Source organism: Xenopus laevis, chromosome 1S, assembly GCF_017654675.1.
Source record: "Xenopus laevis strain J_2021 chromosome 1S, Xenopus_laevis_v10.1, whole genome shotgun sequence".
Classification (NCBI taxonomy): Eukaryota; Metazoa; Chordata; class Amphibia; order Anura; family Pipidae; genus Xenopus; species Xenopus laevis.
In genome coordinates this window covers 195,714,715-195,786,803 of record NC_054372.1, presented here as the reverse complement: position 1 = coordinate 195,786,803, position 72,089 = coordinate 195,714,715, and the positions used below count along the sequence as shown (strand labels likewise).

At 37.8% G+C, this 72,089-nt stretch overlaps 1 protein-coding gene across 2 annotated transcripts; it reads right to left on the bottom strand.

Moving 5' to 3' along the window:
• Positions 1–25,206: 25,206 nt before the first annotated feature.
• syt4.S (synaptotagmin 4 S homeolog) lies at positions 25,207–66,193 on the bottom strand. 2 transcript variants are annotated; one of them, XM_018244620.2, is made up of 4 exons: positions 66,071–66,193; positions 36,074–36,885; positions 34,614–34,734; positions 25,207–26,818 (listed from the first exon to the last, which is right to left on the bottom strand). In XM_018244620.2, the coding sequence occupies exons 2-4, from the start codon at positions 36,869–36,871 to the stop codon at positions 26,511–26,513; spliced, it is 1,227 nt and encodes a 408-aa protein (XP_018100109.1). In that variant the 5' UTR covers positions 36,872–36,885; positions 66,071–66,193; the 3' UTR covers positions 25,207–26,510. The 2 variants fall into 2 exon arrangements, with proteins under 2 accessions (XP_018100109.1, XP_018100108.1); XM_018244619.2 differs by lacking the exon at positions 66,071–66,193 and adding an exon at positions 39,450–39,676.
• Between the last annotated feature and the right edge of the window lie 5,896 nt (positions 66,194–72,089).

Genomic DNA, 72,089 nt, shown 5'->3' with positions numbered 1-72,089 from the left:
ACGAGCACGCCGGTGACAGCTTGGATATTAGTTCACCAAGTTCATTTTCGGACATGAATGAATGTTCCATGCACATCACTGAATTTATGTTAAAATGGTAAAGTCGGTGTTACTGATCAGTATCAGAGCTGCTGAAAGATGTGAAGAGTTCTACAGAAACAAAAGTAACACAAAAGTAACACAAGAAACCCTAACTTGGGCATTGTATAACAATTGTATTTCCAGAGGAGCCATTTATTGTGATTGATGAGATATCCCACTGTTGAGAAAATGAGAGAGCGTTCATTAAATAAAGGTAGGATGGTCTGACAGTGGAAGGTGATTTATAACTGGAGAGCAACACTGAGAATTATCTGAGCCAAAGTGGTTTCCAAATTTACTGATGCTCAAGGGAACATCATAACCTCTACTCATGTTCATACTTTAAAGATTTGATAGAATCTTTGAAGATTATAAGCCATTATATTGGGTCCAATTTATTATACGGGTGCTTCCCAGGGACCACCTAGGTTTGTGCTGTAAATATTGCTACACCAAAAAAACATATACAAGTTGTAAGTACACATGGTAAATCAATCTCCACAAAACGAGCCCTCTTCATATTAGAGAGACTTGTGCAAACGTTTTGGATCAAAAATTCCTTCTTCGGGTCATGGGGTAAATGAAAGCATTGGAAGAACGTTTTTTGGTGATGTATACATCTTTTATGATCTGAACACACAACATACAAGCTTCTCCAATTATTATGAGCACATTTGCCAAACCTTGTGGAGACTGGGTCACAATAGTCACAATAGTGAAAAGTTTCTGTAAAGGTGATACCGACCTCTCCATTGTTTATGTGTATGTGGTGTGGGGTATTGTTACAGGGAAGTAATTTTATTTTGCATCTCCAACCTAATACTCAATGGTTTTTCCTTGTTGGCCACCTTCTTCTTTCTCTCACTCGGGATTCAAAAACCATGCAGATTAAGGGGTAACTAATCTGCGCACACTCTGCGTTTTGTCTTTCCACTTGCATTTGTCTTCTATTTTAGTACTCACAGCAACACATTGCAGCTACATTCAACACTGAAATCAGTTTCTACTACCTAAGCTTCGAGGTCAGTCAAACTAGTACATTCCCAAGTGTTTGAAACCTTTAGGGAGCTTAATTTATCTGCCTTTCAAATATGGCAAACAGCTTAATAGCTGGGTGGATAACCACCCCAATCAGACCCCCCCCCCCAACATCTGGTATGTGAAACAATATTTGTACAGGCATGGGACCTGTGATCCCTTAAATCTACTAAAAAATCAATTAAGCATGAAATAGACCCAAAGGGATTCCCATGAATATAGATTATATATTAGTTAAGATCAAGTTCAAGGACCTGTTTTATTATTACAAAGAAAAATAAAAACAATTTTTAAAAATGTTAATTATTTTCATAAAATAGACTCTACGGGGCAGATTTACTAAGCTTGAATTTGCGCTAGCGTCCCCTTCACTCACATCACAACACTTCACCAAGCGTAGATTCGCCAGGACAACGCTAATTTGTTACTAAAATCCGAAGTTGTGTCCAGGGTGCTGAACGCTGGCGAAGTTGTGCTAGCATTACTGCGGCAAGCGAAGTTGCGATAGCGTTGCCTGATTTGCATACAGTGGGAAGTTAAAGTTGAATGGACGTAGTGCAGCCAATACATTACATTACACAAGCCCAGGAAACCTTAATAAGAATAAAATAAAAATAAATAAAAATAAAGTTATTATATTGCCCTACACATGATCCCAGTGTATAGTTTATGTGCCATATGTTTGGAAATGTAGGGGGGAAGCTGGGTACCCCAGAAAAAATGCATAATAAGAAAAAATTACCATTGGTTTTAATGCATTTGGACAAAAAGTCGCCAAAACAAAAAAGTTGCCATGACAAAAAAGTCCATTGACTTTAATGCATTTGGAGTGAGAAAAATTTGTTGCCTATTGACTTCCATGCGTTTCTCAAATCTTCACCATTTTGCAAACTTTTTCGCAGTTTTGCAAAACGAAACAAAATCGTTCATCACTACTGATTATCCTCTATGGTGTATATTATGTCACCCTCCCCGTTTCCTTATTGCTTTCTGGACCTTTTTCTGATATCTTCAAATGGAAAAATATACACTAGTATACAAGGCAAAAACTGGTAAAATAAGGTGGTTGTACATTTTACAAGAGAAATGAATTCACATTAAAAATGATCTTACTATTATAACCAAAGAATTTTGTATTGCCCCTAATGACTGTAGTCAGTTTCCTTGGCTCCCCCCTTAGAGAATGATTGGAATGGTATAAGGAGCATTTTTTGTTGAAGAATATCTTATGTTATGAAACATGACAGTATTTTGTGAAAGAATGCAGCTTTTTATTAAATAGTTTTTCCTGCCACACAAAAGCGACCAGTGGCCCAAAGAGCAAAATAATGTCATGGAGCACTGGAATAGAAGTTTCCATTTCTATATCATCTTCCATTCAATCAGGCATTGGAGCTCCAGCTATAACTTTGCAGAGTGATGGTTTTGCCCTTAGTAAGAAATAACTTTGAAACATAAATGCTCCCTGGCTTCGGAATTTATTTGGCTTGAAAAACAACAATAAACTTTGAGGATGGATCTTTCTAAGACTTTGGATGAAGCTTTCCATCATGGTTCATGGTTAGGTTCATTAAAAGTGAGCCTTGCACTCTAACAAATGCTTAAGGGTCATGGGCTGGACATGCTACTTATATATACTGAAAGTGTCTAACAATTTTTAAACAATATAAAGGTGCAACATAAAAAGTGCATTTTTTGGATGCAATTTGCCATGTTGTTTCTCCAAAATCCAAGTTTATGGCCACATGCAAACTGTGTTGTCCACAATTGTTTGTAAAATACCAAAACTCATTCCATTGCATTTTTCCTAAATTACGTGCAAATGTGCATAGCATCTTCAGAGCGGGGTTGGGGTAACTTCCGATGCAATAAGGTACTCAATATCAAATGCCATTAGCACTGAATTCACTAGAAGCGAGTCAGCAATGTCTATGGATGTAACCCTCTATGGGAGCCCAGGAATTATAGCCACATCTAGCATGGTGGTGATTTAAGGTTCCCCAGTCTCAAAAGCAACCTCAGGGGGTACATTGGTCCGTGGAGAAAATATATGGAAGAATGTTCAGGACCTGGGGTTTTGTGGATAATGGAACTTTTCCTTAATTGGGATCTTCTTACCTTAAGTCTACTAGAAAATCATGTAAACATGTAAACATTTTATTATTACATAGAAAAAGGAAATCACTTTTAAAAATTTGGCTTATTTGGATAAAATGGAGTCTATGGGAGATGGCCTTTCTGTAATTTGGAGCTTTCTAGATAATGGATTTACGGCTAATGGATCCCATACCTGTACCTTTAAAAAATAGGATGCCCAACTTTGTATCGCCAATACAAAAAAGACGCCATAAGAAAAGACGCCCACTGACTTTAATGCATTTGGACAAAAAAGTCGCTGAGACAAAAAAGTCGACCATTAGAAAAAACACCCATTAACGTTAATGCATTTGAAGTGAGAACCAATCTGTTGTGTGCGGAAAAGAAATAAATTGACGCCCATTAACTTCAATGTGTTTCGTGAATTTTTCGCCATTTCACAAATTTTTCTTCGAAATGAGACAGATTTGCTCTTCACTAGTGTCCTCTAATGTACAGTAATCATGTAGAGTAATCATGTCCCCTTGCAAAGCCCCTTCACTTGCATCAAAGCCCTGAAATTTGTATTGTTTCAGAACACACTGCACTTTTAGCTCACACTTTTGTATGCCTTGCTCTGTTGGATATATAATATAAGACATCGATTTTTCTTCTGTATCATATCATAACCTCTTACATTTATTTTAGAAGCACCATTGTGCGCTCTACCAGCAGGTAAACCTCCAAATAAAACCCTAACTGTAACTTAATGTAAGTCCGTAATTCTTCCTTTCTCCTATATTACTAATATACTGCGCTACATATTAGCAATTTTCTCTTGGCTCCGAGTAAATCTCCGAGGCCCAAGCAATGATTCGAGCAATAAGCAGCGTATGGTTTGAGTTACTGCAAATAAGGTTAGGGCTCATGCTGTAAACATGTCACAAGCTCCTCTGGGATCCCGCATCTTACATTTACTTTTAATCAGAAAGTAAATTGTTGGTAAGGCTGAACAAAAAGATGTATATATAGAAAGAGACCCAAGACTTATTATAAAACACCACTGTTTGCTGTTACCCTCTGCTAATAAGTTGTAATAAATCCACATATTGGATCCACCAGGAGATAATTAGGCTTGTGATTTACTCTTTTCATACCCAACTTCTTTCATTCATCATCTCAAAGCATTATTTGTTACTTTTCTCTTCCAGGCTCTGCTTCCCTGCCTTATTTATTTTTCCCTTTATTAATTGTATTTCATATTGCACCTTCTTGCTGCTGATTGAGAAAAAAGCACAGGAGAAATGAAGCTTACAATACCCAAGTACCATGTATCATCTAGGACCCTACACTGAAAATTCCATCCTCTAACCAGCTCTATCCCACTTCCATGAACACGTGTAAAATTAAACTGTAAAAATGACAGTTTATTTCTTTAAGTGGCCATACACTATAAGATCCACTTATTTGCTGAGGTTGCCAAATGAGAGGATCTTCCCCCAATATGTCTACCAAGGCATAAGGTGTGAGATATGAGGCTAATCTGATTGTTCTACCCTAGTGGAAAACGATTGGATTACAATCAACGGGACAAGAACCGCATCAACTAGCCAATGAGGTCCTCAAGATCAGACGGGTAAATCAAGCCTGCCCCACTGACATCTGGTCAATTATTGTCCAAATGTTGCTAAGGGAGGCCCATCAGAGGGCCCCATACACAGGAAGATAAACTGCTGAATCTGTCTAAAGTACCCGAATGGGCATCTTAAATCTGCCCTGGCCATCTTTACAGTATGTTTCCTATATTCTTCCTACAGCTTTTAATGCACATAGCTTAGGTTAGACATGACCAGGGGCATATGACTAGTGATGGGCCAATTTGCGCCGTTTCACTTCGCTGAAAAATTCACAAATTTCACGCGAAATTCGCGAAACTGCAAAAAATTCACGAAACGGCGCCAGTGTCCGTCTTTTTGCTGCCAGCAAATTTTCGCGCCCGTTTCACGAATTTATTCGCCGCAAATTCGCGCCTGGCGAATAAATTCGCCCACCACTACATATGACTGAACTTTTTACTTACAGAAACATAGGATTCCGTTAAGAGCCTCTTTTAAACAAATATTACTTACAAATACAGCTATGGGATCTGTAATCTGGAAACCTGTCCAGAAAGCTCCAAATTATGGCTGTCTCCCATAGACTCCATTTTATCCAAATAATCCAAATTTTTTAAATTATTTCCTCTTTCTCTCTAATAATAAAACAGTTCCATGTACTTGATCCCAACTAAGATATAACAAAGCCTTAGTAAAAGCAAAACCAGCCTATTGGGTTTATTTAATGTTTACATGATTTTCTAGTAGACTTAAGCTGGCCATAGATGCAAAAATAAAGTTGTATAAATCAAAGGTTTGTACAATTTTTGGCTTGTGTGTGGATCGTCCCAACATCTTTCGTACCATGGTGATCGGTCATTTAGTCGATCAGACAGGTTAGAAGATTTCTGATGGCTAATGAAAAATTTCTCTGCATATATTTCCTATCTGATGATATGGGTAACTGTCACTTCTAATTGTCGGACATAACTTTCACATTGCTGTCACGGCCAGAACATCGTCTGATTTGTTCTTTTACTACTTTACTCTTGAATGGTTAGTGGCAGGTTGGAAGATTGCAACATATGATCGTTTGTCAGATTCATTGTCCCATAACTGTAGTAATATTAGGTAATTTCATACAGGCCCGGATTTGTGGCGAGGCCACATAGGCCCGGACCTAGAGCGGCAAAAAATAGGGGCGGCATGCCGCCCAGCCGCATTATAGGGACGTGTGCGTCCCCATTCAATTACACCAGCAGCGCCGGCGCTTTTTCTCTGGCGCACTTGGAAGGGGAAGTGTAGGAAGGAGCTAGGACCGCGCGGCCGCCTGGTCGGACAGCGCGGCCTAGGGGCAGCCGGCAAACAAATCCGGCGCTGATTTCATAGGTCCTACAGGGCAAGATTATTTTGCCAATTTCAGATAATTGCTGCAAAAAACGTGATCTTAATTTTCACCTTTTCTTAAAGTTTTCTGAACTCAAATTTTCAAGATTAAGCAATTTAAAAGATTCAAATAAATAAAAAAAATTCAATATCAATTCAATATCAATTCAAAATCTAATGATAGCTTTACATATCCACGAGCGAAACTGCTACTTAAAGTAATAAGAATCAGATGAATTTCCTCCATTTCACTAAGCCTTATAATTAACATGAAAGCACTTTACCCAGTTCCACAGATCATGAATTATAACATCGCAAAATAAATTAATACAACATACGGTAAAGTGCTATAATTATGCATTCAGCAAGGCACTCACAAGGTATAAATTATAGGGGGTAAAAAAACTTTTTTATGAAAATAAGCATATACTTTCCACATAGCACTTCAGCACATTTTTCTATATAATTGTGCAACATACAATAACTGCGCAGGTCACAGATTTTTTAAAAAAATATTACATTTTATATAATCATTTTTTCCCATACAATTTAACACTTTCATTAGGTTCTACAGGCAGCACACCAAAGGGTTAACTCCTGTGTCCTGCGGTGATCAAGAGGAAGAGCTTCTTTACAAATTAGATCGAAAGAGATGTCTAAATATGTGCCTGAAAAGAACTAAACCTTTCAGGAATTCTGTTAACTTTTTCATTAATTGTCCCTGAAAGAACAAAGGGAGTAAAGCTTCTAAAGCTTCCCTACAAACTGGAGAATAAGGAGCCACCTGAATTTGTAGAACTTGTAGAGCTCACTCCACAAGCGGAGTTGCTACATCATGGACAGAAAGGTGTTATGTATATCCTCAGGATTTCTGTAACTTTAGTAATATTAGTTAATGTTAAATTTCATAGGTCCTACTCAAGATTATTTTGCCAATTTCAGTTAATTGCTGCAAAAAAAACTGTGATCTTCATTTTTACCTTTTCTTCAAGTTTTCTGAACTCAAATTTTCAAGATTAATCAATCGAAAAGATTCAAGTAAATAAAAAAATTTACCAACTGAGACCTGGCAAGCTTCTATAGAAGTCAAAGCTTCTAAAGCTTCCATTGCACAGTGGCTTACGGAGGTCGTTAAGCTTAAGTTTACCTACAAACTGGAGTATCAGGAGCCACCTGAATTTGTAGAACTTGTAGAGCTCACTCCACAAGAGGAGTTGCATCATGGGCAGAAAGGTGTTCTGCATATCCTCAGCATTTCTGCAAGGCGGTCACGTGGTCAAGTTGGCATACGTTTGCCAAGCATTACAAGCTAGACATCTTGTCCACTAAAGATACAGCCTTTGGCAGCAAAGTTCTACAGGCTGTACTTTCTGGAGCTTCTGACCCCCCACTATTAAGAAATCTAGCAATTTCCATTGTCCTGCCCGTAGGATCTAAAGGAAATAGAAAACTGGTCTACTTACCACTGAAATTTTTTTTTCCATTAGTCTGTAAGGCAGAACAACCTTCCCATAAATTAATAAAGTGTTGAAGCATTATTTGTTGTGTTTTTTGTGTATGGCTATGGAAAGAACATTCTGGGGGTGGGCTGATAGAGCCACTTTAAAGGAGAACCAAACCCTCATAAAAACACCTACCCCCCTACCCTACCCTACATAGCCCCCCTTCTGCCAACTCTGGTAATTGCCCCAAAGTCTTTACTTACCTCTCTTTGCAGATTCAGCACAGCAGAGCTCACAGACACCATCTTCCGGCGCTTCGGTAATCTTTGGGTCTTCTTCCTTCCCTTTGGCTATTTTCGTGACTTTCCCAGTCTCGCATGCACAGTTGTTCAGGACTGGAATATTGCTACAACTGCTCATGTGCCGATACAGCACTTACTTCTGAAGATTACCAAAGCGCTGATGATGGCCCCCATGGGCTGAATCTGCAAAGAGTAAAGACTTAGGGGCAATTACCAGAGTTTACACCTAGGCTGTGGGGCAGCAATGAGGGACTATATAGGGTAGGGAGTAGGGGTTTTTATGAATAAGGGGTTTGGTTCTCCTTTAAAGACGGCTAATTAATTATTTTTATGCTATCTGTCCTATCAGGAAGACACAGGAGTTAACCTCTTGGTGTGCTGTCTTACAGACTAGTGGAAAAGAAGATTTCAGCTGTAAGTATAGTGATTTTCTATATTTGCCTTGCCAATTCAAAAGGATTTTTGTAAATACTTTGTTAATTGAGAAAAAACTAAATTAGAGCTCAATATAGCTTATTTGGTAAACTTTTAGCCAGTCTACCTCATATTGTCATATGGTACTTTATGCTAGAAGGAATATTGTGAATGGGAAGGTCCACACAGGCAACACTGACAACTGGCAATAAAACAAATGGTTAAAGATGTTACAGATATAAAATGTACAAATGTACAAAATGTATCTTGAAAACAAGGAAAACTGTACCCTCTGTTCTCAAAATACACACCTCTGATATGATAATGGACTTGAGATCGTATCAGAGAGACCCTATTAAAAAATTAGAACTTTATCCTTTATTTTAGGCAGTCGCCTACACTTTAAGACAGCTAAGTGTGTATTTTCCTGACAGTTGAGTAACTGGGAAGGAGGTATCATAGTCCTAGTCTATAAAGGGGAAACCAACATGTGCTCGGTCTCTTTGGAGGTGGATGGTACTCAGAGCCTGGGTGGACGTAGGCCGTAGATAATGTGAGAATAGTTCTGTAATAGCTCACTCTAGGAGTTAGGATCATGGTAGTTATTGAGCAGCCTGATGTTCCAACGAGGAACGTAAAAGGATACGTAATCCAAGGGACTCAAGTATACAGACCTACTGGTAAATGTGTTTTGCCTACGTTCCACTTGAGGTTGGACTAAAGCAACAGAATTTTACTGACCACGATATGGGCAAGCACTTCTGGAAGTTCAGTCTGTGAGTTAACGCTGAAAAACTGTACTGTGTTGATTAAATCAACCTAAGAGCTTTAGTTCAACAACATCCTTCCCTTATGAAGGCTCATCCTTGAGATTAAAGCTGGCCATAGACGCAAAGATATAGTCACACAAATCGTAGTTTTGTAGGATTTTCGTATAGTTTGTGTGGATCGTCCTGACATTTGTCGTACCAGTCGTTTAATCGGTCGGACAGGTTAAACGATTTTTGTTGGCTAATGATAATTTCTCTGCATGTATTGCCTCTCTGACCATATCAATGGGTCACTAGAATTTAGTGGCAGATTGGAAGATTGGAGCATTACAATCTGCACATTTATGGCCACCTTAAGGGTCACATGTTTATTTGTATGGTTAACAGAAAGTTCCTGGAACACAATTTTTTTAAATGATGCATGTAAAACTATTAATTGTGGGAGGGACTACGTTCAAACAAATGAAAGATTTACCATTTGGTCAATTTGACTATTGAACACAAAGTATTTAAATAACCTTGGATACCTTTGCGGTTAAAAGGCATCTAATTATTTCTTAGGTTTCGATGCAGATACTGTATGAACTTTACCAGCTGAAGGCAAAGCATCTTCTAAGTGTTGTCAATATCCAGGACTGGATTTACATAGTGGGTTCCCCTAGGCCCACTGCCGTTCGTCACCCTTTATTCATGCAAATTTTCATAATTGGGACCTGAGCAATGTGGCTTGGGCACGGGAAATTAAAACAATTATTGTATCTTCTGTGCCTCCCCAGTGTTTTTGAACCAATGTGGGTGGGGTTAGGCAGAATGCCGCCACCCTAAAATCCTGCCACCCTGGGCCTGGACCTAGGTGGCCTTTCCACATATCCGGCCTGTCAATATCTAATAAAGAACCAATTCTTTTATTATACTCTCCGGGGCAGATTTATAAAGGGTTGAATTTCGAATAAAAAAAACTTTGTAATTCGAATAAAAAAAGACCAACCAAAATCTATTATAAAAATCAAAGTTTTTTTTTCGGGTGAATAGGCCATTTTCATTCAAATTCAAATAGTACGAATCAAAGTAATAGCACATTCGATTGAATTTGAATCAAAGTTTTTTAAAAAAAACAACTTTTTCAAAGTCCACCAATTGGTTTTAGAAGGTCCCCCATAGGCTAAAACAGCAATTTGGCAGGTTTTTGATGGCGAACGGTCAAAGTCGAAGACACAGTACATGATAAATTTCGATATTCAAATTTTCTAATTATTTTCAAAGTCAAATCGAATTTGGACTATTCCCTAGTCGAAGTACATAAAAAATAGCTCAAAATTCGATTTTTTTTTTTATTCGAATTATAACTTCAACTATTGATAAATCTGCCACTCCATGTTACGTGTATTGCACTGGAAGTTCGCTTGAGAGAAAATAATTAAAGGTTAATGGGAAAGAGAAATCAAACAAAAAGTGGCACCTGAGGAGGAGCAGAAATATACATAACCCCTCCTACTAATAAAGAGATATGTTACATATGTAGTACCTGCAGTATGCAACTTTGTCCATCAAGGTCAACTTTTTGCCACACGATTCAACTAAGAGAAAGCCAATTTGCCTCAAAATGGTAAAGAAAAAAAATCGCTTAGAGACCCCAAAAGCAGAATAGTCATTGGATTATAGAAGGATGAAAGACTCTGAAGAACCTCAGTCCACTCCATAGATCACTCTCCCCCTTCCCAAAACTGCACCATTGGTGACTCACCAAAAAACAGCTACAATGTTTCCTGGCTAAAATAAAAAATGGAGCACATTTGGATTGGTAGACACTAGGGATGCACCGAATCCACAATTTAGATTCGGCCCAACCCCTGAATCATTTCGCAAAAGATTTGACAGAATACCGAACCGAATCCGCATCCTAATTTGCATATGCAAATTAGGGATGGGAAGGGGAAAATATTTTTACTTCCTTGTTTTGTGGCAAAAAGTCATATGATTACCCTCCCACCCCTAATGTGCATATGCAGAAGGATTCAGCCGAATCCAAATCCTGCTAAAAAAAAGGCCGAATCCCAAACCGAATCCTGGATTCGGTGCATCCCTAGTAGACACCATATTAAGGTTCTTCTAATTGTAATCTTCCCACAGAAGCATGTGCAGTTGAAGTCAATATAGACCTTGCTTCACTTGTGCATACTCTGCAGTAGCCAAAGCAGTGTTAGACCCTGCCTGACAATCCTGCTGTGCTATTCTGCATTTTTAAGGCAGGAAGAGTTAGAAGAGTTGCTTGTTGGTGAGTCCCCAGTTGTGTGGTTTGGGAGGGCAAGAGGTCTGTGGAGGGGTTGTGTGGAGCAACATACAGTAGTTCACCTAAATCTTAACTTCAAGGATGATGTAGACAATAGTGATGGGCGAATTTGCACCATTTGCGCCGTTTTGCTTCGCCGAAAAACGGCAAAAAATTGCGAAACGGCAAAAAATTCACGAAACGACACCGGCCCCATTTTTTTGACACCGGCGCCCGTTTTTGACGCCGGCGCCCGTTTTTTCGGAATTTTTTTTTTGACGCCTACGAATTTTTGCCGCGAATTTGCGCCTGCAGAATAAATTCGTCCATCACTAGTAGACAATGCTGTTTCAAGACAACGTGCATAGTCTTACTTTTTGGTTTTAAACACTCAGATATCCTATTGTATGACTGTGTGACAGAACCCATCATTCTGTATCACTAATTGGGCACTAGGGCTTTGTTAGTTAAACTGCATCTTATAGGGAACATATTCTGTACCACCGGACATTGAGTTTAAATTTGAAGAAGACGAACCCCGTTATGATAACAAAATGAATGCACTCAGGATATTAGAGAAAATTGTGTAAGAAGCAGCGCCAACAGATCAACAGAGATATTTTTTCAGATACCGATCAACATTTGTACAATTGCAATCCATGCCACAGACTTCTTTGATAGAGTTCACAGAGTCACTGAAATACATAGAGGGGAGAAAAATCTAGGGAGGTTGGTTTGATGGATTTTTTCAAAGCTAAGTAGAGATACTTTAGCCGTTGTAAGAAAGATTCTCTCATCTCTCCTCTCAAATGAAATTGCTTTAAATTATTCTAAAAGTTTTTCTTTTACATTATACAGGAGCATCTACAGTATGAGTCTTGTTGGTGGATTGGTTTCATTCCAAAAATATAGATGAGTTTTACAAAAATGTTTGTTCTGTGGAAGGTATTTGCTCATTTGGGCAACACCGATTATCGTCTCATTCACACTGCATTGAATTTGACTAGTCAGGTCATTTTATGGACACAAGTTTGATGTAACTTACTTTTTTTTCTTTTCATTTAAGAAAAAAATATTTAAAATGTAAGCTTCATTCCAAAATCTGCATTTTTTGCTTCAGCTGCTTTATACATGTTGCTGTTCACAAAGCCCTGAATTTATTAACTAATAATTAATTTGTGGTGAAATTTTGCATTTCGCCATCTGCTATTTTTTCCTTTAATCGTTGGCAAAAATTGCCACGGAAAATGTCGCAAAAAAAGTCGCCAAGACAAAATTGTCACCATAAGAAAAAAAATGCCCATTGACTTTAATGCATTTGGACAAAAAAGTCAGAGACAAAAAAGTCAGAGACAAAAAAGTCAGAGACAAAAAAGTCAACGAGACAAAAAAGTCGCCACAAGAAAAATGCCCATTGACTTTAATGCATTTGGAGTGAAACATTTCTTGTGCATAAAAATATTTTGACGCCCATTGACTTGAATGCGTTTTGCAAATTATTCAGATTTACGGATTTGCTCATCACTATTCATTAACTTAGATCAACAGTTAGGGGATTTTACTAAAATCCAAATGTTTCTCATTATTTTATTAAAACCACTTTACACAAACAAACTCACAATTTTACCTTATTTATCAATAAACTCATTTGAAAAATATGTTGTGGCAAAAGACTCTATAAAATCTCGCTAAAATCGTGCAAATTTGTTTTTTGAAAAGTGTGATTTTTTTTTTTTAATTTTTTACCTGAAAACTCAGATTGAGATTATCCTATGAAACCCAGGTCAGATCATGAAATCTTCCGATTGTAAAAGGGACGTGTGCCATTAGCTTCTACATGACCTCAGCAGGTTTGAGATGGAGTATTTTTTGATTGATATTTTTAGCAGCCTCTGGGTATAAAACTCCTTTAAAACTACAATCAGGAAAATTTGGACTTTTGTAAATAACCCTCTAAGTGTACATTGTGTAACCATGCACAAACTCCAGAGAATGAGATTGGAACCTCTAATTAGTCTTTTTATCTCCCCCTGTATGCATCAACGCCAACTGAAATTGAACTTATCAAAAAGAAATAGATTATTTTTTCACCAATACCTGGTTCTCCTCCCCCTTTACTATTACTACTGGTTGTAAATGTAATTCACCTCTGTCTGCTCAGTATACTGTCTAGGTTAATCTGACACTTCCCTTTCCTTTTCTCATCGTGTCAACACCTCGTAAAAACCCATTCGCTTTTTTCTATGCAATACTGAGGAGATCCATCCCTTCTTCTCAGAAGCCAGCATAGTAAAAGCGTAAAAATAAAGAATTTATTTTTATAATGTAAATAGTTAGGCTATGCTGTAGTGCAGCCAGCATTTGGCACCAAGTCCACCTGAGAACCTATATAAGACAGTGGGTGTAATTTATAAAGTTAGTGCAGCGCATATTTATTCCTAAATGGTTGAATTGCTGGTGTTTTTTCCTGAACGCAAAAATATTGCACTGCTTTGTCTGTCTTTTCGTTTATTGCGAATTCGCATTGCTAAATTTTCGCAAATGGCTCGCAAAAAAACGGTGCAAAGCTGTTGTGCACTGAATTAACATTGGCAGCAATATAAATTCTCAATTTGAAAAATTGTTCATCATTTGCAATTTTTGTTTTTTATTTAATAAATTTCATTTATTTTTATTTGAAAAACTCATGGCCATTCGCAGTGCAAAAAAATTAATTTGCAATTCTGTTTGCACACTCTTATCCAGCTTTATAAATATAACCATGGGCAGGACAAATATATTCACTATGAAAACCAATCCGCCCTGGGCAAAGTTTAGAAATGAGTAGGCTTGGGTGAATTTGACCCATTTCATTTCGCCAAAAATGCGCTGCCGGCAAAATGACGCCGACGTCCATTAAAGTCAATGGGCATTTAAAAAATGTTGACGCGCTGCAAATTTTTTTTTGACGCATGATGCCATTCAACTCTATGGCGAAACAACACGAAAAATTCGCACATCCCTATAAATGAGCCCCAATACCTCGCTGGGGCACTTCCTCTTTTTGGCCTGTAAGATCTAGCAGCAGCAGACTGAAGTGGCCAGATCTTGGGAAAACCTAGGGATAGCTAGCGGATAGCAGTGGCAAGTTCACTGTAGGAGTGAAATTCAGAGAGGGCTAGTGAGCATAGACAGCTCGTTTTCCCGACAAAGAGTAATCAGGCCCAGATTTGTGACGAGGCCACAAAGGCCCGGGGCCTAGAGAGGCAAAATATTAGGGGCAGCATGCTGTCCAGCCTCTTTTTGAGGAGCACTACCACTGTGAGGCCTAGTGGTGCCAGCGCAGGAAATTAAGCCCCGGGAGTAATAGTTTGGGCTTGAGCCCTGAAGTAGGGATGTATCAAATCCACTATTTTGGATTCGGCTGAAACCCGAATCCTCCGTGAAAGATTTGGTCAAATACCGAACTGAATCTGAATCCTAATTTGCATATGCATATTAGGGGTGGGAAGGGGAAAAATGTTTTACTTTCTTGTTTTGTGCCAAAATGTCATGTGATTTCCCTCCCACCCCTAATTTGCATATGCAAATTAGGATTCGGATTCAGTTCGGCCGGGCAGAAGGATTCAGCCGAATCCGAATCCTACTGAAAATGGCCAAATCCTGAACCGAATCCTGGATTCGGCGCATCCCTACCCTGAAGTGATTGTGCTCAGGTGTAGGTTAGCAGAGAGCCTATGGAAGAAGCTTGGGCATTACATGTGAGGTTGCGGCAGAGAATTGGGGAATAGGTTCAATACACCTTATAATGTACAGAGATAAGTATCACTCTGTACTAAGCACAGTTCATTTGCACACTATAATTGTATATTGACAGCTGAATATGGTCATTATGATATAAATGAATAAAGCCCTGATGGTGTATTTTTTAATATACATTTTAATATTTAATTCATACTGCACTGCAACAATCTGCACTCATTTTGCATCCTTTCCCACAAGGCATTTTCAATCGACATTATGAATCCTTCTGCTTCATTGTTTGGTACAGGCAAGTCAATTGTGCAGGATAAATAAAACACAGCTTTACTAAAAATAATACGGCTCAAATGGTGATTGTCAGCAATTCACCTGAATCATAGGCATTATAGTATCTAGAATAATCCTATATAAAGGGAAATAACAAGACTGCTCCTGGTGGAGCTTATTTCAGGCAGATTATAGACTGGAAAGCCTTCATTTATACCAGGCAGTTCATTGAACCTTGCCTGTTGTCTAATCCATTACTCTGCTAATAAGAAAAGGTCACCAAAATCTGACACATTCCCCATTAGAGTAATAAATTGCCATTTGCTCAGTCTGTTAGCAAAACATTTAGATTATTTATATTCTAGACATTTTTAATTTGTCACTGCTGAATTCTGCTCTAAAAATGGAAGACTGCATTGCATCTCCACCAGAGAGCAGTTAGGAATTTGACTGTATTGATTTTCTAACATAAAATAAGACATAATAGACAGTGTAACAATACAATGCAACAGTAGCTTGTACTTGATCCCAACTAAAATATAATTAATCCTTATTGGAGGCAAAACCAGCCTATTGGCTTTATTTAATGTTTTAAATCATTTTCTAGTAGACTTAAGATATGAAGATCTTAATTACAGAAAGATCCATTATCTAGAAACCCCTAGATCCCAAGCATTCTGGATAACAGGTCCCATAACATATATGTTTGGATGAGTTTTTATTTTGGTTACACAGCTTTCTTCCAAATACAAAAAGCTAATATTGAGGTTGCTATAAACCCATTTAGAGTGAACCTTTGTGATTATGGTCACCTGTGTTCTGGGCCACTTCAAGCTGATCCAATTGTTTGACCCTCGGAATTATCCATTAAGCATACATCTATGCCTGTCTAAGCATACTGAATACCAGGCCAGTTGAGGTGTTCCTTCGTTCCCCCAAATGCTTTGCTACCTCCTAAAGATCACCTTGCACCTTGGCTTAATGACTGGCCCACAATAGAAAGCTTTGTGTTAATAATTCATGTAAGCAAAAAACCCTACAGAGTAGTTTGTTAATAAAGAATAAGTATTATAAACAAAGTCTGAAAAGTTTTCTATATTAGTCAGCACAACTAAAAAAGATAATGATATTAAAAAAAGGTTTTTTCTTATAATTGTCTGAAAAACTCGAATTTTGAAAAGTTAGATTAGGGGGCCCATTTACTTAGTTCGAGTGAAGGAATAGAATAAAAAAAACTTAGAATTTCGAATGTTTTTTTTGGCTACATCGACCATCGAATTGTCTACTTCGACCTTCGACTATGACTTTGAATCGAACGATTCGAACTAAAAATCGTTTGACTATTCGCCCATTCGATATTCTAAGTACTGTCTCTTTAAAAAAAACTTCGACCACCTAGTTCGCCACCTAAAACCTACCGAAGTCAATCTTAGCCTATGGGGAAGGTCCCCATAGGCTTAGCAATCTTTTTTTGGTCGAAGAAAAATCGTTCGATCAATGGATTCAAATCCTTCAAATCGAACGATTTTTCGTTCGTTCGATCGTTCGATCGAACGAATTGCGGTAAATCCTTTGACTTCGATATTCGAAGTCGAAGGATTTCCATTCGGCAGTTGAATATCGAGAGTTAATTAACCCTCGATATTCAACCATAAGTAAATTTGCCCCAAAGTGTTTTATTTTTAAAGCTAGATAACTCAATATACCTTTCCTGGCTAAAAGGCATCCCACCCATTGTAAACCTATCCATAGAATTAGCCATCATCAATCAATCACAAACCTCTGGTTAACAATAAACGTCTTCATAAAATTGTTCAAGTTCAGTGAAATTCTTAGGTCAGTTCACAATTTTTTTACACAACATATGCCATGAATGGGTCACTAAAGTTAATTTACCCTTTGTTATTTATCCATACCACTGATGCTTTGGTTGAGTGCTTTGGGTCATTGCCTTGCTGAAAGGTTAACTTCCTTCCCATATTAAGATTTATGGTTGATGGCTTTAGGTTTTCCTTGGAGAATTGTCTACTTTACATCATTTATTGTTTGTTTTACCCTGAGATATGTCCTAGTATCTGCCAAAACAATCATTGGTACAACACACTATCCAGCATACTTCATAATAAGACTAGTGTTTGTATAATTTATACATTAGGATAATGGAGGTTGAAAGGAAAATTAATCAGGACAAATTATCAAGAACAAGAGTTTGTAATTACTCAGTTTCTCCAAAATGCAACTAGGTTGTACCATAAAAATTTTTTTTTTCCATTTTGTATAAACAGTTTTGGAAAAATGTCTTATCTGGTAATAGCTTTAGGGTTGTCAGATCACAAAATATTTTGGCTACGGAATGCATGGAGTATCCCTTTATACAAGTCAAAGCAGGACCATTACATTGGTCATCTGTTTGGGGAAAACCCCCTGTTTTTATTAACAACCATAAATAGTGATGGGCGAATCTCTCCCATTTCAATTCGCCGGAAAATGTACGAATTTTCCAAAAAAATTCACGAAACGTCGAAAAATTTATGAAATTGGAAAGTTCACAAAAAATTTGTGTGGTTGAATGTTTTCACGAAAAAATAGAGCAATTAGAAAGTTTTCACAAAAAAATTGAGCAATTCGAACCTTTTCACGAAAAAAAAAAAAATCAATTTTCACCGGCAAATTTTTCGTGGGAGATTCGCAAATTTATTCACCGGCAGCAAAACGTGGGAATTCTCTGCGAATTAGTGCCAGGCCGATTTATTCGCCCATCACTAATCATAAAAACAGAAAAATTGCACAATCAAGTGTTCTTTTTAAATCTTCATACATTTCTTAGTTTCCAACCATGATTGTTATGCCGAAAGCATACAAATCAGGCATATGATGCTGGGACAAGATCAATGATCTACAAGAAAATCTTGAAAATTCTTTTGTTTTTGGTTTTAACGTATTGCCAGAAACCAGAACAAAGACAACAGAGATTTTCATTGAATTCTTTTTTTTATTTAAACATGAGTTAAAGCGGCAACATTTATTCTTATATTACATACATGGCTCACAACATACACACAACAGAGCTGGCACAGAACATACAACACCCCATACACCATGCTTCCGGTCACGTCTTCTATTTAGACACAACAAACCACATCATGACAACAACAGAATAAATATATCTTATTATTTTTAAAAAAAATTCAGTATTATGCTAGACTGTAATAATTATAGATGTTTCCCCTTTTTCTCAGCTTACCTTCAAGAGAGTCTTTGAATTCAAAGAAGCTCATCCAAAATTCCCAAAATGTTAAACATTTTTTTCCATAAACATTTAAAACTTTTTATGGAGTAATGGACAAACACCGCTTTAGATTACATTACTGTAATTCTTCTTTGAGAAACTTTTCAAAATAGTTATGCACAAAAGGATTAGAATTGGTCTCTGTTAAGGAAAATTTTAAACATTACATTCAATGGCAATGAGTAGGGGGCCCTACAAAATAGTTTTTAATCAACCAAAATTTGTATTTAAGCAGGGTGGAGTGAAGAAACAAACTGCTACTGCTTCATTAAAAGTCCATTTCCATGCATAGTACATTGAACAGGCTCTTTAAAATTAAATAAAATAAATAAATAAGAGATTTTTATAACTTCAGCCTAAAACTAATAATTTAGTTGAATTAATAGTCACATTGTTAAAATAAAGAACAATGCAGTTACCTGCTGCATGTAAAGAACATGTTTTCCCAACTATATACCTATGAGTGAAGATTGGCATATTAAGTGACTTGTTTGAGATAAATTACCATCTATTTATGAGAACCTTGTAGTGACGTTGCCATTGTTGACTATGCCATAAGCCTTTGCTTAAGGAAAGTGATATTCAAGATCAGTCATGTAATATAATGCAACCTTCAAGAGATCAGTTCATGGTAATGACTTAGACATATTTTTGGAATATTGACGTTTGTTGTTTAAAATAGAATCACTAAGAGAAAAGATGTGTTATTATTAACAATAACCACAATATTCTAGGTTCAGATTTACCGGCAGAATAGTCAAATTGAAAATTCAAATTTTTAATTTCGAATTTCCAGTTTATCTTAGGGGCCGATTCACTAACTTCGAGTGAAGAATTCGAAGTAAAAAAACTTCGAATTTTTGTGCTCCTCGACTATCGAGCAAAAACGCTGCGACTATTCGCCCATTCGATAGTCGAAGTACTGTCTCTTTTAAAAATACTTTGACTGCCTACTTCGCCACCTAAAACCTACCGAATTGCTTTAAAAGCCTATGGGAAAGTCCCATAGGCTTGTTTTCCAAGTTTTCGATCGAATGAAAATCCTTCGAGCGAATATTCGTCTGGCGAATAGTCGCCAATTAGACTATTCGCCAGCACGTAAATTCGCCCGAATTGCCTATTCGATTCTATTCGATTCTATTCCCCAGTCGAATTTCGAGGGATTTAAACTCTCGGAATTCGACCCTTGATGAATTTGCCCCTTAGTGTATTTCGACTAGGGAATAGTCCAAATTCGATTCGAGGTTAAAAAAAATTTGAAATTCGAATTTCAAAATGAATCATGTACTGTCCCTTTAAAGGGGTTGTTCACATTTGAGATAACTTTTAATATGTTGTTGAGAGGGATGTTTTGAGACAATTTGCAATTGGTTTTAATTTTTTATTATTTAATGTTTTTGAGTTGTTTAGCTTTTTATTCAGCAGCTCTTCAATTTTAAGCAATCTGGTAATAAAAAGTAACAATAACAATACATTTGTAGCCTTACAGAGCATTTGCTTTTTAGAAGGGGTGAGCGACGCCCATTTGAAAGCTGCACTGAGTTAGAAAAAGTCAAATAACTATAAAAAAAAATGATGAAGACCAATTGAAAAGTTGCTTAGAATTCTATAACATGCAAAAAGTTACCTTAAAGATGAACCACCCCTTTAAGAATACAATTCCACTATTTGCCATCTAAAACCTGCCGAATTGGTGTTTTAGCCTATGGGGGACCTTCTACAATCAATTTGGAGTTGTTTGGTGAACTTTTGAAAATCAAATTTTTTTTTTAAATTTTGATTCAAATTTGATTCTAGTTTGCAGGATGATCCTATTCACCTGAATTTAAAAAATTAGAATTTTTTTTAGAATTTTGAGTTTAAGGGAGTATATAAACTCCCATAAACTCTAAATTTGACCCTTGATAAATATGCCTCTTAGTTTTCTGTATGCAGAAGCTGATCAGAAAAGCAAATATTAAAAAAAAAACCACAATAAAATGAATAATCAAAACATAGTGCAAAGTTGCTTAGATTACATCTGTCTACATTTCACTACAAAGTCAATTACAGACAACTAAGATAAAAGAATTGCATAAAACAGTTTACAAGAGAAAAGCCACAAACTCATTGCAACAGTACAAAAATTGAAATGTGCTTTACTGGGCCTTTCCTTTGATAAAAAAGTTTTATACTGTGTCCTTGAATCTTGGTTGGGGGACTGCATGATTTGTTCTATGATGCTGCAAATGTTTTAGATAAGATTTACACTAAAATTCTTGGTTAAATATATGATATTGTGCGCCTTCAATATTTAAGGAAATGGTGCTTCTCCATCATTGAATCATTTGCCAATTTTGCATAGTTAAGACCCTACTGACATTATGCAGAAATCAAGAACCACCTTCAATCCACTTCAAATACTGCTGGGTTTCTTCATCCCAAAAACATGGCTACAGAAAATTTGGAATTCAGGTTTATCTTTGCCCCCTGCAGCCAGATTGCCAAATGCAAGGAAGGCCGTTACTTTCAAATGTGCAATTTGTAGTCTACTTGTTATTTGCATAGCGCCAACAATCTTCCTACAACACCCAATGCAATAGGAAAACTTTAAAATTGCTCATTTTTTAAAAAAAAAAAGTGCAAATTTGTTTACTTTAGTGACTGTAGTTATTATGGGAAGATTTAATAAAACAATTCTTATTTTTCCCTCAGGCATGCTCTATTGCATATAAAAAGTCTAGTCTACATGTATATGCAACATACATGAATATATACCTTTTAACACTAAAGGGAAGATGAATAAAGTTTCATTATTTTTCTATGAGTACCCTTGCATTATTTTAGTCTTGCAGGATATACTTGTACAACCTAGGAACATCATGGAATTCAAATGTTCAAAGCTAAAGAATCTGATTAAAGAGCCAGTGGGCAAAAGAGACATTTTTTCAAAACAATAGTGTTAAAAAAAGTATCAAAAATGTCACGGATACCAATTTTAAATTTCTAGGAAAATGTTAAGATGGCAAGAATTTCAGTTCAGTCTTCTTAAATAAAACCGGTTTTTAAAGTGTTTTTAACTAAATTTAGCAAAAGAAGGAAAGAAGACAGAAATTATGAAGTTACATCATGTTTGTATAACCCCATGTCAACGAGAGTTTGATAACATGGTCAAGTTTTAGGCAATTCTTTTCATGTCATTGAAAATATTTTTTGTTTTTTTAACACTTTCAAAAACTGGACTCCTTTGTGGCCAAAGGCAAGTTATCAAAACCTAGTAAAATCTCACAGACAACATGTTATTCTTTCTAGAAAAGCTCTGTGCCAAACGCCATCTAAAATCTGCAGTTTTATATTTTAATTATATTAAATAAAGGTATAATGACAGGCTAAGAAGTTCATAATCTGCTTTTGACAAACACTCAGGGGCAGATTTATCAAAAATCGAATGTGATTTTTTTTTCCGCAAGTCAAATTTTTTTTGCATCCAAACTCATACATTCAAGTTATATTTTCAAAAAACTCGAATGTCTGTGAGCCAATGATAAAAAAAATTCAAAAAAAATGTAAAAATTTGTTTTTTATGCTAAAATTAGATCAATTTGAGTTTTTGGGACATAAATCCAATCATTAGGTTTTTTTCCCCATTGTATTTTCATGTGAGTTTTTAACATTCTGATTTTTATGAACAAGAAAACATTCGAGATTCAAGTTCATCTGAGGCAGAAAACCCCTCACACAAATTTGAATGTAGGGAAGTGATATCTACATATGGTTATTTTAATTTGAAAGCACTGATTTCACTTTTTCATACCTTTTGTTTTTTAATATATTGCCTACAACCAAAATGCTTGTGCATCAAGAGTTTCATCATGTTATTTTAGAGCAGCTAATTGTCTACCAAAATTCCTTGTTCATACTGTAAATGTGACAGTTGATATCAAAATTCTAACTTTAGCCTAAATTCATTTTTGTTAAAATTATTTCATGATTAATAGTTATGATAAATCCCTAGTAATATTGTTAAATAATTGAATTCCATATTTTAAAACATATTTATAATTTTTTATTATATTTTAGAGAATATGTTACTGTATTGTTTTCAGTCCAAAAAAATGTTTTTTGGTTCTCCGAGATTTGAATAACCAGTGACACGCTGCAATTATTACTAATAACCATAAAACACTAGTGGGGAATGTAAGCAAACAGTTAAGACAGGCCTAACATTTTCTTCCTTTGTTCATACTAGAACTCAATAAAATCAATAGAACTCAATAAAATCTTGAGAAACAATTTTAGACCAAATCACATTCAAGCAGGCCTTAAAACATGCTCTATGCAAAATTGCAAATTGTTTTACTCAAACGTTTATTCATTAGTGTTTCTTACATACAATCCCCTATAGGTGAGTTTTAATCAACAATACTGAGTAATGAGTCATTAGTTGGTTGATCAAATTTAGAAGAAGAGATTATCAAAAGCCCAGGATGACACAGGCCTAAAGGAAGCTTTAATGTTCCATCATGCTGTGGGGCTGTGTGACTAGTTCAGGGACTACTGGGGTAAAGTCAAGGGCCGGAGGAATTCAACCCAATATCAACAAATTCTTAAGGATAATGTTCAAGCATCAGTCACAAAGTTGAAGTTACGCAGGGGCTGGATATTCCAACAAGACAATGACCCTAAACACACTTGGAAATCTACAAAGACATTTATGCAGAGGGACAAGTACAATATTCTGGAATGGCCATCACAGTCCTCCGACTTGAATATCATCAAAAATCTATGGGATGATTTGAAGCAGACTGTCCATGCTCGGAAGCCAACAAATTTAACTGAACTGGAGAGATTTTGTATGGACGAATGGTCAAAAATACCCCCATCCAGAATCCAGACACTCATCAAAGGCTATAGGAGGCGTCTAGAGGCTGTTACATTTGCAAAAGGAGGCTCAATAAGTATTGATGTAATATCTCTGTTGGGGTGCCCAAATGTATGCACCTGTCTAATTTTGTTATGATACATATTGCATATTTTCTGTTAATCCAATAAACTTTATGTCACTGCTGAAATACTACTGTTTCCATAAGACATGTTATTTATTAAAAGGAAGTTGCTACTTTGAAAGCTCAGCCAATGATGAACAAATCAAAGATTAAGGGGGGTTCCCAAACTTTTTCATATGACTGTATTTAGAAACTGACCTACTTACAACTACTTTTTCAATTGTTTTTGAAGATTTTTTGTCAAGGTCGCTTCTGACCACGAACTGAGTTTTTAAATATTTGGGAATGTAGGGACAATATTTAATTTACTTGTTTATGCATTTTTACCTTAAAATATATTTATATTTGTATATACATTAAAACCTAAATCATCATGGCTTGTTCCATTATGCAAATAAATACAATTATGTTAACTATTACTGTGTGCCACAGAGTATTGTTTTTTTTTTAGTTAATAGAATTCCTTTTAAAATCTTGAAATATTGAAATGATGAATGTTTTACATGTTTGCGTATTTTAAGGAAATTTATCTAAATCTATATAAATTTATGGATATAGGGTAGCGAACTGAACCCTAAATAAGTAGGACACGGGTTAAGTCAGATTTGGGTGAATGCACCTTTTAAAAAATAGGGGTTTAGAAGTCAAATGGGTTAAACAATGTTTTGCACTGCCTCACCAAGGGTTCTTTATTTTATCTTCAGTTGCTCTAGTGATATACTTATAGGTATATATAAGTGCATGTGTTTTAAGAAATGTAATTTAAGGGGATCCGTCTCCCAAAAAAATTATTCAAAATCCTATTTTATCACATTAGTCATGCAAAATGAATTTTAATTACACTTTATAAATTATTTGAATCTTGTTTCCTTCAGTCTGGGAGCTCATAATTAAAACAAGAAGGCAGGAGCCATTTTGTGGACACTGTTATTAAGACAGGCCTTGTATCATCTCAAAATCTTTTTTTGTGCACCAGAATGGAGGACCTGATGTCCATCCCCATGCCCTGGCTACTAAATGAAATGGTAAAGAGAACTGGGGGAATGTGGGGAGAGCAGTGACATCTAGTAAGTGCTAAATGGAAAGTGAAAGTAATTGTCTGCCCCGCCTCTATGCCTAAGGCATAGAGGAGGGGCAGGCAATATTTGATTGACAGCTGAAATTTTTAAATATGTTTACAACAGCTATGAATGCTTTAATTAAAAAAAAATTGGATGTCATGTTTTTATTTGAAAAAGACTTTTATTATACAGCGTTTTATGTCTAGGTGATAGGTCCACTTTAAGACCATAGTTTTATGTACTGACCTAAAGTTGACCCATTTTTGACTATATGTAGCACTGTTTGAAGAACATTTAAATAAATTACACACCGTAAACTAGAATTCATGTTCAGTACGTTTCTATTTGTAAATCATCTGAACTTTCATAAAAATGTTAACACAATTAAATTCAACTTTAGTGCATGTTTTTTGCTAAAAAAAAAAAAAAAAGAAAGAAAGAAAGAAAAGTAGCCTTTTTGATGGGCAAAAACTTTTGCAAATGCTCTAAAGAATATGAAATGTCATTTTAATGAATTGCTTTCATATAAATTGGCAAATTGGCTAATAAGATAAGATTAGTAATACACCAGCATACCCAACAAATCAGACATTTAATAATTGGTGGTTACTTTACAATGTCTCTGGTGTGTCATTAATGCACCATAAATAGCATCAGCTTTGTCATAACAACAACATACGTAGGTATATGGGAAGATGAGTCAGCTCATTCATTTTTTTGATGCATTTAGCTCCTATTTGTTCTGTCACTGTTGCTAGAATGCCGCAAACCAAACTCAATGTATACATGTATTAGGTGACATATTGCATTGCTCACAATATATATCATTTACATTTGATTACTGACATATAGATTCTCTTTGGAAAGGGGGAGTATTGTATGCAAAGGTTACAAAGCACTGGATTCCTGCACCGCTCTGGGTTATACTGTATATCTATCAAACCAGAAATGTGTGAGTCCAAGCCCTTTGATACTGTGTTAGTGCTTCATCTACTACGTCTGTCACTTATGAAAATCACAAATTCAAACAGCAGATTTGTTTTCCATATAATTCACAAGAAGAACATCAATGCATGGCAGGTGAAATGAAAAGTGTTCCTTTTACTCAGTGAGTCTTTGGGCTAATCAGTTTCAATTGTTTTTCCAGGTGTCCAGGCTTTCATTTCAGAGTTAAAGTATGCACAAAGCTCCCTAGACTCCAGCATGTGGTCTCATTAGATCTCATCATGTCTAGGATAATGGAACACAGAAACAAGGTCATCTGTAGTAGTGTTGGGCCCCTTGGGAAATATCTATTGGCTTTCAGTTGCTGCTGTTGTTGTACTACTCCAAGCACCTTATGAGAGCCTAAGGGTGCTGGGTAAATTACTTCACCAACTAAAGGACTACACTTTCACTGTCTATGTGCCAGGGAAGCCACAAACTGAACCTCCTACAGACAGCTCTGCTGGGTCTCAGGGAGAAAAGTTCCGCCATACCAAGGACACCATTTTCATCTCTGAAGTCATAGTCCATGCTGTGTTTTATATGGAGTGACCACATCAATCATGTGCAATAGATTTCACTATATTTTGGGAAGGTTACAACGTTTCTCAGACTTTTCAAACATCCCCCACTATTTCTGTCATACTGAATCTTTTTTGGTTTGCATTTTTTTTCTTCTGCTATTCCTTCCTACATCAGCCATGTGTTAAACAAAACAAAATGTAGTTACAAGCATTTTCTAAATTATTTTACACTAGAAATGAAACAATTTATGGAAACAGGTAAGGTCCGCTCTTTTCTATTTCATTGCTAACCATCGCACAACATATGCCACTTGGCAATTTGCCTCCTGGGATGTTCACAGATTTCTTTCCAGTGCTCTCCACCTGTTCCATCCGCAGAAGACCCCAGAATTAATCGACCAACAGCCTCATTTCTTGATCCTCTGTCTGAATCCATGACAAGGAACTCAACACTTATATCTTCCAGGCCCTCACAAGGAATGTCAAAGACAAACAATTCATTGAACACTGCATTTGGGGTGCACTTCTTCACATGAGTTTTCTTTTTAGAAATTCTTTTCTTGGCATGATAAAGGTTCACTTTTACATACGGATCTGAAATATATAATTAAAAAGAAAGAAAAGGTAATTTGTTGATTGCAAGGAACACATTTATCTAGAAGAGTAAGGTTTTTGTGTACGTAACAAAAACTTTTGGTATTCTATAAGCTCTCTCATACTGTATTTGCTGGTTTATAAAAAAACTATTGAATCATTTATAGCAAAGATATATAGATAGATGAATCTTGTATATTTACAAGAGCAAACAATAAAAAAACATGATATTTTCAATTCCTAGAAAATCCTAAATAAAATATTCCATTTTGAATATTGCCAATTTCAACTTTTCTATTTTCTATATTCAATATTTTCAATATTCCATGCTGATTATTCCTCTACACAAATTTTGTACAATGATCAGCACAATGATCACCTTGACGAAGGCTCTCCATATCAGATGCAAACCAAGCCCCCTTTTATTACTTATATTGTACTGTTGTCATTATTCCATATATTCAACTGTTTTCTGGTTTCTAGAATTTTGCTGTCTTTGTTCCAATAAACCAGTGTCAAGTCTAATCTTAACATGGCTGTGCTTCACCCAACCTATCTTTCCAACTACCATCCCATTTCCCTTCAGACATTTATTGGGGTTACTTTTCCTTTAATGCCATATCTGTGGAGAATAATGTCCAACTATCTTGAATATTTACCACTTGGGCCACTAGCATAACAACTGATGCAGTCTTGACGCAATTCAATACCTTTATCACTTCAATCTTCCACATTTACAACCCTCTAATTTGGGCAGTATAACAAATGTGCAGGTCTAGTACCCATAACAGATAGCACTTAAAATATAAATCTGATTGGTTGCTCTATGGTTTATTAGATCAAGGAAAATGTTGCACCTGTTATTACATTACCATAATAATTTTGTTATCTGGCTCACATGTTCACCCTATGAGATTTTTTTAGCAAATCTGCATTTCAGCACTATAAGATTTTGTTATTAGGTGCGGGGAAAAAACCCCAGGAAAAGCACCCATTGACTGAAATGCCTTTGGCACAAGAAAACACCATTAACTCTAATGGAGTCAGAAAAAAGACGATAAAACTCCCACTGACTCCAATTCATCAGCTCAAGAAAAAACACCCATAGACTTCAATTAATCTGACAAAAGAGAAAACTTGATAAAAATGCATTTCAGTTGTTTTGCACATTTAAGCAAAATGGGGCAGTCTACTTTATCACTACTTCGCTATTTCGAGTTTTTCACCAAAATTTAAAAAAAAATCCACCAAATGACTCCAAATTGATTGTAGGAGGTCCCCCATAGGCTAAAACACCAATTTGGCAGGTTTTAGATGGTAAATAATTGCATTTGAATTCTTAAAGGGACAGTACATGATAAATTTCAATTTCAATTTTTTTTTAAACTCAAATTGAAATTGGACTATTCCCTAGTCGCCTTACACTAAAATAAATTCAAAATTCAAATTTAAAAATTCAAATTTTCAATTCGACTCTTGATAAATCTGCCCCTTACTGTTCTCACATCTGATATGAAGAACAAAGAAGGTGGAGTCAAATCAAACGTCCTCTCCTCCTACAATCTCTATAAAGACCCAATGAGGTAGGATCCAGTTTAAATGAAAATTCTATTTCTGTCTCTGAAAAAAACAATATCCCAGTAATAATTACTTTTACATTAATTGATAAACTTCTGCTTAAAAAAAACCCATAATATAAATCATCTATATGGCCCCCCTTTTAATATGCTCCAAACCATATCCAACACTCCTTTTATGGTAACTAAACAACGTATACACATATTGGAAATACTTTGAAAGTCTGAAAGCCTTCTTAGAGGACAGCAATAGATCTGCTGAAGTCATCGATTTAGATAATAGCATGTAAAGGATAGCAAGAAGCACATTAGATAAACCATTAATCATTTGGTTTAGACCTCCACCCCTCCTCCCCAAACACACACAGAATAACAAGCATGGAGGACACATCAGATATTTACATCTGCTTGAAAAAAAAAGTCAACATCTGGTTTATTGTTGAAGAGTGACCATACCAGATTATGATGTTAAAATATTTTATAATTTCAGTTTTTACTACATTTATATTTTCCATACAAGCTTTTTTCATAGCAAAAAACACAGAGCAAGCTAAGGAGTCCAGTTGTAAGACCCCCCAATAAAATTGAAAATTGTGACAGTGAATTATCTTTTGCTTGTATTGTATCCTGCTGTTTGTTTCTTGTACATCAGGGGCATAGTGGTCAAATATAGTTGATTTGATATGGGGATCCAATATGAGCATGATATGGCCTGTAATTGAAGCCATTTTTATTGCTATAGATTCTATAAAACCATTTGGAAGCTATAAAATTAGAAATTCAATGAATTTTACAAAAGTACACAACATATTACTATTGCTGAATAATTTAGGAATAGTGATGGGCAAATTAGTTCAGTTTTGCCAGAAAATTCACAAATTTCACGGAAAATGGCAAAAACTTTGACTTTTTGACACTTGCTTAAATTTTTACGCTAACGTTAAAGTCAATGTGTGTCAACCGTTTTGACATGAGCTACTTTTCCAATGCATCGTCCAAAAATTTTTGACGCGGGTGAATTTTTGCAGCAGTTTCGCAAATTTATTCGGCGGCTACGAAATGCGGAAATTCTGCACAAATTCATGCCTGGTGAACACTATTTAGGAACTGTAATTTCAAGTAGCAAGGGATACAATAACTAAAACATACTGAGAGAGAATGAAATTCAGTGGGAGCCCCGCCTGACTTGGATGGATTCTGTTCTCAAGCTAGTCTTGGTCACTAGTACCCTGACCTTGAGGCAGAGCAGCCTGTTTGGCTGAAAGAGCAGTTCTTTGTTTTTCTGTGCTGTGGAGCAATATGTCTATTCTCTCCCACCGGCAACTCCCTTTCACTCCTGTACATCATATGCATATGTTGTCATGTCATATGTTCCCAAATCTATAAAACCCCTGTGAACTCTTTGTTCGTGGTTGTGGCTCTTTGTGCGTTCAGAATCCACAGAAGTCATATCAAATAAACTTTTGCCTTTTTTATCTCCAATTCTTGAATTTCCACAAAAATACTTACGCCTCATTTAACTGCCTCACAGGTAATTTATAAATGGGTACACTAATGTTCTATTATAATATAGATTTAGAATAGTAAATGAAATATTATAATAATAAATTCTGTTTTCATAAAGTAGGGAGGAGAAAGGGGTGGCTCTCGTGGTTGGGAAATTAATTCTAGGGCAAGAAGCTCAAAGACAAAAGGTACTTTTTCTTAATGAAGCTTTTCAATCAGTTTAATCCTAGAAACACACTGCACTTGAAGTTATTGGTTATAGGAGGCTGCCAGTCAGTGAATGTTGCTGTGCCAAGAACTGATACTCAAGGTGACACTGTGATCATTAGGGAAAGACAGCTTGACTAAGTAACCATCTGCTTTTATGCAAGTGATACCAATTGTAAACTCCACTTTTTATCTATTATGATTCAAAATGCTGTTGTCTAAACTCTACTATTTTGGCCACTATAACCTAGTTTCTTGGTTCTAGGTGGAAATCACCATATTGTTTCTTTTAGACTGTACAGAATGAGGACATGGCTTGTAGTGTTCAAACAGCATTCATGTTTATCTAAGAAGTGTCCAATATGACAATTCACCAAGGACAAGTGTTAAAACATTACAGTCCATTATTTACAACTGGGTCTGCTGTTGTTGTGTGTTAGAAAAGTAAGCTTATGGCCTAACACCTGGGGGCAGATTTATCAAGAGTCAAATTTCAAGGTGATGGGATGGGTTTTTTTTAAACTCCCATCAACTTGAAATTCAAATAAAAAAAGACCAACCGAAATTTATTAAAAATATAGATTTTTTTTAAATTAGAGTGAATAGGCTGTATTCAATCGTTTGTATCAAATTTGGATCATATTCGATTTTTAAAGTCTGCCAAATGACTCCAAAGGAGGACCTCCATAGGCTAAAACAGCAATTCGGCAGGTTTTAGATGGTGAATAATCAAAGTTGAATTTTTAAAGAGACAGTAAATTATAAATTTCAATATTTTTTGAATTTTTTTCAAATTCAAATCTAATTTGGACTATTCCCTAGTAAAAGTCAACTTAAGGGCAGATTTATCAAAGGTCGAAGTGAAAATTCAAATTTAAACAAATTCAAATTTCTAGCTATATTTTGTGTACTTCGACTAGGGAATAGTCCAAATTTGAATTTGAAAAAAAAATCAAAAATTCAAAATTTATCATGTACTGTCTCTTTAAAAATTTGACTTCGACCATCCATTTGCTATCTAAAACCTGCCGAATTGCTGTTTTAGCCTATGGGGGACCTCCTAGAACCTACTTGGAGACAATTGGTGGACTCCAAAAAAAATTAAAGGTTTTTTTGGGGGGGAAAACTTAAAATCGTACAATTCGATGCACTATTACTTCAATTCATACGATTTGAATTTGATCAAAAATGGACCTATTCGGCCAAAAAAAAACATCAATTTAATTTCGATTGTTCTTTTTCAATTCGAATTTCAAAGTTTTTCAAATTCTAAATTCGAACCCTTGATAAATCTGCCCCTAAAATTAGATTGAAATTCGAATGTAAAAATTCGATTTTCAATTCGACCCTTGATAAATCTGCCCCCTGGTATAACTAATACAGATGAATACCTTCTACTCTAGGTCATACACTAGGTGGTGAGCAAAATTTTGATTGCACTATCTGTGATCATGTGACATTACTGTCTTACATGTACAGAAATGGAACGTCCCATCAGCTCTAATGAAGTTTCCCTAAGACTATCTATGGCAAGCTCTGATTAACTGGAAGGTGTGCAATAATGCAACTAACATGAATCCAAAACTGCATGGAAAGACATAAACCTGAGAACCAATAACCTCATAACCCAAAAACATACAGACATTTAAAAACACAATGCAAAAAGAGCTAAAACAAAAATATGAGGAATAAAGACACAATATAATTCTTTAATGTTGTACCTTGTTAAAATATATTTGACCTGGGTGAGATTCCTAATTTGTTTGTCCTTTTTATGAAATTTTTTGAATATAGTCTTAAATTTAAAAGTTATTACCTGCTCTACTCTAATTTCAAATCTATTTCACCTGCAACGCAAACTGAAAAATACAGACTACAATAGTAAGGGGCAGATTTATTAATGGTTGAATTTCATGGTGATGGGAGTTTATTTAAACTCTCATCAACTTGAAATTTGAATAAAAAAAGACCAACTGAAATTTATTTAAAAAATGTAGTTTTTTAACTTCGAGTGAATAGGCTGTATCAGATCATTCTAATTGAATTTGGATCATATTTTTCAAAGTCCACCAAATGACTCCAAATGGGTTCTAGGAGGTCCCCCATAGGCTAAAACAGCAATTCGGCAGGTTTTAGATGGTGAATAATCGAAAAGATTTATTTTTAAAGAGAAAAATTTTGATATTCGAATTTTCAGATTTTTTTCAAATTTGGACTATTCCCTTGTCGAAGTACACTAAAATTAGCTCAAAATTCGAATTTAAAAATTAGATTTTTTAATTTGAGACTTGATAAATCTGCCCCCAACTTTATATTATAAGGTTTAAGGTGAACCAAAATATACAAAAGTGATGTGACGTGTTTAACTTATTGTCATACACTACAGTAATAACAGGTTTACTACTGCAACCTTGTTGTCAAATGACACTAAGGCAGTGGATGTGATTTACTTAGACTTTGCTAAAGCATTTGATACAGTGCCACACAAAAGGTTACTGGTTAAATTAAGGAATGTTGGCCTGGAACATAGTATTTGTACCTGGATAGAGAACTGGCTAAAAGATAGACTACAAAGAGTGGTGGTAAATGGAACATTTTCTAATTGGACCAGTGTTGTTAGTGGAGTACCGCAGGGCTCTGTATTAGGTCCCTTGCTTTTCAACTTGTTTATTAATGACCTGGAGGTGGCCATTGAAAGTACTGTTTCTATTTTTGCAGATGAGACTAAATTGTGCAGAACTATAGGTTCCATGCAGGATGCTGCCACTTTGCACAGTGATTTATCTAAACTGGAAAACTGGGCAGCAAACTGGAAAATGAGGTTCAATGTTGATAAATGAAGGTTATGCACTTTGGCAAAAATAATATAAATGCAAGTTATACACTAAATGGCAATGTGTTGGGAGTTTCCTTAAATGAAAAGGATCTAGGGGTCTTTGTAGATAACAAGTTGTCTAATTCTGGGCAGTGTCATTCTGTGGCTACTAAAGCAAATAAAGTTCTGTCTTGCATAAAAAAGGGCATTAACTCAAGGGATGAAAACATAATTATGCCTCTTTATAGGTCCCTGGTAAGGCCTCATCTGGAGTATGCAGTTCAGTTTTGGACTCCAGTCCTTAAGAGGGATATAAATGAGCTGGAGAGAGTGCAGAGACTAAGTGCAACTAAATTGGTTAGAGGGACGGAAAACTTAAATTATGAGGGTAGACTGTTAAGGTTGGGGTTGTTTTCTCTGGAAAAAAGGCGCTTGTGAGGGGACATGATTACACTTTACAAGTACATTAGAGGACATTATAGACAAATAGCAGGGGACCTTTTTACCCATAAAGTGGATCACCGTACCAGAGGCCACCCCTTTAGACTAGAAGAAAAGAACTTTCATTTGAAGCAACGTAGAGGGTTCTTCACAGTCAGGACAGTGAGGTTGTGGAATGCACTGCCGGGTGATGTTGTGATGGCTGATTCAGTTAATGCCTTTAAGAATGGCTTGGATGATTTTTTGGACAGACATAATATCAAAGGCTATTGTGATACTAAACTCTATAGTTAGTATAGGTATGGGTATATAGAATTTTAATTAAAAGTAGGGAGGGGTGTGTGTATGGGGCTGGGTTTTCATTTGGAGGGGTTGAACTTGATGGACTTTGTCTTTTTTCAACCCAATTTAACTATGTAACTATGTAACTATGTCAGCTTGACTTCATACTTCATTCTACAGCTTTGCTAACTCATTATAACATTCTAAAAATTCCCAATGAACAGTTTGAAAAGGTGGAATGCACTTTTAAACTATGTTCAGATAGTTTAAATATACATTTTTTAATTTGTGTTCTTCAAATTGTCATAGTAGCTTTTGTGAAGCATTTTATATAATGAAAGATGCCCTCCAGCCCCATTCAGATTTTTACTTGGCCTGGTGTAGTAGATAAGCAGAAGACAGTTCTGCTTATCTAGTGATCTAGTAATTGGTTAGTGGGACTTAGGTCTTGGCCATGCTCTTGCCTTAGCATAAACAAACACGTAGGCTTCTACAATAATGCTGTTTGTACATATCAGCACATATAAAACTGTGGATCACATTCACAACTCTGTATGTATAAAAAGGCGGGGAAAATAAAAATTTGGTGGATAAAGAGGTTTAAGATCTTTGACATTGACCATCATCATCTAAACCTATTAAACCACATGTAAGTTGTGGATCAATGTTCCTGTTTCTTGTAAGGTAAAAAATGGAGATCAATATTTTAATTCATGCCATTGTTGTATCATGATCATTATTTATTACCATTTGCCAATTCTAGATCATTTATAGGCTCCACTGCACTCAGATGTCTTATCCTCCACTACTAAATGGATAACATGGAGGTACTGTCCAATATGGAGCCATCATTTAGATTTCTACAGCAAAGTAACAACAAAAATAAAATAGAAATAGAACAGAATCCTGATGTATATATTCCAAGGATATTTCATATTTCAGATAATTTAAATGAATGAAACAGTACCTGATAATCCTGATACGTCAACTTTTGGTAAATGCCGAGCCTTAAGCACAACAACAGTTAAAGTATTTGTTGTTGACTGGTAGCAAAGAGAGATAAGCAGCTCTCCACGTCCTGCTGATTTCTAATGACAAACAAGAAAAAACATTGTTGATTTTAATATTAATGTCAATGGTAGGGTGATGGATATAAAGAAATACATAATAATACAGTAGCATAAAAAAACTATTTATACCAACACTCTACATGACATTAATATAAAAAATATAACATTCCTGCTTATTTAAAGTCAAAATTGCAAAAAATAGAAAAAAAAATATAATGTTTATTCATTTTCATCATTAAAGCAAAAATTCATAATTGGACTAAAAGCTCTTTTTTATTTTTTGAAAGTCTATTTAAATTCTAAATTTAGGGGGTAATTTAACAAGGTTCAAATTTGCATTTTTGCCATGATTCAAATTTTTTTGCACAAAAACTCACAAATTCTAATTATAGTTTCAAAAACTCATGGTCTTGAATTTATTAAGCAAAAAGACCTACAAAACTAGAATGTACAAAAATTTGCATCTACAAGCTGGTGAAGTCATATAGAAATCAATGGGAGTTGTTCTAGGCAAAATTCAAGACATTTTTTATTCAAGATTTTCAAGTTTGTAAACTCACAAATTTGAGTTGTTAAAGTCTATAAATTTGGAAAATTTGAGGTATTCTTGTTTTAAAAGCTTTTAAACTTGAAAATTTAGGATACTGTATTTGTGGTTTTTTTCACAATGGTATTCAATCAAGTTTTCTACATGTATGTATTTTCATAAATAAGCAAGCATTCAAGTTTTTTTTATCTGAAGTAGAAAAAAACCTCACAAACGTCATCAATTAAGTTTTTGATAAATATGCCCTTAAATTTGATAAAAGGTTGAATTTTGAAGTTATGTGAAAGTTATGTGAATCGAAGTATAGAATTAGAACTGTTTCAAGGGTTGAGGTGTGATAAATCTTATATTTGAATTCAAATTCGAGTAGTAGTAGTAGTAGCAGTAGTAGTAGTAGTAGTTTTAAATTCTAAATTGTTTTTGACCAAAAGAAAATTTAGAAAATTTGAATTCAAATTTATCATTTGAACCTTAGTAAATTTGCCCCTACTTGCAATAGTGATCCATTTCGATTACTTCATGACTCCAACAACAAGAATAACTTTTTAAGGCTTTTAAAATTAGATATTTAAAATATAGACATACGTTTTCTTATCTCTAAAGATAAATGCAAACATCAATAAATGTAAAAATAAAATTAATTCTAATAGGGATAGCTTCATGACAAGAAACATTTTCAAGACTTTAAAAAAATATTTTTGCTAAAATTGAAAGCATGGCACATACACCAGAAAACAAAGTTCTTTTCGTTTCTAAAGATTTGTGCAAACATCAGCAAATGTGATAATAAAGACATTTGAAATGAGTTACCCGGACATTTCTTTTATTGATTTCCCGGTTCATTAGCACTCTGCCATCAGACAGGTCAATTCCCAAGAGTGGGAAGCAGACTTCACCAATGACATCATCTCTGGAAAATCTGTCAAAGCTTAAGATGATAAAGTGAAGAACCAAATCTTGGACCTGGCTGTAAGGAATTCCATAAAATGTAAATGTCTCGTCAAAGGCTGGGTCGAGAGTCTTTCTGAGCACTCTAGTTTTAACTTTGTGTTTCTTCTCAGGAAGGATGGTCATTTTTATATATGGGTCAGACATCATGGATTGTTCGTCCATTGCCGGAAGGGATCTGGCTTCTTTGATGTTCACTACAAATGCCTTTTTCTCAAAGTTGTACTCTACAGCGAAAAAGAGGGTTCCTAGTTTATCTTGCTTGTCTACGGATAATATAGAAGCGTTGGACTTGACGCTCTCAGGAGAAATGGAATCTTTGTCTTTTTCTGGTAATTGAGGCTGTGAAAAATCCTCAAGGTCTGGAGAACTTCTGACTTTATTGGCTTTGGGAATATTTCCGTTTAAGTCCCTTTTTTCAAGATCAAGATGAAGTGAAGTCTTTGAGATGAGAGACTTGGGAGCTAGTTCAGTTTTTTCATCTGCTCCGAATTTCTTTTTGCTGTTTAAGCTTTCAGGGTATATGTTGACACCTTTTAACACATGGACAAACTTGTACGGAGGCGTTGTGTTGGATTTGGTTGATTTACGCTGGCAACAAATCCACGAGAACAAAGACACAGTGAAAACAAGTCCAAACCCGCTGACAAGTCCAACCATTGAAGGAATTTCATCTAAAATAATAGAGACAACAAACAGTTAATATGCCTTAATATGTATTCCTTGAAGTGTAGGGAACTGTAACAGCAATAAGAAAGAATGCCTTGTTTGGCAATATTTATTATGGATGGGTGTAAACCCCAGAGAACATTTTCAGAAGAGCTTACACTCTAAATGCACTCAAAAAATACAGTTGGCTAGAGATTATATAGACATACAGTAGATGTCATTGTCAGAGACAAGGAGGATTGTACATTGTATGCCACCTACAGTTATATTTTGGAATGGCTAGCCTGTTTCTCATCTGTACTACAACTTTTATACTTTTCTTCATTTAGATGGAATAGTGTTGTTTAAAATGCTGCTCTTTAATATGTGAGTAACCCTGGTTAAAATAGATTGGAGGGAATGTATCTATAAGTGAGAGTCTATATATATATATATATATATATATATATATATATATATATATATATATATATATATATATATATATATATATATATATTTATGCCAGAAATGCAGTTAAATGCAGTTGGTCCTGGAATCTTTTGTCTTCATTTGTGCTTTTTGAGAAACATACTGTAAACAGGTAACCGTTATCCATAAAGCTCCGAATTACGGAAAGGCCATCTCCCATAGACTCCATTGAAATTAAGTAATTCAAGTTTTTAAAAAACAGTAGCTTTTACTTGATCCCAACTAAGACATAATTAATCCTTAGTGGAAGCAAAACCAGCCTATTGGATTTATTTAGGGGCAGATCTATCAAAAACTTCGAAACTCGAATTCAAAAAGACCAACCAAAATTAAATCTAAGGTTTTTTGGGTGAATAGGTCTGTTTTCGATCGATTGGGTCAGTTTCGGATCTAATTCGAATTGTACATTTGAAGTAATTGCGTATTTCCCAAAAAAAACCTTTGATTTTTCAAAGTCCACCAATTGACTCCAAATAGGTTCTAGTAGGTCACCCATACGCTAAAACAGCAATTCGACAGGTTTTAGGTGGTGAATGGTCGAAGTCAAATTTTAAGGAAACAGTACATGATAAATTTCGCAATTCTAATTTCCGATTTTTTTTCAAATTCGAATCGAATTTGGACTATTCCCTAGTCGACGCACACAAAAATTAGATTGAATTTCGAATTTTCACTTCGACCTTTGATAAATCTGCCCCTTAATTCTCTAATAGACTTAAGGTATGGAAATCCAAATTATGGAAAGACCCCTTATCCAGAATACCCCAGGTCCCAAGCATTCTGGATAACAGGTCCCATACCTGTAATAAAATACTGGGAAATACATAATAAATTGAATTGTATAAATAAATGGATTTTTAAGTCATGCAAAACCCATCATTGTGTCTTCTAGACTTTTGTATGGGTCACACCATTTGTAATTCAGTGCAAACAAGAAATTGCACAGTGTGCAGGGTGGTGCTTGTTCTGTGATCTAATTGACTGCATAAATTAGCACAAGGGCGGAGGGCTGCATAAGTAGGCATCTAAAGCTTGGCATAGAAGTAACATGAATTACAGAAGGAGAGGCTATAGAATTCTATAGTTATATTGGCACAAGTGATGAGGCAGTGTATTCAGTTATGTGAGGATTACACACAAGTATAATGCTGAAAGCACAAGTAGGATTGATTTAGTGAGCCCATTCATGAATGCACTGTATATTACATTGTAAAGGCTCAACTCTAAAAAAGAAAAACACACACACAGGCCAAATTACTCTTTCACATAAAAAATGTGCAGCCATGAAGAATATTCTTTTTACAACAGCATCCAGATCTAATGGAGAGAGGAGCCATTGGATACACGTTTCCAGATGTGACACTCCTCATGCTGAGCAAATCTATTTTTAATATTCCCTGTCGCATGACGTCAGGTTGGACTAGGAAGCATTATGTCTGCTAAGCCATGAATCATCTCCAAATGCACTGCCAACAGCCCCCGAGAGACCAAGGAATAACAACAAAATCCCTTTGAATAATTCAAGAAATTCAATGAAGCAGATACATCTGTGCATCTCCAGGAGTGCAGTTATGCAAATAAATAAGGCACGGCTCAAGCCGCGGTTATTTTGCTTAATATAGATTGTCCAAAACTTCCCCCCGATATGGGGAAAATGATTGTATCTCAAGTCTCAAATGGATATCTTACCCTGGGGACATTCGAGTTGAACAATCTACTTTACTGGAACGATGCCCCCCGGGCTGCAAACTCACTTCCACCTCTTAAAACAATCATAAAAGCATGGAAGTTAAAGATATAGCGTCCAAACAGATGCCAAGAAGGACTCGGAGGCTCCACCACCACCGCTCCGGCTGTGGCGTATTTTATAATATGTGTACAGGTAACGGGTATCAGAGCCTACAAGTTTCTTGCAATATATACTACGTAGGTCAGATTTCACAGCAAATAAGAACAAACAGGCAGTAGAGTTTGCTCAAGCACAGAATGGAATCATACCCCGATACTCCGTCATTATTTCATTCACCGAACACTTCCGCACAACATCACATGCAGGGTACCTTAAAATGCCCTAAACTTTAGATAGGAACTTGCTTACCAAAAGCATCTCTGCTGCTTGTGACTGGAGCCATTTTTCCGGCTTGTGCTGTCCAAGGTGCTGAAGGAGATCTCAGCTGCTCCTGTCCTCTCTGCCAGATGATGCTCCGTAGCTTCAGATAAAGCCAGTTGTGAAAATAATCAGCCGCTGTATTTTGCTTTCCTGATGATGGGAGTTGTGTTTGCTAATGGCTGCAGCTCACCTCCAGCCCATCCCTAGCCTGTATCCTTACTGACTGTGTAGCTGGGCAGCCTGGTGGGCGTTCTCTTCATGCTGTGCACGAGCACTCGCTGTCTGCAGGGTCCTAAATTAACTGTAGGCTGCTGTCCAGGGTGCTGAAAGCTGCTAGTGAAACACAGGCTGCATGCTATATAAAGGCTTTAACCCTTGCGATGCCTCCTGAGATTTGTAAAATTTAAAAGTGATTTCCCTTGCTTTGTACCTTTTAACCCTCTTTGTTTCGCCACAAAGGTAAATCTGTATGACAACACTCCCGCACATATATCCTGTGCAGTGTCATTTAACACTACCATGCATTGTACAGAAAAGGTTTTACGGCTAGATGCTCTGATTTGAATCAATTAACCCCTGCATTTCCAGCACTGAAGGATAAGACAATATCTGGGATATTTAACCCCCTGTAAGCTTCATAATATAAATAAAAGGGCTGTAAAAATAGGAATGAATGCACATACAAGCATCATTGATCCTTCATGCAGAGATTTATAGTGAGATACACATATAGTTGTGGTCAATTAACCCCTACATTTCCAATACATAAAGCAAGTAACGCGACCTCAAAAAAATATGGTTCTATAACGTTCAACCCCTGTATCAAGTAAAAGTATGGAATCCATTATCTGGAAAGCTCTGAATTATGGAAAGGCTGCCTCCCATAGACTCAACTATATTTAAATAATCCAAATTTTGAAGAATGATTTCCTTTTTCTGTGTAATAATAAAACAGTAGCTTGTACTTGATCCCAACTAAGATATACATTTTTGGAATCAAAACCAGCCTATCGGGTTTATTTCATGTTTACATGATTTTCTAGTAGACTTAAGGTATGAAGATCCAAATTACGGAACGATCCTTTGTCCGGAAAACCCCAGGTTCTGAGACTGGATCCCAACTAAGATACAGTATAATAAATCCTTACTGGAAGCGAAACCAGCCTATCGGGGTTATTTCATGTTTACACGATTTTCTAGTAGACTTAAGGTATGAAGATCCAAATTATGGAAAGATCTGTTATCCGGAAACCCCCAGGTCCCGAGAATTGTGGATAACAGGTCCCATACCTGTAATAGTAATACTAATACACACGAGGTAAGTTGTATGAATATACCCATCCACTTCTGTGCCATTTAACCCTTTCTACTTGGCTAGACACAGCAAAGACAAGGGGTGAGTACCTTTAACACACATTTTACATTGACACACGTTTGCACAAAAACATATTCTTTTTTTATTTCGAGACAGTAGCTGCTCCGTGTTGGGTAAAGGGGATTAAAAAAGGACAAGCTACGTTACATAACCTTCATGTTATTGCCATATCATTCACAGACTCCGCAGCAAACATTGTAGGTTGTTTCCCAAGATAACAACCAGTTTTTTATGAAAGTATTATCATTAGCAAAGAGGCAAATGTCATATTTAACTCCCCCCCAGCCAGGGTCTATTTCAGCGTTTGAACTGGAAACCTACTTTCCCATGACACAATATGCTGGGGCTCTGCAGTAGACTCATCTGCACGGCTGGCTTTGTGGTGTAAGACCCAGGATTGGTTTTCGCTCGTGCACAGCACAAAGTCACGCCCAGGAACAGTCTGTGCAGACACTGCTGATACCTAAACTGACGCAATGCTGACGCTACCGAGCTAAAAGCAGAATCCTTCCCCCCACTAGGGATTCGGTATGTACTCATCAATTATTTTAACTGCTGTTCTGCAGGAAATTGCCACACATTTCCCTGGGATGTTCAATAGCTGGCATATCCAAATTGTTAAAGCAATTACATATTGGAATCAGATTATCCAGAGCAGGAAAGAACGGCATCGCTCTAGGTATCAGAGTTGGGGAATAGAAAACAGGGGGGGGCAATGGATTATCTCAAGTGAGGAGCTAAATGTTTTGCCAAGTTTAGCCACAAAAATGATGCCCATAGACTGTAATAGGCAAAAAAAATTGTCACAAGTTGAAAATTTGGCGCACAATTTGGCGCGCAGAAACTTCGATGCATTTCAGCAAATTGTCACCGTTTTTTACGAATTTCTGAAGAAGTGAAACAGGTCAGATTCACCCATGACTAATAATTTCTAGGCCAACTGTCAGTTCAAGTGTAGGGAATACTGACCGGGTTGGTCTCTGCTCTAGTTCCGGTCCTCTCCAAGATGGCTTGATGCCAGCGTGTCACAATGGAGGCAGCATCAAGCGTCGCAATGTCTAGACGCAGCGTCATGATGTCATCACGCCATCACGTTTGTTTGGCGCCAATGTAGGCCTATAAAAGATGCCAAAAACAAACAGACTTTGCCCAAATATAGGTTCTTCTCTTTGAGTTCCTGAGTGTGACTTATAGCTGTTCTTGTTGGATTTCTGTTTTGACTTCGGCCTGTTATTCGGATATTGAACCTTGCTGCCTGGATTGACCCCTTTGCCTGGACTTTGATTGTCCTTTTGCCTAACCCTATTGTTACTATGAACTCATTTGAACTGATTGCTTCCTCCTTGTTCCGCAACTACTGACCTTCAGGCCCCAATGTGTGCAGAGCAAAAAACTCTGCTGTAACAGTGTATCACACATGTCCTATAAAACCACCACACCCTCTATGACTGCACTTTATTTGAACTTTTTTTGCCAGCGGCTAAATCAGAACAAAGAGGCAGGGGGTGGGTACAATGACATCATAGGTGGACACAAAGGTTCTGGTTGGGTTATGACACTGGGTCAGGGTATTGAATCACTTAGATGCAATTGGCTGGATTTCTGTCAATTTTTAATTTTTAAACCAGCAGCTCTTTGGAAACCATGTCCTATTCAAAACCATGAATTTTTTTAAATCTAAATCTTTCTATATTTTGCCTGAGAAGTCCTACCCTTCTATTAAAGATATGGGATCCATCGTATGGAAATCAGTTATCCTGATAGCTCTGAAATACAGCAATGCTAATTTAAAGGGATACTGTCATGGGAAAAAAAAAATTTCAAAATGAATCAGTTAATAATGCTGCTCCAACAGAATTCTGCACTGAAATCCATTTCTCAAAAGAGCAAACAGATTTTTTTATATTCAATTTTGAAATCTGACATGGGGCTAGACATATTGTTAATTTCCCAGCTGCCCCAAGTCATGTGACTTGTGCCTGCACTTTAGGAGAGAAATGCTTTGTGGCAGGCTGCTGTTTTTCCTTCTCAAGGCTGCTGGGAAATTGACAAAATGTCTAGCCCCATGTTAGATTTCAAAATTGAATATAAAAAAATCTGTTTGCTCTTTTGAGAAATGGATTTCAGTGCAGAATTCTGCTGGAGCAGCACTATTAACTGATGTGTTTTGAAAAAAACATGTTTTCCGATGACAGGATCCCTTTAATGATCGATTTGCTTTCTCTTTCCAAAATATTTTTTTTCTTCATTTATTGGGCAGTTAATTGTTCGGGTTTCACAAGGCTGAAGAGATAGTTGAAATCCCTATAGGCCTTAGAAAAGCCAAACAGTTCAGTTCAAATCCGGCAAAGCCAAAACAAGTGGTGACCCTAAATCCCTCACCCTTTCTTGGCCAAAATTAATTCAGGGCACTTATATCTAATAAAAAGAATCTGGGCGTATGAAAACACTGACATACCAGACATTCAGTTTTATGGTTTTATATCCAAGATTACGTAGACCAGCATATAAGTCTTTTCCCTGAAGTTTACTCTAATCGGCCTTCATAATGACCCGAGTGCTTTGGACTCTGCAAAGAAACCCTGGGGAACCCGTAAAGAGTAAATACAAGGAGACTGAGCAGTTATAAAAAAAATCTATACAGTTGACCAGTCTATCTCAATCCTTTTTGAAAGGAGCTAGTCTTTAAATTAAATGTATTTTTATAAAATAGCCAGTTTGGCATCTGTGTGCATTTATTTTCTGCATGTTTATTACATCTGGATGCCTCCATAACACCTGAGGTGCCTGAACACTTCCGAGGCAGGTTTTATGACTCACAAGTGGCTGATAGTAGTCTCCCTTCACTTGGCTTAACCCTGTAAGTGCAGCCGTATCTCCTTCTCTATCTTCTCTGCTGGCAGTTAAAGTCTTGCAGGCTTATGGCATACACAGCATGTTGTTTATCAAAACAAGCATTTTCTGACCAAAATCTACCTGTCATGAAAGGTAAAAGGCATTCATGTAAAGCAAATGTCTGGCTGTTGAACAGAAAATTGTTCATGGACAATACACAGTCAATAAAGCGCTGCATGTAGGGAATTCTGCCTTGTGATTTTTGGCACATGAGGCACTTTTGTCCACATTATAAATGCCTGCATAAAGCTGATTTATCATTGAAATTCATACAGTAAATTATAAAGACAAGCTAGCTTACAACACAGGATTTTAATATAGTGACTAAAGTACCCCCTATTGTAAAATATAAGTATATAATACGTCACGTGACCATATAAAATTACGAGGCTGAAGGTCGAGTGCTTTTATACATGGTTACTTCTAATATCCTTATATTTTACAACTAGGGGTACTTTATTTATTATAATACACAAGGTTTAGTGAGTCATGTGACAGAAATGACATCAAAACTCACCGTTTATAACTGATGACATCAATACTCACCGTTTATAACTGATGACATCAATACTCACCGTTTGTAACTGATGACATCACTAGTCACCGTTTATAAGGATATAATTTACAAGATATTCATGGCTTTTGTGTATTGTATATATATATATATATATATATATATATAAAATTTACATCTTATAATGAGTTGTAGAAATATGCCCTTGACCTGCAGCTTGTGCCTTTATATGGTCACAGGCTGTCAACTAAATATATTCCAAATTACCTTATTCCCTTATATTGAGACTATTTAGAAAAAAAGCATTATATGAAGAGCCCATGTTACTTCACCACTGAAAAAATGAAGAATTGGAGCTTATGGAGACCAGTGAGGGAAAGAAAGAGAAGAGGACATGCTCAGTGGCGTAACTACTACAGCAGACTCCGCGGTTGCCGGGGGCCCGGGGGACAGAGGGGCCCGGACCAAGGGGTCTGCTGAACTGAAATTCCTTGCACACTGTGTGCGGCGACCGCCACAAGTAATTTAGCGGCGGGGCGGATCTGAGGCTTTCCGAAGGGACAGGAGATGTGCGAGCGCTGAAGGAGGTCAGCGGATGCGTGTATGCGCATGCAGGTGTACGTGCGTGCGTGCAGCTAAGCCGGAGCCCCTGAAGATTTTTTTGCAGGGGGGGCCCGGTTAGCTGTAGTATATTTGTGCTCAGTGCTGCTCAGTTCTTCTTGGCTTTGGTTTCAAACTAAACACTTCTGCACCTATTGACTCCTGGAAACCCTGGACCTACTGCCAACTCCAGACCAGATGTAGTTCCAGGGTTCTCTTAGCCCCTTGTGTCGGCGCAGTTCAGTTTGTGAATGAATAAAAGTTTCCCCCGGGAGCCCCTCCCCATGACTTGGATGGATTATTTTCTCAAGTTAGCCTTGTTGTACTACCTTGACCTTGAGAAAGAACCATCCCATTGGTTATTTGAGTAGTTCTTTGTTTTTTTGTGTTGTGAAAAGATATCTCTAAGCTCTTGCAATGGTAACGCCCGTTTATGCCAGTAAGTTCTTATTTCATAGGTTCCCAAGTTTATAAAAATGTTGTGATTTCTTCGTTTGGGGTTCTACCTCTTTGTGAGTTCAGAATCCAATAAATTCTTTTATCTTTTGACCTCAAGTTAATTTTTGCATCAAATGAATAGGACACAAAGGTCAGTTGCCAAACACCAGAACTGACACCAGCAAATACCACAAATGACACAAGACAGACATCAAAAATATTTCATAAGTTCATTGACCTTTGCGACCACAATGACTCTTGAATTCCGAGAGAAAAAAAACATGGCAATTGTGCTCTAAATTGCACCTTGCTCATTACGTTCTCTGCAATGGATAGATCTATACAAGAGTGTAGTAATACAGCTGAGAATGCTGCTTCTGGGGGGGTGATGGTGATGGGGGATAAAACCTAAAGGGTCCCATGGACATATTGACTCAAAAACAATTTCAAAATGTGTGGAGAACCTAACATCTATAGCTATAAGTCCCAGTAACAACTAGATTTAACACTCATTCTGTTTTCCTATACTTATGCACCCCTGAGCCATTGGTATTAGGACATGCACTTTGCATCACTGCTCTTCTTTCTGTTAATGAGGACTAGGGTAAAAACAGGACCATCCAAGATGTGCTTCAAAGTTTTTGTTGACTGACTTCCATCCACATCTCTGGCACTGCAGAAGAAGGGAGGTTGCAGTTCTTCAATAACTGAATAGTTGAACCATTCATAGCAATTGTCTATGCCATTGATTCTCAACATGTTGCTCACCAACCCCTTTGATGTTGCTCCTAGTAGCCTTTAAGCAGGTGCTTATTTTTGAATTTCTGACTTGGATGCAAGTTTTGGTTGCATAAAAACTAGCTGTACTGACAAAAAGAGTCTCCTGTAGCCTGCCAGTCATCACAGGGGCTACCAAAAAGCAAATCACAGCCCTTATTTGAATCAACAGGGACTTTTGGTCATGCTTGTGTTGTTCCCCAACTCTTTTTACACTTGACTGCTCACGGGTAAAAAAAGCTGGGGACCTTTGGTCTATGCCCTTCCCAGAGACCATTCATAGAAATTCTGCTTTTGCTTAGAGGTGCTGCTCTGCATGGCCTGGTGTAGCCTGGCAGTCAGCTTCACTTGCACCCTCCTAAATACTGATTTCTACGGCATGATCGGTTGATGATCCTACCGTATCCAAGTGTCTTTGTTAGTTAGAAATGAAAAGAATTCCTTTAATGCTTATTATTTCTAGCAGACAGAATTCTGACCTCTTTTCAGCGAGGTACAGCAGTTGAAAGGATAAATAAACAAGAATCTCCTCCACTTTCCATTGCCGAGCGTTCACTCATTACTTTTCCTCCCGAGCTCGTTTTATCAGTCATTAGTGATGTTTCTTGAACAACTGTCACAACTGGTTTCTATAACAACCTGGTGCTGATGACTGAGGCAGAGATGAATGAGCAAACGATACACCTGGGCATCACCAATTCCGGAAATGACAGAAGATTATTAACTGTTGACTCTCTCTCTCCAAGTATTTGCATAGTATTTATTTGATCTGGGGACTCTTAAACCCACAAAAACTGCATAATCGAACATCCTTTATATTGGCAGTTATTGGATGAGAAAGGACTTAGCCAGTGCCATCTCTGAAATAATATAGCACATGGCTGCTTTTAATTGGAGAAAGGTAAATAAAGCAGGAAAAGGGTTATGAAAGGGGTCATACAGGCAGTAATGTAGATAATACACTGGAAGATGAATAGAAGGGAGTGCCAACAGATAAGATCAAGATAATTGATACAAATGTAGGTGATATGAAAGAGTTAACCATACCTACTGTAAGTAATTGTAGACTATGGCCTGGGGAGGAGGGTATTTCCATTGACCAGGGGTGATGTGAGTATTTTCTGGCCCCTAGTCTCTAAAAGGAGAGGAGACTCATGGTTCTGTCTCTTTGGGTTCCACTTCAAGGAGGGAGTGAAAATGCTGGAGGTCCAAAAACAGATAGTCCTCAGCAAGGAGTAACCAGGACCCTTAAATAGGCTGAACAGTTTAGAGGCAGTTGGGGAATGGGCCTCCATGAATGATGGCTTCAGATAGTAGCAGGCAATTCCTAAATGTCACAACTACAGTTCTAGCAGTTGTGAGACAGACTAAAAGACTTGGCAAGAGCAGCTTCGTGCTCCATCAAGTGGAGTGTAGAGTGGGACAGTTTCTCAAGAAACCCCTTCCCGACTATAGGGACTCAAGAGGGTATGATATAGGGATAGTAGATATAATCCTTTAACACCCATTCTGAGATCCTGATAGGCTGGAACAGACACCCACTGTGTGAGGGATACCCAAGCAGAGTTTATCATAGTATTGTCACTGAAGGGTTGGGATGGCATCATGGTGACACTGATGGGGTAAGACCCTTTCAGAAATCTGGTAATATTGCCAGACCAGAGCACTGTGTTTCCATCTGAATCCTCCTTATTATGAGTATTTTGGGCTTTGAGGCCCCTCATGGCTTCGTGGGAGCCTCAGCTTTGTGGCCCTGGGTATCTCAGGAACTCTTCAGCAATCTATAGATCTCCTTCAGCTAAAGTAAAGGCTTATTCCCTAAGGACTCACATTGCTGAGAGCTGAATCACAATGCAGCACTGAAATCATACACTAATGCTTTCTGTGGCTTTTTGTAGAGTTTATGGCATCTGTCATCCTTTGTACAGAATAAATATCCTGCAGGCCCCTTCCCATAATACAGTGAATCAGCGAGGCGGGAGGAGGAGGGGTAGAATGTCATGTCATATTTCTGCTTCTTAGGTAAGAATCTTGTAAAAATCCTCTATGCTGAGTCATCGACTGAAGTCATTGGGATCAATGTGCATTTGCAGGGGAATTAGCTGGTTGGGTTTAATCTAATCTAGCTTTCTTTTATCATGCTAAACAAGGAAGCAGCGATGTGATGCAGCAAGTATTCATGGACGTATTAAAGGGGAAGCTAGTCTTAGAATTTTACTTTAATGTATTTTTCTGCTTTGTGTGATTTTGTAAGGAACTTACCCTGGTTGTCTAGCGGCAGCGGGGTCCACGCCGCATCCTCTGCCCGGCCTGCCTGTTTCTGGTGGCTTCCTATCTTCCAGTATCCTTGTAAACAGTCATGCCCCATTGCCTGCCAGAATTTACACCTTGCACCTCTCGTGAAGTTCAGGTGGCATCTGAGTAAGCTGAGGGCTCCTCCCGAGGCCAAGGGCGGTCACTTAACTGGTGAAGTCGAGCCGAGACCAGGGTGCTTGGCTTCTGTTCTGGTGTAGGGTGCCGACCGTGACAGATTTTTTTTCACCTTTGGTTTTAAACTTCTGCTAGTGGTGTGGCACAAGGATTTTTGCAATGAGTCTAGTGTTTCTCCAAAGCCTTGAGGTCAACAAGATGGAAGTGAACATCAGGACCAATCTATAAAATGCCCTAGTCATTCTTACAAAGGGGTTAAGGCTGGGCAGTGGAGATAGAAATAAAAATGAGGACAAATCTGTAGCAGTGATTCCCAAACAGTGGTTGGGGAGGGGCAACATGTTGTTAATCAACCCTTTGGATGTTGCTCCCAGTGGCCCCAAAGCAGGTGCTTATTTTTGTTTTTGTAGGCAAGTTTTCATTGCAGAAAAACCAGGTGTACTGCCAAAGAAAGTCTCCAGTAGGCTGTTAGTCCAATAGCCAATCACAAATCTTATTAGATACCCCAGGAACTTCATGCATGATTGTGTTGCTCCTCAACTCTGTTTACATCTGAATGTAACATTCTCATGAATATGCCAAGGCTGGGCAGTGGAGACAGAAAAAAGACGAGGACAAATCTCTAAAAGGCCTTTGTCATTCTCAAGAATGGGTAAGGTTGGGCAGTGGAGAAGTCATCATGATTATCAAACAGTTTGGGGGTCACAGCCAAGGTAGGATTATTCCTGTACCTAGGTGCTCATACAACAGTCCTCTTTAAAGTAGTGATGGGCGAATTAATTTTTTCGACGCCGGCGACAATTAAACACACGCCCATTGACTTTAATGCATGTCAAATTGTCACCGGCGTCGGAATTGTCATGGGAAATTAGTGAATTTTTCAGAGAAGAGAAACCGGACAAATTCGCCCATCACTACTTTAAAGCTATAAGGGACCATTGACAAAATGTGCCCCTTAAGAACCTTGCACTTTGCACTTACACCCATGGGATCTGCTAATTTTTGGCTTGTACATCTGAAAGCTCAGCGTTGACCATTGGAAAGGCTGGTCTATTCTAAAGCTCAAAGACAATCTGACTACCCCTATGACTACGTATCTGTTGATACGAAACGCATCAGGGATTTGATGTTTTTAACAAGATTGGAAAGAAGTTAACTTTTAACCCACACGGATGACAACGGAGTGCTCGTTTAATTTTTAATATTGGGCCCTTTTTCAAGCCTGGCTTGAAAAAGGGCCCAGTGTGGTCCGAAACTTTGTCTGCCTTACATTTTGGAAGGCTAAATAAAATTTGCACACTGCTTTGCAACCGCCACCGGTTGCAGGCTTGGGACCTATTAGTGAGCACCTATCATCACAACGGATGACTACTATACCTGTATGGGTAAGAGCATTCTAATTCTGAGGTATATTCTAAAGCTCAAAGACCTCAACCCATGTGGGAATGTGCAAAGTAAAACAAATACCACAACCTTTATTTCTTGTGGCACCCTGCCCTGAAATTAGTGAAAACCTTTTTTACCTTTTCTACAAAACATCCACAACCACTGTGAGATGTGGGTTTGTTTTTAAGCTTCCAACTGCTGTTTTTGTTGAACGTCCCCATTCATGGGAGTCTAAGTTGTTTTTTTATGGCAAATGATGAATAAACCTTTTCCCCGCAGACGCAATGTCAACGCCATGAGAACAGAAGAGGCCAATATGAGGACAACACGCCAGTTGTTATATTAATAGCACTTTATAATTCAATTGTTTCATTTATTTTGATGAAAGAGAAAGGAAAAACGTAAGCAGCAAAGAGAGAACAGGGGAAATGAGGCATTGAAAAAGCAGAAGTGTCTGAGCCCTTGATGCACTGCTGTAGCTGACAATCTATCTTGCATTACACAGATGGAACAGTAGCTACCACAATGCGGGGAGTCATCACAAGGTTTCAGATTCCAGCCCCCCCCCCCATAAAAGGCTAGCGAGTGACACGGGTGCTGGCTGCTACTTTCAGAATGATTTATATTGATAGAGTGAAACACTGGGATAAAGTAAAGATGAGAGCAAGGGATCAAGACAAGAGGAGAGTGTTGGGTTACTGCCTGCTCTCTCTCATTTCCCTACAGAAATAGGGATTGGTAGCACTAGATAGGTACCTAATATATAGAGACAAGAGGAAAGTGTTGGAAGGGTTACTGTCTGCTCTCTCTCATTTCCCTACAGAAATAGGGATTGGTAGCACTAGATAGGTACCTAATATATAGAGAGACAAGAGGAAAGTGTTGGAAGGGTTACTGCCTGCTCTCTCTCATTTCCCTACAGAAATAGGGATTGGTAACACTAGATAGGTACCTAATATATAGAGACAAGAGGAAAGTGTTGGAAGGGTTACTGACTGCTCTCTCTCATTTCCCTACAGAAATAGGGATTGGTAGCACTAGATAGGGACCTAATATATAGAGACAAGAGGAAAGTGTTGGAAGGGTTACTGTCTGATCTCTCTCATTTCCCTACAGAAATAGGGATTGGTAGCACTAGATAGGTACCTAATATATAGAGACAAGAGGAAAGTGTTGGAAGGGTTACTGTCTGCTCTCTCTCATTTCCCTACAGAAATAGGGATTGGTAGCACTAGATAGGGATCTAATATATAGAGACAAGAGGAAAGTGTTGGAAGGGTTACTGTCTGCTCTCTCTCATTTCCCTACAGAAATAGGGATTGGTAGCACTAGATAGGTACCTAATATATAGAGACAAGAGGAAAGTGTTGGAAGGGTTACTGTCTGCTCTCTCTCATTTCCCTACAGAAATAGGGATTGGTAGCACAAGATAGGTACCTAATATATAGAGACAAGAGGAAAGTGTTGGAAGGGTTACTGTCTGCTCTCTCTCATTTCCCTACAGAAATAGGGATTGGTAGCACAAGATAGGTACCTAATATATAGATTTTTTTTATTTATAAGATCACTTTACATTAAATAATTATCATTTCATAAACAGTTCACAAATCATTAGACAAAACAAAAATCCCGCAAACGCACCCATACACCCTCCAGCCCGTAGAGTCCATCCCTCTGTCCATTGGCAACTTTTCCATCAAACACACCAAATAAAAGGCCAGTTTGCCAAGTCTTGGTTTGTCCATACGGCCTTCCTTCCCCCACCGTCAACCCAAATGAGCATTCCAGAAAAATCTTTCCTGGACCAACCTCCTCCAGTTTCCATCACCCAACAAAAACATCAGACTTTCTTTATAGTCATATCTGAAGGATCTCCTGCATCTATGCTGCCAGATCTGGTACCGCGTACATGCAAGTATGATGTAAATTGTAGAAGATAAAGAAGCAGGGCTGACCGGCACTCATACGGAACCACAAGACCAGAGATATTCAGTTAAAAGATACATTTATTAGTAGAAAAATTTAAATATTAGCTCCATCTCCATCCACCCCTCAGGGTGCTTAGTCATGGAACCCATGAGTGCCGGTCAGCCCTGCTTCTTTATCTTCTGCTGTACCGCTCCCTGGAGCTGAGGGTCTGGGGCTGGTGCACCTGGACCACCTTCACTGTTCGGTGAGTTACTTACCTATAACTAATTCTGGAGCACCCTCTACTCCTTTAACCATGATGTAAATTGTTTCATGGTCCAGTGGGAGTTGTATAATGGGAACCCCATAGGCTGAGTCTGTATAGTTCAGACTGTTAAGGAGTGGGATATTAAGAGCTGCTGCCATCTGACTATACACATCTCTAGTCACTGGGCAACTAACAAGAAAGTGCTCTTGGATCTCCACCTCTCTACACCCCCAGGGACGATCTTTGCTGCCAATGGTAAGATAAGTCAAGTTGCCTCGGACATAGAGTTTCCCTTGGAGTGAAAGCCAACAGTTGTCAAATAACTTAGCAGGGAGTCTCTTGCCATTAAGGAAGTGAAGGCTTTTCTGAAGGATGTTCCCTACACAGTCTCTCAGAGCAAGAGGAGCAGCAAAATAGGTTCACCCTGTGGTAGAACTGCCTTTGGGAAGATGTGACCAGCTCACCCACCCTGACATCCTACCACAGAGGTTGCACATAATGGTTTTACACACCTTTTTTGTGTGGCCTATCTTTCCACAGTAAGCGCACCTCTCCACCAGACAGGAGCTAGCAAGATGATTCAGGAAACCACATTTCAAGCACTTTCTCATTTGGCCGAAATAGAAACAAACGCACTTCTCTTTGCCAATGAAAAAGGTTGTGGGCAGATGTTGGGGGTGTTAATTACCTTAAGTTTCACCTCCGTTTTCCACCACCCTGTCCACACATCATCTTCATAAATATGTGTCAGTGGGGAAAAGCAATATCCTTATGACTGGGTACCTGGGGGTTTACATCAGTGGGTGCACCCATTCTCCTTTGTGCAGTTGGTTTATACGTTGCAGCACAGTCTTCAAGGGGTGTTTCTGGCACCACATATTCACCACCCCCAGTCTGACTAATTTGGCTGCCAGAAGAAATGCCTACAGGGGATGATGGGAGTTGTAGTTCATGCACAGACACACCTCCACCCTGTGGTTCCCCATGACATGTGCCTTTAGCATCCAGTTTGGCTTCAGCCCCCACTGTAACATCAGAAGGTGAAGCCCCCAGAGATGCAGAGCGCTGGTGTTTTCTGCTTTTGGGAAGAGGGGATTTAGTACTCACCGCACCAGAAAATAAGGTACGTGTTTCCTCCTCAGCAGCTCCCGGGGTAAGTTCAGACACTTTCTTTTGCCTCTGGGTGTTTCTTCCACTCCTTCTGGTTTCTGATGGCTCAGACTTTCTGCCTCCAGCAGTCTTTTTCTCTGCAGTTTGTTTGGCAGGGGCCTGGGCCTCCATCTCACCTGCCTCCACTTCCACTGCAACACAATGGCCTCCACTCAGCTCCTCCTGTTCAGGTCTCCCCACCCCTTCTCCAACTGCTCCAAACTCCAATTTCTTGGAGTCAGAAGAACAATCCAAACTTTCCTCAAGGCTGGGCCCAAAAGCCTGAGCCTGGAGTACTGAAGCAGGCTCCACAGAGTCTCCTGTCTTGGGGTAGCGCTCTCTTATTCTTCCATATAGACAGTCCCTCTCTTATTCTCCCATACAGGCAGTCCCTCTCTTATTCCCCCATAGTGGATTAGTTTAAATCATTGAATGAAAAGAATGCTGTAGGGGTCCCAAGGCTACATCCACAGACCCCCCCCCCCCCTGAATGCAGATCCAGAGATGTGTGAGTCTCTACATTGGGTCAGGTTCAGCCTGTGCCAGTCACTGTTTCTGCACACATCTGGCTGAACCTTTACTATACCTCCCAACATTTTGGATACAGAAAGGCGGACAAATAGATTTGCCCCACGGAGTGTGGTGAAATTGTTGACCACACCCATTGTTGTGGCCACACCCCCATAATTACCATGTCCATTTGGCAGGTTATGAAAGTTTGAACATATTTCTGTGGTTTTTATGTGTTATTACAGTTTTACTAATGAAGGTGAATTACCCTTTAAACTGTAAGTCTAAGTTATCTTAATATCTATTCTGGGCCAAAATCCAATTAAGTTAGAAACTTTGTATATTTTTCTGGCTGTTTAGTGCAGGAGATCAAAGAGAAAGTCGGGACATTTCAGTAACAGACCTGGTTGAGCTGTCAGTGAAAAATGGGAAATTTGGAATTTATGCCTTCACTACCTTCTCGAAGCAGGTGTGTCTGACCAGACCCAGTAGCACAATAAAATTAAAGGGATTCTAACACAGAAAACATGTTTTTTTTTCTCCAAAACGCATCAGTTTATAGTGCTGCTCCAGCAGAATTTTACACTGAAATCCATTTTTCAAAAGATCAAACAGATTCTTTTTTTTCATTTTGAAATTTGACATGGGGCTAGACATTTTGTCAGTTTCCCAGCTGCCCCTAGTCAAGCGATTTGTGCTCTGATAAACTTCAGTCACTCTTTACTGCTGTACTGCAAGTTGGAGTGATATCACCACCTCCCTTCCCCCAGCAGCCTAACAACAGAACAATGGGAAGGTAACCAGATAGCAGCTCCCTAACACAAGATAACAGCTGCCTGGTAGATCTAAGAACAACACTCAATAGTAAAATCCAGGTCCCACTGAGACGCATTCAGTTACATTGAGTAGGAGAAACAACAGCCTGCCAGAAAGCAGTTCCATCCTAAAGTGCTGGCTCTTTCTGAAATCACATGACCAGGCAAAATGACCTGAGATGCACCTACACACCAATATTACAACTAAATACACTTGCTGGTTCAGGAATGACATTTTATATTGTACAGTGAATTATTTGCAGTATAAACAGTGTCATTTAGATATAAAAAATGTAATCATATGACCGTATCCCTTTAAGTAAAGAAAATAGAAATAATTGTATTGAATTGAAAAGAAAAAACTAGATGGACATCTGATCACACTGGACCCCTAGGAGATCCTGTGCATTAATCTTCCCCTGCAGAGAAGAATGGAGGAGAGTCTCCTAAACAATATAGAGATACACCTTCTTTATCCAGATACCAAGTCTCAGTAGTACTGTGTTACCCACTGGCTTAAGATGCCCCAGTACCAAATAACCAGCTTGGAATAAGGTGAAGAGGGGCATCTGGAGAAGGCGTGTGCTACATGGAAAATGACAGAAATATGGGGAACTCCCCCTCCTCAGCCACTTGCCTACTAGAAAGCTTGCTGGCATTCTGGTGGGGACAGGGGGTGACTGTGTGTGCCCCCCCCCTGGAAAATCTTCAGAGGGCCCACTTGCAACTCCAGCTCCCTGCCGAAACAGGCCACCTACAAGCTTTTAGGTAGGTGAGCAACTGGGGAGAGGGGTATGTATAGGGTTGCCACCTTTTCTGGAAAAAAATACAGACCTTCCTATATATTTATCTTTATTCCCAATTAACAACATTGGGGTCACTGACCTTCCTATATATTTATTTTTATTCCCTATTAATAACATTGGGATCACTGACCTTCCTATATATTTATCTTTATTCCCTATTAATAACATTGGGATCACTGACCTTCCTATATATTTATCTTTATTCCCTATTAATAACATTGGGATCACTGACCTTCCTATATATTTATCTTTATTCCCTATTAATAACATTGGGATCACTGACCTTCCTATATATTTATCTTTATTCCCTATTAATAACATTGGGATCACTGGCCTTCCTATATATTTATCTTTATTCCCTATTAATAACATTGGGATCACTGACCTTCCTATATATTTATCTTTATTCCCTATTAATAACATTGGGATCACTGACCTTCCTATATATTTATCTTTATTCCCTATTAATAACATTGGGATCACTAACCTTCCTATATATTTATATTTATTCCCTATTAATAACATTGGGATCACTGACCTTCCTATATATTTATCTTTATTCCCTATTAATAACATTGGGATCACTGACCTTCCTATATATTTATCTTTATTCCCTATTAATAACATTGGGATCACTGACCTTCCTATATATTTATCTTTATTCCCTATTAATAACATTGGGATCACTGACCTTCCTATATATTTATCTTTATTCCCTATTAATAACATTGGGATCATATCAATGACCTTCCTATATATTTATCTTTATTCCCTATTAATAACATTGGGATCACTGACCTTCCTATATATTTATCTTTATTCCCTATTAATAACATTGGGATCACTGGCCTTCCTATATATTTATCTTTATTCCCTATTAATAACATTGGGATCACTGGCCTTCCTATATATTTATCATTATTCCCTATTAATAACATTGGGATCACTGGCCTTCCTATATATTTATCTTTATTCCCTATTAATAACATTGGGATCACTGGCCTTCCTATATACAGTATTTATCTTTATTCCCTATTAATAACATTGGGATCACTGACCTTCCTATATATTTATCTTTATTCCCTATTAATAACATTGGGATCACTGACCTTCCTATATATTTATCTTTATTCCCTATTAATAACATTGGGATCAGCCATCATTTTTACCAGCCAGGCCCCTGGACCCCCCAGGCACTGTTTCCCTCTATAGTTACTAGAGTGGTTATGCCCAGTGTTCCTGCAATATTTTGTAAGGCCAACACAATTATCTTTTCGGCAAACATTTATTTAAACCTGTTTACCAGTGATGGGCGAATTTGCGCCGTTTTGCTTTGCCCAAAAATTTGCGAAACGGCGAAAAATACACGAAACGGCGCCGGCGTCTCGTTTTTGACGCCGGCGTCCGTTTTTTCGAAAAAAAAAATTTCGTGCGAAATTCGCGAAACGGCAAAAAATACGCGAAACGGCGCCGGCGTCTTGTTTTTGACGCCGGTGTCCGTTTTTTCAAAAAAAAAATTTGACGCCGGCGTCAATTTTCGCGGGCGTTTCGCGAATTTATTTGCTGGCGGCGAATCGCGCAAATTCAACGCAAATTCGCGCCTGGCGAATAAATTCGTCCATCATTACTGTTTACTATAATATCCTCCTGCAATTAAAGCCTCACTCATTTAGCAGTTCTGCCTCTGGGTATAACACTTGATCCTGTCCCATTGGCTGAAAGATCAGGCAGCAAGAGAAATAGGAATCTGCTCTGTGTATAGGACATATTATATATATAATGTAATATAATATAAAATATATTTAGCTTTGCAGATTCTGCCGGCAGGAAAGGGTTACAGTATAGATCCACAGTTATTCTGGAAAGAAAGCAAGTAAATGAGACTGCGCCTGCACTTAGTCAATAGCCTCGTTATCTATTCTTCATTACAGCCACACAGGATATTATTCTCTATTCCCGAGAGACAATAGGGATTAGATCCATATGTTCCCAGAGAATGACGCACAGACATGTAACCGGCACCTTCTGGGACACAGGGGTGTATAGACTAATGTTAACTATAAATACATTGAACAGCAAGCGAAGGGCTGAGACCCAACAAGCCGCCATGTCCCATTAAGACTTCCTCCAGTTTCTTTTAACCAATAATTAGTGATGCGGAAAGTGTTATGTAGAGTCTTCTAATAGCTTTCTTGCTCTTACAGTTAACTCTTTGCATCAACACAAAGAGCAATAATTGGAATTTAAAGCTCTACCCCAAAAATTGGAAAGAAGTACCCCAAATGGGGATGCTGTAGGGGTCATTCACTGCAGCCCTGTATGCTAGTGCTAGAGCCTTGTGCCTGGCCTCCCCTGTGCCTGGCCTCCCCTGCACCTAGCATTGGGTTGGAGATTCGGCACTAGGTACAAAGCAATGTGAAGGGGCGGGGGCACGAGCCATACATTGCAACCTGCACCTGCTGACAGTCTTCACTTTGCCTCTCCAAATGAAATTAGAACAGGGGTCCCCAATCTTTTTTTACCCTTGAGCCACATTCAAATGTAAAAAAAGGTTGTAGAGCAAAATAACGATGCAAAAAGTTACTAGAGTGCCAAATATGGGCTGTGACTGGTTAGTTGTTGGCCCCTATGTGGACTGGAAGCCTACAGGAGGATCTGTTTGGCAGTATAACTGGTTCTTATGCAAACTTGCCCCAAGCCTGGAATTCAAAAATTAGCACCTGCTTTGAGGCCACTAAGAGCAACATCCAAGAGGTTGGCAAGCAATTTCAAGAGGCACTGGTTGGGGATCACTGAGAATTGCAGGATAGTTTGCAAAGTGTCAAAAAATGGCAGGTTGACTATGTTTTTTGAATTGCCCCCTTTGAAATGATCCCTTTGAGATGTATAAAAGAGATGAGTAAAAAGAGTCCCAGTACAAACTTAAGGAGGATGTCCTGAGTGTATATTTGGATATGTTCATAATCTGGGGGTCTGCCCCACCATTACACCCCTTATGGAGGGGAAAGGACAAAGTATTGGGGACTCCAGCCTAGTCATTTGTAGACTAGGATTCAACCAGAGCTATAGCAGTTGTTATAGACTTGTTATAAAGCCACCAAACATCGGACCATAAAGGGAGGCTGAGAAATGTGAAAATCTCCTGGGTTGTGTTGAGTTGCTCAGATTTAGTCATAAATTCACAAAGGTCAAAAGTAAGATTTTGTAACAACAGATAATGCACAGCCTATTAAATATCTGGACACTCATGAAAGTGAATTATATAGACTGGGCCTGAGAATCCACAAAACCTCTTACTGGTTCCATTTGCTCAAAAGCCTCATTAGTGCATTGACCTGAAGCGGGGCAAAAATCTATTAAATGTCACCAAGGACCTTCTCACCAGGGACAGTTACTCCCTTCTCCTCCTCTCAGGAGAAGATTCACTACTCTAGTTGGGTCACGGATTAAGTGAATATTAACTAGATTCATTCATAGAAATGGTGGGCCATCTTGAAAGCTGTTCATTAATGGAGCCATTACGGACCATAGACCTCCTCTTTGGACCAACGTAGTTCACACATCAGTGCAGTTCTGTTGGTATTATATTAACAGGCTGTTGATTTAGTCAAGAATTGTATTAAGAAGTTATTTGCCTGTATTTGGGCATAGTTACTCAATAATCCAAAATTCAATCTGTTTTGAGTAATTTACATCCTACCTTTTCAACCTCTTTCTCTTTGGGGACACTCAGTGGCAAATTTATTCAAATTCCACATTGTTTTTTCCCACAAGTTAAAAAATAGTGTAAAATACTCAACTGATATCTTTCTGCAATTATGGGGCCCATATAGAATTGCCCCACAGCTTTTTGGTGAAAATTTAGGTCCCATAGTCCAACCAAACAAGCCTTACACATTTCGGGGCAGATTTATCAAAGTCGAGGGGAATTTTTGAATTGAAAAAAACTAAATTTTGAGCTGTTTTTGTGTACTTTGATAGGGAATAGTACAAATTTGATTGGAATTTGCAAAAAATTTGAAAATTCGAATATCGAAATTTATCATGTACTGTCTCTTTAAAAATTCAACGTTGACCATTGGCCTGTTTTAGCCCATGGGGGACCATTGGCCTGTTTTATCCTATGGGGGACCTCCTAGAACCAATTTGGAGTCAATTGGTGGACTTTGAAAAATCAAAGGTTTTTTTGGGAAAAACTTCTAATCGAATTCGATCAAAATCGCTATTCCTTTGATTCAAACGACTGAAATTCGGCCAAATATGGACCTATTAGATTGAAAACTGACCTATTCGACCCAAAAAAACTTTGACTTAATTTTGGTTGGTCTTTTTGAATTCCAATTTAAAAATTCTGATCTTTCGCTCCTTAAAGGGGATGTTCACCTTTGATCTAAGAGAGAGGTATTCGGAGACAATTTACAAGTGGTCTTTATTATTATTGGTGTTCTTTTAATTATTTAGCTTTTTGTTCAGCAGCTCTCCAGTCTGATTTCAGAAGCTATCTGGTTGCTAAGGTCCAACTTTTCCTAGCAACCATGCAGTGGTTTGAATAAGAGATCGGAATATGAATAAGAGAGGGCCTGAATAGAAAGATAAGGAATAAAAAAATTACAATAACAATAAAAGTGTAGAAATTGTAGCCTCAAAGAGCCAATAGTTTTGTTGTCAGGGTCAGTGACCCCCATTGAAAACTTGGGTCAGAAGGCAAATGATTTGAAAATTATAAAAATAAAAAATTGCTGAGAACTGCCCATTCAATAACAAGGGGCAGATGCTAATATTAGTGATGAACCAAATGTTTGCCAAGTTTTGATTTGAAAATAAAGCCCAATAGGGAGAAAAAATACGAGGTTTGTCAAAAGAAATTTGACACGCAAAAGTCAAGCTTTTTTCTGGAGGAAGACACATTTCAATTTAGATTCGAGTTTTCAGGTCAAGACTATTATATTTTTCTATATTTAACATACTATTCGAATTGTGAATAAAATCAAATTTATTAGAGTTTTAAAAAAAATTCACATTACTCTAAAATGTGACCTTTGATAAAGAACCCCCTAAAAGTTTAGAAATTGTAGCCTCAAGGAGCCAATAGTTTATGGGTTGTCAGGGTCAGTGACCCCCCATTTGAAAACTTGAAAGAGTCAGAAGAAAAAGGCAAATAATTTAAATTAAAATGTAATTTAAAAATCGCAAAGTCTTTATTATTACCGAAACTCTGCTTGTGCTCTTCTTCAAAAAAGGCGACATGGCGGCGATCCATCATGTGGCGCTCGATTATTACTCCCTAGCTATCACCTATAAGGAGGTTCCTGGTCTATAAAAGGGGAGGGAGTGCATGGTTCTGTCTTTTTGGAGTCCACTATTTAGATTTTTGCACATTTTTACACTACCCAGGGGTTAATCAGCAGCTAGTATACTGGATACTAGGATGTAGTGAAGGCAGTACAGCACCTCCAGGCAGAAATACCAAACACGTGGTCTGAATCTCACCCAGTGGAAGGGTTAGAGGGCCTCACACTCTATCCACTGTGTCCCTTCACTGTCGGCAAATCTTACAGCCTGTTACACTTCCTTGATGGAGCACAAAGCTGCTCTTTCTCTCTTCCCTCACTTGCTCTCATAGAGAGTCTATAACAATTATATTCCTGACACTCACTAGCCTCATTCACGGGGTCCCTGCACCCCGACTTCCACACTAGAGGTTCAGGTCCCTCTAGGGCGAACTGACTTTACTGGGTCTTGTTGTATCCAGGCTCCCTGGAAACATCCGGCTGGATCAGACACCAGGAGCCAAGGACGAAGCTTCACCCCCTTCTTACTTACTATACCAAAGTGTGACAGGAAGTGGTCACAGCACCTCTTGGCCAATAACACAACTATGTAAATTACATCTAGTTACATGGGCATCTGCCCAGAAACTAGGGAGATCAGGAAATGTAGGGATTTAAAGCTAAAGGGGCACATTAACCCTATGGGTCCCTACATAAAGAAGGTGGCTGTGCTGAAGGGCATGAGGCAGAAGAAGCCAGGACCCTAACATAAGCAGGGCACCTTAGGGGAAGTCAGAGAAAAGGACCCCATGAATGAGGACTTCAGTTTGTAGCAAGTAACACCCATTCGAGTGCACTATAGTAGCTGTGAGTTGGAGTTGAACAGCTTTGTGCTCCACCAAGAAGATTGTAGAGTAGGGTAGTTCCCCAGGCCACACCCACTAGGCTGGGCAGGACTCTTAGTAGAGACCCTTGGAGCTCACTGTGAGATTCTGGTACACTGGGGGAGACACCTGTGGTGTGAGTACTACACACCAGAACTCAGTGTTTTTAAATTATGTTGCAGTGATTTAAGGAGAAGAGGAGACCATTGAGGCAGTTAGTAGTGTAGGGAGGGATGAGTGTGTAAAAGACAGGGTAGGCCAAGTGTCCTGGCTCCATGGGACAGAGCACCACTTACTCCCCAGAGGAATAGTACTTGTACTTGTGTGTTGGACTGTTGTTAAATAAAAAGGTTCTGGTTCACAAAAAAGGAGTTATTAGGGTTTTCACCTGGACAGCCCAGCTTTCGGGAGGACTGGATGAAAATTGCCTGTCTGGATTTCCAAATTATGAAATCCATCCAGGCCTTTTGGATGAGTGGCGCAGTGATTGGCCAATCTATGATCCCCCTCCTGACATCATACATCCACCCCCAACACCACAAGGCCCATCCCTGATGTCATCGGACCCGGCCCTTCCCAGACTCACTGACGGCAGAAGGTGACAGCCCTAGGGTTACTTCCATTTGCCCCTGATTCAAGATCCGATTTATTGGAAGTCATTGGGATCCCTACAGGGAATCCCTCGTTGTAATCCACCCAGTTGTTTGCAGCAGGAAAATGCCAGATTGAGAGAGTGATGAGCAAATCTGCCCTATTTCAATTTGCCAACAAAATAATTGCAAAAAATGCATTTGTCAATAGGCTTTTTTAACGCACGCAACTTTTTTCTCACTCCAAATGGAGTTAATGTTAAAGTAAATGGACAATTTTTTTTTGCAAATTGTGCCCCAGTTTTGTAATAAAAATTTATGGAAAAATGTAGAATTTCACTATGAATCCAAGCGTGGCAAAATAATTCCCTCATCACTAGAGCAGACTAATATCCCATTTAGGGGGATATTATCAAAATCCAATCTTTTCAGATTTTTTAAGTAAAAAATATTCTGACCAAACTAGAATCCACGATTTGACCTTATTTATCATTGAAAAAAAAAACTCGATAAAATCGGTTTGGGAAAAAAAACTCGTAAAATTGTAAATTTTTTCGGGTTTTATGTCCGAAACACACACATTTTTCGTAAAAATCGCTCTAAACCCCCAATTTTTGGGGATTTTTGGCCGAAACTTAGGACAGACCATGATATCTTCAAATTTGAAATGGGAAATGTGCCATTGACTTCTACAGGACCCTGACAGCTTGGAAATGGAGTATTTTCGGATTGTGACTTTTAGCAGCCTCTGTGTATAATAAATCACAAAAAATGTGAGCTTTTTTTTTTCACTAAAAATCCAAATTTTCTAGTAAAAAAAAACTTGTATTGTTTGAGTTTTTGGCATTCAGACTTTAATAAATAACCCCCTAAATGTCTTGAAAATATTAAGTAAAAAGGTTTATGAAATATCCACTATATTTGGTTTAATTTTAACCATCACTGGTTCCCCTTTAAAATAAAAGTAAATAACATTTAACAGATGCAATCTTATTGACCTCCTACTTGTCTAGAGCAGGACCTGTTATCCGGAGACCCATTATCCCGAAAACTCCAATAGGCTCCATCTTATTCAAATAATCCAATTTTTTTAAAAAAGATTTCCCTTTCTGTGTAATAATAAAACAGTCGCTTGTACTTGATCCCAACTAAGATATAATTAATCCTTATTGGAGGCAAAACCAGCCTATTGGGTTTATTTAATGTTTACAGGATTTTCTAGTGACTTAAGATCCAAATTATTGAAAGATCATTATCCAGAAAGCCGCAGGTCCCAAGCATTCTGGATAACAGGTCCCATACCTGCACAACAACAAAAGCAAAAAGTCCAGAATATACATAAATACGAGTAATTCCACTAAGTGTATTTCCACACACGTCCACTAGAGGCCCTCAGAACACTGAAGACTGTTTTTGGTTTTTTTTTACTTTGTTTTGTATATAAGTTGCTGGAGCATTAAAACAGGTCCTTTTGGTTAAATGCTTTATTTTTTGCTTCTTATTTATAAAATGTCTTCTTGGATTTGTTTTTATAATTAATTTTGTTTTGTTTGTGCATCAATTCTTTCTACATTCAGGCAAGTTACAATAATATAAAACCCCCAAATGTAATACCAGGCACTACATTTGCCCAGGAGCAGTAATCCATAGAAACCAATAAGATGGTATAAAGATTTTAAAAGGTTTTAGGAATTTAAACAGGTGACCAGTAAATGCTACCTGCTGATTGGTTGTTATGAGTTACTGCTCCTGGGCAAACTTAGTGCCTTTATTTTACGTTGATGCCATTGATCACATGCCTAAGGGATTCTTAGGGGTTATTTACTAAAATCTAAATGTTTCTGCTTAACAAATAAAAACAATGTGACCAAACTAGAATCCATGATGTATCCTTATTTATCATTAAAAAAACAGGATTGACAAAAAACACAACTTTTTCAAATTTGACATCTGAAAAGTCCTCTTTTTTTGGGAAATCGGCGGAAAAGCCCAAAACGTTTGGATTATTGTATGAAAACCCAGCACAGATAATAATATTCTCAAATTGCAAGTAGGCCATTGACTTCTACAGGACCTAGACAGGTTGAAGATGGAGTATTTTTGGATTCTGAATTTTTGCAGCCTCAGGGTATAATAAATCTCAAAAAATGTTTGTTTGTTACGCTAAATACTCGGATTTATACTAAAAAAACTTGAATTTTTTGAGTTTTTGGCATTCGGACTTTAATAAATAACCCCCTTAGTGTTAAAAAATGTTTTTTAATAACATGAACTAGTTCATTCTATTCATTGGAAAGTAGAACATTGTCCAAGTGAGTATTTTACCCAAAACCATGACACGCTGCATTTTATAAAATTACCACTGGGGGGCAGGCTATATATGTAAAATGGAAATCCTGCTTCAGTTAAACCCTTCCATAATATAATGGATTCTGTTGAAAGAAGTTCCCAAGTGACGTATGGGTAGTACAGTACTTCCAGCACAAATGTAACCCTACTAACGATATCCCCCTTAACTGTCTCTTCTCCAGTGTAACCAATCCCAACATGCCTTTCCCCATAACTGATCCCTTCCATTCCCTTTATCAGCTCAGTCGCTCTTCTCTGTACTTTCTCTTTTTCTGTCCCTTATATATTTATATATAGTGATCATATCCCCTTATATAGTAGTAAGACAAAACAGAGGCGCCAAAAAGGATAAAAAATAGCTAAAAGCACTTAAAAACCCAATGGGTAATTCAGAGAGTAATGAACTTACCTCCTCCAAGCAGACACCAACGAAAGTGGTAATTTTCAATAATAGTTTATTCACAAAATAGAATAAACTATTATTGAAAATTACCACTTTCGTTGGTGTCTGCTTGGAGGAGGTAAGTTCATTACTACCTCCTCTGAATTACCCATTGGGTTTTTAAGTGCTTTTAGCTATTTCTATCCTTTTGGCGCCTCTGTTTTGTCTTACTGCTATATTGAGTCCTCCCCGAGTGGAGGGGTATCATCCCCTTTTTCTTCTTCTACAGAGAGCGACGTCTTATTCCTGAGTGGGGTCAGGATAATCTCCCCACCTGCCTATACAGTGGTTGCCTATCGGTAACCCTGGTTTGTGAGTATTAACTTGTTTACTCTACCATTACTCCTTGTAAAAACATATTACACTATTGGGGTTCTTGTGTTCCTTTTTGTCTCCATATCCCCTTATATATTTATATATAGTGATCATATCCCCTTATATATTTATATATAGTGATCATATCCCCTTATATATTTATATATAGTGATCATATCCCCTTATATATTTATATATAGTGATCATATCCTCCTTATATATTTATATATAGTGATCATATCCCCTTATATATTTATATATAGTGATCATATCCCCTTATATATTTATATATAGTGATCATATCCCCTTATATATTTATATATAGTGATCATATCCCCTTATATATTTATATATAGTGATCATATCCCCTTATATATTTATATATAGTCATCATATCCCCTTATATATTTATATATAGTGATCATATCCCCTTATATATTTATATATAGTGATCATATCCCCTTATATATTTATATATAGTGATCATATCCTCCTTATATATTTATATATAGTGATCATATCCCCTTATATATTTATATATAGTGATCATATCCCCTTATATATTTATATATAGTGATCATATCCCCTTATATATTTATATATAGTGATCATATCCCCTTATATATTTATATATAGTGATCATATCCCCTTATATATTTATATATACTGATCATATCCCCCTTATATATTTATATATACTGATCATATCCCCCTTAACTGTCTCTCTTCTCCAGTGTAACCAATCCCAACTTGCCTTTCCCTTTAACTGATCCCTTCCATTCCCTTTATCAGCTTAGTCGCTCTTCTCTGTACTTTCTCTATTTTATTACTGCCCCTTTAAAGCACTGAAGACCAAAACAACATGGCGTATTCTAGATGGAGACTTACCAGTGCTGTGTAAAGTGAAAGAATATCCCTCCTCTCATGTTTCTATGGCCTGTTTAGTCCATGACCAAATCTCGCTGACCTGCTGCTGACTGCCAGAAGCAAGTTTATCATCCACAAGCACCCCTCCCCCAAGTCTTTCTCCAAAAAGGATTTTCCCCATTAAGAGTATAAGTAGCTGCAGATGTTATCAACATTGACTCTCATCTGCCACTTAGCCGCCCAAACTGCCACTTTGCCGTTACATTTCATACAATGCCCTCCCCCGAGTCATAGTCAAGGAAGTTATTGCTGGAACCCATCATTTAAGGGTTAACCCAACTGCACTGCCATAGGGACGCTGCTACCAGCAAGTGTTGACTCATTCAGCTGATTAACTTTATTGCCTTCATTTTTAGGATGTTTCCATTTTTAGTTGTCAGAAAAGCTCTTAACCTGCTATGTTTATAGATCCGCCCTATTCTCATCTCTGGTTTATGGGTAAAGTCATTATCGGTGGTATCAGGCCACTCTGATTCAGCTTGAAGTCAGTCACATGATTTTATGAGTTTTCTCTTCCTAGAATTTTGCATTAAATGGGAAAAGGACATAATATTCAATTCCACCCCCTATTAACATTGAATGAGATACACGGTACAGCCAGTGCTTATTCTTCCAAAATGTGACCCTATAATGGTCATTTACATCCACAAGTGCCATGTGCAAAACCCTAGGACATCGTTTGTTCGATTTTTTTTACTCACAATACATCATATTTCTCCTACATTATTGCTGTGAGAGGGGCTTCTCTTGGGGATTCGCGCATTTTGATGGGAATTAGACAAATCTGACCTGAATCAAAAGGCTGATTCTAATCTTTAGTTATAAATAGTGATGGGCGAATGAATCCACCAGACGCAAATTCGCGACAAATTTCCCGCGTTTATACGTTGGCAAATAAATTTGCGAAACTGGCTCGAAAATTCGCAAATTTTTGACATGCGTCGGAAAAGCCGAACGCGTCAAAACTGCCGCGCATCAACATTATTAACTTTAACGAAAGTGTCAGAATTGATGCGAGTGTCAGAATTGACACAGGCGTCAAAATTTGCGTTTTACAAGTTTTTCGGCCATTTCGAAGGACAAATTCGTCCATCACTAGTTATAAACATAATATTTTTAGTAAAGGTATAGGATCCATTATCTGGAAATCCGTTATGCAGAAAGCTCCGCATTACGGAAAGGCCGTCTCCCATAGTCTCCATTATAATCAAATAATCCAAATTTTGAAAAATGATTTCCTTTATCTCTGTAATAATAAAACAGTAGCTTCTACTTGATCCCAACTAAGATATAATTAATCATTATTGGAATCCTATTGGGTTTATTTAATGTTTACATTATTTTCTAGTAGACTTAAAGGAGAAGGAAAGGCTAAAACTAAGTAAGCTTTATCAGAAAGGTCGATATAAATACACCAGTAAACCCTCAAAGTAATGTTGCTCTGAGTCCTCTGTCAAAAGAAACACCACATTTCTTTCCTTCTATTGTGTACTCATGGGCTTCTGTATCAGACTAACTGTTTTCAGCTTAAACCTCCAGGGCTAGGGCTTGAGCATGCTCAGTTTGCTCCTCTCTTCTCCCATCCCTGCTGTAATTTGAGCTCAGAGCTGTAAGTGAGCAGGGAGAGACTCAAGCAGGAAGTGATGTCACACCAAGCTAATATGGCAGCTGCTATCCTAAACAAACAGAGACAGTGTCTAGAGCCGTTTACTCAGGTATGGTAAAGAATTCTGAGGAATACTAGCCACTATTGTGGCTAATCTGTTGGCAATAAACTGTCTTGGAGCTTTCCTTCTCCTTTAAGGTATGAAGATCCAAATTACAGAAAGATCCATTATCCGGAAAACACCAGGACCGAGCATTCTGGATAACAGGTCCCATACCTGTATTTTTATTCATTTGCATGAATTTAAAATTTGGCTTTAAAGCAGATTTTTACTGGTTACAACAAACAAAGAATTCCGAACAGAAGCAAACGTGCCCTTTCCATTGATTCTCTTAAGTACCGTAAAGAGAACAGAGAATGGACAGCAATTAAATATCAAAGAATTTAAGCCTCTGTACCTTGCCGTGATGCACTATGAATCAGCAGGTAAGTGTAGCAGTAGGAGCGAGAAAGCCTCCTTATCTCTGGTTGCCATGCCAGTGACGTTGGTCAGCTGAATGACGTAGTCTATCAGTCTGGGATTTATAAACAGCAACCAAGTTCCCTAGGAAAATTATTTTCTGAGAAAATTCAGTTCAACATCAGTTTGTCATCGGTGCAAGCTGGAAGCATGTTGTCCACCACTACCACCACCAACAGCCAGATCTCTACTAAAGGTGCTCTAGAAAGTCTCCTGAACTGGAAAACTGGTAAAACCAACAAACAGGCACCTAAGCTTCCCCTCAAAAACACAGGCATTTTTAACATTGTCATGACGCCAGACCGAATCCCGAAGTTCTTCATCCCATCGCTGGATGTGGATCATGTCATTGTTCAGCTGGGAAGTATGGAAGAAACCAAGGATCCAAAGAAGGAACAACCTTTCCCCCGGACAAAACGAAGCCATTCAGAGACCTATATCAGAAGGCTGAAAGGAGAAGACTTTTGCAGAAAGGAGTTTTCTTCTTGGGACGTGGATAAAGTGAGTTGTCACTCTGATCCGGCAACAAGGGCAGCTTTGTCCCTTCCACATCTGCCAAAATTTACTACTCCCTATGGATTCCTTACTATAGGGGAAAGTCCAAACATCAGACGGAAGGAATCTCTTTTTTTTGGCTTGGACTCTGAAGAACCTCATCCTCTGTTAACCGAAAGAAAGAAGGACACTTCCTTAGCAGACATTACCTCCTCTCCATCATGGAAGCCAAAAGTTGACCAAGAACTTAAGGTGACATTAAAGAAGCCCAGCAGATCTTTCTCTTGGGAAGTTGTGGGCAACGTCCCAGATGGGTCTTCCTCCAACTCGTCATTCTCATGCAGCATGGAGGATTTACCCAGAAAATGTGAAAAGAAAAAGATTCAGCTACTGATGAAAAAACATCTCTTGGCAATAAAATGCATCCGGTCTAACGGTGAGATCAGTCCCAAAGCTCCGGTGACCGTTGGAAGGACACAAAGTAACCCCATCACCTGAGTCTCCTTTGTATTGTTGGAAAGGAAAATATGAGTTAAATGTGGAGCTGAAGCAAAGAAGGTTATTCAGACAACGTTGCCTTCAGAATGTTAATCAGTGTTTTCAGCCAACGAGAAATGGTCTGTTGTACGAGGAGAGGCTGATTAGATACTGGGAATTAGGGCAAAACTTGAGCTCTGCTCTGAATGTTTATTGATAGATCCTTATCTGGATTAGATCTATTCCCGGACGCACTTCAAATCAATAATCATAGGTAATGACCTGTTACATTATGAAAGTGTGTTTCAGGGCAGAGTTTTATATCAGAACAGTAAATATACACCTCCGCCATCATTTATTGTTCCTTTACTTTCTGCATTGTCAGGATTTCCTAAAACTTGTCAAATGCTTTAATTGTATTTTATTCCACGTTACAAGTGTCCTGTACATTTGTCTGCTCTTTGTACTTTCATTTCTGTTTGTAAGTTATACATTACTTTCTTGTATTTTTTGTATTTTAACAAAAATGTAACATAATAAAATTTATATAAATGTCTATTGTTTGAAATTAAATTTGGGCAACGTTTCACTGCTATTGTGTCTCCTTTTGTAATTTACAAAATCCATTAATGACATAGTGCAGTATAGATTTCTACACCCTTATAATACATGAGTGATACTCAGAGTTCCCTGTATAACTCAGCCTGCAGCCTTGTGCCTTTATATGGTCACAGAACAACCCCTCAGTGACTTCTAATATCCTTATCATTTACAGTAGGGGGTACATTATCCCTTATAATACATGAGTGATACTCAGAGTTCCCTGTATAACTCAGCCTGCAGCCTTGTGTCTTTATATGGTCACAGAACAACCCCTCAGTGACTTCTAATATCCTTATCATTTACAGTAGGGGGTACATTATCCCTTATAATACATGAGTGATACTCAGAGTTCCCTGTATAACTCAGTCTGCAGCCTTGTGCCTTTATATGGTCACAGAACCCCTCAGTGACTTCTAATATCCTTATCATTTACAGTAGGGGGTACATTATCCCTTATAATACATGAGTGATACTCAGAGTTCCCTGTATAACTCAACCTGCAGCCTTGTGCCTTTATATGGTCACAGAACAACCCCTCAGTGACTTCTAATATCCTTATCATTTCCAGTAGGGGGTACATTATCCCTTATAATACATGAGTGATACTCAGAGTTCCCTGTATAACTCAGCCTGCAGCCTTGTGCCTTTATATGGTCACATAACCCCTCAGTGACTTCTAATATCCTTATCATTTACAGTAGGGGGTACATTATCCCTTATAATACATGAGTGATACTCAGAGTTCCCTGTATAACTCAGTCTGCAGCCTTGTGCCTTTATATGGTCACAGAACCCCTCAGTGACTTCTAATATCCTTATCATTTACAGTAGGGGGGTACATTATCCCTTATAATACATGAGTGATACTCAGAGTTCCCTGTATAACTCAGCCTGCAGCCTTGTGCCTTTATATGGTCACAGAACAACCCCTCAGTGACTTCTAATATCCTTATCATTTACAGTAGGGGGTACATTATCCCTTATAATACATGAGTGATACTCAGAGTTCCCTGTATAACTCAGCCTGCAGCCTTGTGCCTTTATATGGTCACATAACCCCTCAGTGACTTCTAATATCCTTATCATTTACAGTAGGGGGTACATTATCCCTTATAATACATGAGTGATACTCAGAGTTCCCTGTATAACTCAGTCTGCAGCCTTGTGCCTTTATATGGTCACAGAACCCCTCAGTGACTTCTAATATCCTTATCATTTACAGTAGGGGGGTACATTATCCCTTATAATACATGAGTGATACTCAGAGTTCCCTGTATAACTCAGCCTGCAGCCTTGTGCCTTTATATGGTCACAGAACAACCCCTCAGTGACTTCTAATATCCTTATCATTTACAGTAGGGGGTACATTATCCCTTATAATACATGAGTGATACTCAGAGTTCCCTGTATAACTCAGTCTGCAGCCTTGTGCCTTTATATGGTCACAGAACAACCCCTCAGTGACTTCTAATATCCTTATCATTTACAGTAGGGGGTACATTATCCCTTATAATACATGAGTGATACTCAGAGTTCCCTGTATAACTCAGCCTGCAGCCTTGTGTCTTTATATGGTCACAGAACAACCCCTCAGTGACTTCTAATATCCTTATCATTTACAGTAGGGGGTACATTATCCCTTATAATACACGAGTGATACTCAGAGTTCTCTATATAACTCAGCCTGCAGCCTTGTGTCTTTATATGGTCACAGAACAACCCCTCAGTGACTTCTAATATCCTTATCATTTACAGTAGGGGGTACATTATCCCTTATAATACATGAGTGATACTCAGAGTTCCCTGTATAACTCAGCCTGCAGCCTTGTGCCTTTATATGGTCACAGAACAACCCCTCAGTGACTTCTAATATCCTTATCATTTACAGTAGGGGGTACATTATCCTTTATTATACATGAGTGATACTCAGAGTTCCCTATATAACTCAGCCTGCAGCCTTGTGCCTTTATATGGTCACAGAACAACCCCTCAGTGACTTCTAATATCCTTATCATTTACAGTAGGGGGTACATTATCCCTTATAATACATGAGTGATACTCAGAGTTCCCTGTATAACTCAGTCTGCAGCCTTGTGCCTTTATATGGTCACAGAACAACCCCTCAGTGACTTCTAATATCCTTATCATTTACAGTAGGGGGTACATTATCCCTTATAATACATGAGTGATACTCAGAGTTCCCTGTATAACTCAGCCTGCAGCCTTGTGCCTTTATATGGTCACATAACCCCTCAGTGACTTCTAATATCCTTATCATT

Excerpts from the sequence above, each read along its gene's own strand:
- syt4.S (XM_018244619.2), bottom strand. The coding sequence starts at position 39,483 with ATGGCTCCAGTCACAAGCAGCAGAGATGCTTTTG. Across the intron at positions 36,886-39,449 it reads AAGCAGCAGAGATGCTTTTG|ATGAAATTCCTTCAATGGTT; the intron begins GTAAGCAAGTTC and ends CTATTATTTTAG. Across the intron at positions 26,819-34,613 it reads TGACGTATCAGGATTATCAG|ATCCGTATGTAAAAGTGAAC; the intron begins GTACTGTTTCAT and ends TATATATTTCAG.